The sequence below is a fragment of the Orussus abietinus genome, unplaced genomic scaffold, assembly GCF_000612105.2.
Source record: "Orussus abietinus isolate OABI.00-Male unplaced genomic scaffold, Oabi_2.0 scaffold224, whole genome shotgun sequence".
Lineage (NCBI taxonomy): Eukaryota > Metazoa > Arthropoda > Insecta > Hymenoptera > Orussidae > Orussus > Orussus abietinus.
Window position 1 is genome coordinate 51830 of NW_019394370.1, and position 72089 is coordinate 123918.

A 72089-nucleotide genomic window follows, 5' to 3' on the forward strand; every position below is an offset into this window, starting at 1 on the left:
ATTTCATTATCGCATCTAACGCACGGAACGAATTTAGCCGCGACCGCCATTGTTGTCTTGGCGACCCCCTTCGCGGGAGCGATCAAAGGAAAGGCCGCTTGAAACGAGATGATTGCCCTAAAGATCCGATTAATTGAAAATTCAGATATTAAATTTCATTTCCCGTAGATAAACTGTAATTTAAGGTGCTTAAAAAGATTCGGGATCTGATTAAGGGGGTGTGAAAGTGGCATCTTAGGGGTCAAACGTTCATGAAACTTTTCTCCGAATTGGGTGTACCGATTTGTTTCAAATTTTACCACATGAATAAGGAGACCCTAAGGTAGGTCCTGAGACTCGCGAAATTTCATTTTTTATCAAAATTGTTGAAAATAGCTGTAAACAAATTATCGTAAAATTGAAATTTCATGGGTTTTCAAGAAGTGAAACCTGGAGGGAAAAGTCATCGAGTGTTATCACAGTGATGTAATAAAAAACAATACTGTAATTGCTTCTACTAATAATTCGACATGCTTCTATGTTATGTCACTGCAATTTAAATCATCACAAGAATCTTAATTATTCGTCAAAAAACGTCCTGGTAGTACTCGTTCGGGTTGACGAACCTAATGATAGAAATGCCACAGGAATTTTCGAGAATTCGTAATCTCGTAGTCATTTGTTGATGGCGTTGCATCTATCAACAAGGGTTGACCACGCGTCCGACGTTATCCAAGTGCGATTACATCTCTCGGGTCTTAACTTATGTGCAAAACCACTAACTATAACGAAACGCGATGTAATCGCATGGATAGGTATACAAGTTCTAATCTTACAGCGGGATATGATCGCGTTTATCTTCTACATACGACCGTCGACGTTGATAAAGGAAATTTCGCCTCGATTATAAGACCTGCACTTTCTGCACTTTCAACCTTTCGCTGAGCTTGGACTAGATGATTACGTGGGAAAATTCGACGAGATTGATGAATTAAATAAATGTTGGAACATATGTTTTTCTTTCAGAATTTCCTGTCAAAGGACTTCATTCAGGGTTGAAAATCGCAGGTCATCGGGGGTAGATTCGGGGTACAGGAATTTCGTAAAAACGAAGGCAATAAATCGCTCTTAACATGATTTACCGAGGAAAGCTGGCCAAGGGTCTTGAAACGACCGACCGTGACACACGTCGAAACACTTGTTGCTCCTCCGAAAGAGAAGAACCCCCGTCGATACACGTGCCGGGCACGTACCCGCCGATTTCGCTCTAAGGGTGCCTCGCCCTGCTTCTCGGGACATTCAAAAGCGGCAACTCGAAAATGTGCACTCCAAAACCCACCCTCTCAATTTCCAGTCTCTCGAAGAACTATAAACTACCAAATCTGGTCCGGATTTCGAGATCCCTAGTATCTAGGATCCGTGTCAAACCTTGAAAGATGCGAAATTCTCTCTCGAAAAAAATTCCAACTATTGATACAACCGGTAAAATCCCCAGCGAACCATGTATTAATTGAACAATAAAATTCCTATGTTAAGTTAGTTCCTATAAGATCATATTCCGAGAAATTCCATCTACGGTTACTAATCATATTGTCGGTATTTTTTCAATTTTTCTGTTTTTTTCTTCTAGCAGAAATTGCCCCTAATTTTCGTTTCAACGTGCCCAAGGTCTCGTAGGTGGAGACGCGTTTTCAGTTCTCGTTGATAAAAATTGATAAGACTACTCACTGTCTCGTTTGTGGGGTGCGATCCCTCTGCCGACGATTCTTAAACCAATTGGAGACTTGCGTGAGGGTAAGTCCGGTCGTCACGGCGAGGTTCTTCTTCTCGTCCGGCGTCGGGTACCTATTTCTTACGTAGCACTCCTTCAGGGCTTTCCTGGAGCGTTCCTTGAAACAATAGACGGTCTCCTCCCCGTCCCAGATAGTTTTCGGGAGCGGGTACTTTTTTCGCAAACGGTACTTGTCGACTGCACCTAGGGGTCGGCCGCGAACTTTCTCGGCCTCGCAGTAATGAGACTTGTACCACATCTGCTGCAAATCCGAGTGTCGTCTCGGTGAAAAGGGGTGACTTTGCAGGATCGAGTACAGCTCGTGATAAGCCCCTCTGTGGAAGGCCACCTCCGCCCTCGCCATCAGAACGCTTTCGCCACCTCGCAAAAGCTCACCGGGTGGAAGGGACCAGAGGAAACTGGAAACGAAAATTTCCCTACGATTATCGACATGTCATTTATTCACGCTTGTTGAAATTAAACAGCCTGCTTTTCTCTGAATAGATATAATGTACGTATAAAGTGAGCATGCGACGCAAATTTACGATTCGGGTGTTTGAACAGCTGCGAAAATATGCCACTTATTATGACTAGTTGTCATCGATAAGAAGGGCCGTGGAGTGTCCCCTTTCAAACATCGTAATATAAATAATTAATATTTTTAATTGGCGCACGCTCCTGCGCGTTGCGGCCAACAACTGCGACTTTCATATAGTTACAAACAAATACGGATATATGGAAAGAATATATATTTCAGTTCTTAGCGAAAGGTAGCAATGCTGACGAAGTCTTGCGCTTGCTGCAGAAATAAGGACACTGACGCCAGCGATTATTAAAATTACGTTAAACGTAAATGTAACACTGGAAAACTTCGCTGAGATAAAATGCTTTACAAATTAGCAAATCAATTTATAGCAATTGCCAAAATGATCTACTTACTACTCGATCAAATGGACGACATACGATTTACGTCGCAAGTAAAGAATATTGCAACCACGTGTTTCCTACGTACTACCAACATTATTATTCATTACCATTAGATTTCCCCGATACATTCGTCTTGCAATGAAAAGTTGACTCATTTCGAAAGGTAAAAGACTGGAAGAATTAATAACATTCTTGTACCACAGTATAATGTGATAGATTTATAATAAATGTCATGTTTCCTTTCTGTCTCTTTTGAGACGAATACATTTTATAAAAAAAAAATTATATACCCTCCATTGATAATGTCAATCCTCGATTCCAACTTTGTACATGACACATCTTTCGTAAAACCATTTCCACTCGATACGCAATTATCATCGGTCGACTCGCAACGCCAGTGATACCCACAAAATCAATTTCCCTGGAGCCTAGAAATGTCCTTATCAAAAAAACATTTCGATTGCCGCAAATAATTAATTTCGCATAAAAAATACATGTTTTGCTGAGTGTATGTCTCGCAGCCTACAGTGTTCGGTATTTAAATGAAAGTATCGAGTAAATCCTCGGCTTTACTTGTGTTATCCCTACATGTGACAATTACCTCGTGAGTTTCTCGACGTCTTGACTCTTTCATCAATCAGGGAAATCAATATCCCTGAAACCTAGAAATGTCTTTATCAAAAAACATTTCGATTGTCGCAAATAATTAATTTCCCATAACATTACATGTTTTGCTCAGTGTACGTCTCGCAGCCTAAACTTCTCCGCATCGAAACGAAATTATTGAGTAAATCCTCGGATTTACTTGCGTTATCCCTACATGTGACAATTACCTCGTGAGTTTCTCGATGTCCTGACCTTTTCATCAATCAGAGAAATCAATATCCCTGGAGCCTAGAAATGTCCTTATCAAAAAAACATTTTGATCGTCGCAAATAATTAATTTCCCATAACATTACATGTTTTGCTCAGTGTACGTCTCGCAGCCTACAGTGTTCGGTATCGAAATGAAAGTATTGAGCAAATCCTCGGATTTACTTGCGTTATCCCTATATGTGACAATTACCTCGTGAGTTTCTCGATGTCCTGACTCTGGGAAAGCGCCTCGCACATGCAGGAAATCTGTTCGGGGGTGAAGTTGGTGGAGGTCCCGTCGAGGGGGAGGCTGCCGACGCTGCCGACGTTGGAGGAGACGCTCGAAGCACTACAGGTGGGCAAATCCTGAGGATACCGAGGACTGCCCGAAGACGTGGGGGTTAAATTCTGGGGATGAGAATGGTGATTCAACGGCAGACCGGTCATAGCCGTGCCGTTGTACGACCTGGCGGACCCGACGTTGCGGTGCACTGCTCCCATTTGACTGTTGCACTCGCTGCTCGGTGAGGAAAGTTGGTCCGAGCTCTCAGACATTCTTGGAACACGGGATTTTGATGAACAAAAGGCAAGAATCACCGTTTATCCGGAATCGCCGTGGAGCCGCCGAAGTTAAGTTCACCGGAGGAATCGAAACCGTCTTTTCGCGTCCTCCTTCGAGCGTTTCGCGCGTCTTTTGCCCGTTGAGGGGATTATTCTTTACGAAAGAACCCTCGAGGACGTCGACTGGAGGTAGAGGACGAGCCGACACTCCGACGTAGGAATTCTCTAATCAAACGACCGGTAGTTACCATCGAACTTCCGTTACACTTGCACGCCCGATACAACCGAGCTCATTGTTGCGACTCGCACGACCAAATGTACACAATCCATTGAACAGCTCTCGGCGGAGTCGTCGCCATTCACCGAGTCACAATCCGACGACCGCCGGCGATCTCCCGCCCGAAGTGGACGGAGAATTCGGAGAACCTTTTGTTTAATCTATTATCCTACGACGCTCCTTCGAGTCGTTCTTCATCTAAGCTTCGAGCAGGACTTCGCGATTCGGTGTCGCCGCGCCCGAGGGAATTCCTTTTCAAAGCCAATCGGACGCTTTCCGGTCCAACTTGACCCTGCATCGAACACTCGGGAACGTTCTAAATCCAACAAAGTCGAAGAATTTCTCCAAACTCATGATAAACCTCAATTATTTGGATACTCGGAAGGCATCCAAACGTCGCACGTGAACACCACTTTCTCGAGCTTCTCGATCTCAAAGCTTATCTTTGTTGATTAACCCGAGGAGGAAATCCACACTGCTGGGATTTCACCACGTCGCCATGCTCGCGCTCCTTTCTGACGAGGCGCGACGAAGACGTCTTCGTCAAGGGGATCCTCGAGACCGACCCCCGGGGATGCCTTTTTTTGTGATAAAACCCTCGTCGCGGGTATCGTCCAGGTCCCTCGAGGACTTCATGTCCTAACCGACTCTTTGGACCCTTCTCCGGCGGGCTGTGGCATCCTCGACGTCTTCGCGCGAATCGGCGGAAATCGGCGGAAATCGGAGCTAAGGTCGCGATCGGCGAAGTCCTTCGGAACAAGGCACACTCACTGAGTGACCAAGTCACCAAGTTAGTAAGCGAACACTACTCGGCTGGTAATGCGATGCAGAAGCGGCGTGGTTTTTTTCGGTCCCCGGCGCGAAGCCGGCCCGGGTCGGGGCGGCCGCGCGCCGATTGGTCGCCAGGCGGGATGCCGAGGTTCTCATTGGCGCAGCCAGAGGGCGGCGCAACCCCCTACCCTCCGGCTAACGATAGCCCCCTTGTAACGCGTCTGCATCCACCGAGGCCTGCCAGGCAGGTACGAATCATCGAGGAGATCCCGAGATATCCGGATCCTGGCCCAAGATGGACCATGATGGATCCGACGCGATGCGCTTCGATCGATAGCGAAATTTTGCGATATTTCTTTTAGATAATACGTGGGAATACTTGAGTGAGAGAGAATTCCGTATGGTACACTATTACAAAATTCGGTGAATTTAATAACACTTTTGATGGAAGTTTTATTCTGACATGGTATACTAATTTTATGACATAGGTTTAAATGAAATATATGACATGTGTTATAAATTTAGTACACACGTATGTAATGAAATTATGAGACGGATACGAGTCATCGAGGAGATCCCGAGATATCCGGATCCTGGCCCAAGATGGACCATGATGGATCCGACGCGATGCGCTTCGACCGATAGCAACATTTTGCGATATTTCTTTTAGATAATACGTGGGAATACTTAAGTGAGAGAGAATTCCGTATGGTACACTATTACAAAATTCGGTGAATTTAATAACACTTTTGATGGAAGTTTTATTCTGACATGGTATACTAATTTTATGACATAGGTTCAAATTAAATATATGACATGTGTTATAAATTTAGTACGCACGTATGTAATGAAAAAACGTAACGACTGAATTTTGCGATAATTCTCTTTGATAATACGTAGGAATACTTAAGTGAGAGAGAATTCCGTGTGGACGGTACACTGTTAAAAAGATTCTGTGAATTTTATAACTTTTGATGGAAGTTTTATTCGGACGTGGTATACTAATTTTATGACATAGGTTCAAAGTAAATATATAACATGTGTTATAAATTTAGTACACATGTATGTAATGAAATTATGAGGCAGGTACGAATCATCGAGGAGATCCCGAAATATCCTGATGGATCCTCCGCAATACGGTTCGACCGATAGCGATTGGATGTCGAAACGTAACGACTGAATTTTGCGATAATTCTTTTTGATAATACATTGGAATACGTAAATGAGAAACAATTCCATGTGGACGGTACCCTGTTAAAAAGAAAATTTTATAACACTTTTTTGTAGGAAAATTAAACTACTTATGTACTAAATTTATAACACACATATATGTTTCCGGAGTATGTAAAAAAAATGTGAAATTACAATATTTTCTTTAACGGTCTACGAAACTCATAGAAAGTTTCGTTTTCGAAAGATCCTCGCATAAAGAAGAGATTCGATAACGATGGAACTCATTTTTAGACTACATCACGGGAGTAAAGGAAGAGACGCAATTTACAGTCTGAATGGATAACTTACCATACTTTGAGATATAAACAAAAAAAATTATAACAAGTACATAATGCATTCCTTGCATTCCAGTAGGCCGAGGCGAGGAAATGGACTCACGTTTCGCTATCTTGCCAGATAACGCGCGGATTGTTTCTCTTTAATTATTTATATCGAGCCGGGCTAGAAAAAACATTATTCTTTATCGCAGCCCTGCCTGGGCAGTGCTTGGTTCCAATGATTACAGTACGAGTCTTAAACTATATTTCGAAAATACACATCAATAAGTTCCGACGACAGGTTCATTAAACATGGTCGTCGCGTGAAAATATTACGAGCGGTGACGTAACCTCTTGAATCCAACGAATAGATTTCAATACGTTCAATTAATTATTTACGAGACGTCTAGCTTAACAAATTTATCAACACCGTTCTTAGATACAACTTTCTCTCATAAAACTCGAATACACATGCGAATTAATAAAAAGATCCTATTCTTACAAACCTACTTCAACTTCAACTTCAATGCCCTGAGAGTTACACTCAGTATTTATGAACAATTTGGTTCATGAACCACTACGTGTGTTGGAAGTGAAACTTATATGATAAAGAAAGTAATAATTCTTTAATAAGATATTATTAATATTTCTTAATTATTATTCCAGGAAATGCCTTTATACGCTCGATACTGGTTGTACGAAAACGTTACGAAATGAAACCGTTTATGTGAATTGTGTTAATGTTAACTTCTTCACTTTTCCCTTTCATAATATATCTACTACTGTGCCATAAAGAATTTCACAATAATTAATGCCGTGCCATAATGGTGTACCTAGACGAAAATTGTTTACACTCGTAGTTCGGTATTATTTTTTGACAAATATCAATGTTAACTAATAATACTTTAATTTGGGATCTGTTTTAATTGCAGGTTCCCTCCTCGCGTTCACATCGACGTATCCAGGGACTTCGTCGCGGATTCGCACATAGGTCTTGTCGGTGGCCAATAAACACCGGAAACGGAACATGTCAACGTTACCGTACACCGTATTGTGATTCTAGCGAGTCGCCCCGTGCTATCGCATTCGACTAAATTTACAACACTTGCAATTACCATGTAACTGCGCCAAACAGCAGGGCGCTATTCGACATCGGGATTTCTCACGGCAGGTGATCGTCGATGTCAAAAGTGGCGTGATTCCTACACTTAAAAAAAAAAAATGATAATTTTATAACATTTTTGTCGAAAGTTTCATTCGGACATGGTCGGACTAATTTTGTAACATATTGTCAAATAAAATGTATAACATGTATTAGAAATTTAATACATATGTGTAATAAATTTACAATATATGTTATAAATTTGTGTCGATCAGGACTTGATTTTAAACGATTTTTCTGCAGACAAACAAATTTGACATATGCCCCGGGCATATTCGAGGTCGATTTTAGAGACAGAATTTTTTTTAATATTATTTAAATATTTCTCGGACTCAAGAATGTCGCTACAATGCTTCTCCGTCAGTACCACCGATACTTGTCATCTCTCGATTAAATTTGTTTAAAAGTAAACTTATGTAAACGACGATAAAATTAAAAACTCATGTAAAAAATTTGCAAACAATGCGTACTACATGACTTTCGAATTTTAAATTTATCATTTTTCTCCGCAATTTCACAAAATTACAACACGATGTTATGAAATTATAAATTTACGTAGAACTGTATAATAAATGTATATTAATTCACTATTAAGACATAAAATTTATAATTTTACTGCGACCTTATGTATTAAAAGTGTGTAAATTTTATGAATTTTTTTAACAGTGTAGAATAAAGATGCCATTTCATCGCAAGTACCTACACATCGCCGTCCCTTCCAGAATCGGCTCGTGGCTCGGATAGAATTATGATACATTTGTATAAACACGATCCTTGCCCGCACGAGGAACGTAACGTTAGATGTACATTAGGCGGATTGAATCTAAATACACCCGCCCCGGGATCGGCTTCTCATTCAGAAAATTCGCCTTGGTGTGTATGATTACCTAATACAACCTCACACATACTACGCGCACATAGATTTAATTTCAATGTTCACCGCAATGGATATCGAAACAAAATGAAAAAAAAAATAGGTATTTTTCAGTCACATCTCGTACCCGAAAATTGCGGTCCTTTATCACAGAATTCCGATTATTGTTAGTATTAATGATCTCAGCTGAATCTGCTAATTCTCTATTTATTTAACTTCTAACTTAATTTCTTCTAACTTAAATTTTGCATTGTACTCCAAATCCTCCCGTGTGTTCATGAGGCTTCTATAAGGTAAACATTTTATAACAGTTAGGCAATAGTTTCTAGCAATCGAAGATGGTGATTTTACTTGCCGGAAAGTTAACTATTAACATGCGGTTATGACATGATCCGGGGTTGTGCCGGAAATAGCGAAGCCGAGAGCAGCCGGCCCAGGGTAGATCAATGAGCGCCGTTCCTGGCAGGCGAGAGAAGACGTCTTTCAGCGTTTGAAAGACCGGACCAAGGAGCTCTGGCCACGCCTTGTCAATCCTTTGAATCTTCTCCGCCTTTTTCGCACTAATTGCCGTCGTATGTCGACCACCGTTGAGAAATCCTGAGACCCTCGCTTGGAATTGAAGGTCTGAAACTCCCCAGCGGGGACCACAATGGCGGCCGCGTTGTCGACGCAAAAGCGACGAAGACGTCCCAATCAAAAAATCCGATTAAGTAGGGTATCCGATAAGCCTTACGAAGGTAATATTCTCATAATTTTCCAGAATTTATTATCTATAGATTTATCGTAGACCTTCGGAAGGTCCAAAAGTATTGGGACATGAAGTCAATCAGTTTCTTTTTTATAAGGATTTTATAAGGGTATTATTACGACTGGTGGCCAAGCAGCATAGGCTGGAGATAATACCGTAGCAGAGGCAAGAACCAATGATAAAGGGGCGGCGCCGCGCTTTGCGATGGCGTCTCCTTCGATTTGGTGTCGTGTTTCCGCCACGCCGCCATTTTCCCTCTTCCTCTCTGCACCCTCCTGCGGCACCGGGAGGACAGGGATGAACCTCCTTGTCAAAACGATCGGGATTTCTCTTCTCCCTTGGCCTGGGTGCTTTAAATGATTCCCTGAACCCTCTATCGCAGCGAAAACGCTGACAACAAATCCTTCCCCTTTGTAAATCCGCCATCTTTTAAGTATCTGCAAACATCATTATCCAACCTGCGAACAATCCGATAAGCATCCTTTTGCAAATTGTTGCCAGCTAAAAAAAATAAGGATATTGACATACAAGACTATTTTCTGACTTGCAACTTGTAAGAGCTAGATTTTCTGGGAATTAATACATCGAATAATTATTTAAAGACTTCTTTAGTTTCCCTAATATTCATCGTGAATTTTCATTGTACAGGAAAGAAGTGACTTAAAAATCTCGTAGTTTCGCAGGAAATCCTTCTTCGAGGAATCGAGGGATTTGCAATATCTCTGGGGTGGCAAAACGTGGAGGTCGTTTGGAAGTACATCGTTTGTACCCGGGACACCCAGGCATTCGCAAACCCGTGCGCGTAGTCATGAGCCGGGGAGCAGGGAGCAGTATTGAGTTTCACTGTACTGCGTTTAATTGCATTCCAAAATAGCTTTGCGCGAAATCCCTCCGGGCATCTTCCACGTAAATTCAGATAAATTCAGCGCGCCTTTCCGTAGCAGTACCCCATTAGGAGCAAAGAGCCTCACCGACGAAACAAATTAAATCTTTAATAACGTCAGTTCACATCCGATACATCAACCGCACTTCTTCATTAAAAGTCACGTTCTACCCGAGGTAATAGAAAATGTCTTTTCCTTATTTTAACCCACCACTCGGAATGACCTCTCACATGTCTAACAATCATTTTGTTCTTACAGAGCACAGTGCGCACTTGACGATGGCGATCGTTGGCGCGATCAATCGAATGGACACGAAAGGAATCGTATTTCTGTGCCACGGGTGTCACCGCTCAGGGAATAAAATTAATGTGGCGAACAATAAGCAAGCAGCGGATACGGACATGTAGACGATACGGACCAACCAGGACGAGCAACCCATAGGTGGCCGTCATCCGACACCTCGTCGAGATAAGCGGTTATCTTCGTGTATGCAGACGTCTAGGCTCGAGGCATCGCCATCGACCTGAATTGTAATGTATATTAATGGAAGATCGCGTGTAGAGAACGTTTCTTCGATCGCCAGTTATACGGTGAACCTGCTACCAAATTCACTTCCGCTGAATAAAATAGAATCGGGGAAAAAAAAATCAGAAAAACAAACTGCCATCAAAATGCGCAACCATCGTGAGAGGTGTGAAAATTCTTCGGTTAAACGTATCAGCACTCGTGGTTTTATTCGATGGAGACATTTCTAACAGGCTTCGACTTAACCCCTCGATTTATAAATAATTTATNATTTCAGATAGTCTAATATCATATTTTATATTTACTGCCATCTACTTCACTGTTATGCTAAAAAGATATATCTACTGAAAATGCCAACCATTTTTGATTTATAAATAATTTATTTACAACATGTGTACGCATTAATTATAAGAAGTTACACTTAGCTGCTGCAAATGAGGAGTAACGCGTTTCTTACTTGAAATTTATTTCAAATCTCAATTAGAGTGTTAATCCAAGGAACTTGGCGGATTCGTTAACACCGATTTCTAAATCCTTTGCGAGCTCTAGTTAGAATTGGCACACCGAATATTTTTTAATTCATGATTAGTTAATTACAGTTAACTTTGGGTACACTAGTAGGGGCACCGGGTCCAAGAATAAATGGAATTAGAATAAAGATGCCATTTCATCGCAAGTACCTACACATCGCCGTCCCTTCCAGAATCGGCTCGTGGCTCGGATAGAATTATGATACATTTGTATAAACACGATCCTTGCCCGCACGAGGAACGTAACGTTAGATGTACATTAGGCGGATTGAATCTAAATACACCCGCCCCGGGATNCGTTAACACCGATTTCTAAATCCTTTGTGAGCCCTAGTTAGAGTTGGCACACCGAATATTTTTTAATTCATGATTAGTTAATTACAGTTAACTTTCGGTACACTAGTGTGGGCAAGAATAAATGCAATTCGCCGACCAAGAGGCAACCCTGAGCATCGGGGAAACAGGACATCGTGCGGACGTGGACACCTTGGTCGAGATGACGGTGGGAGCAGGTCACCCGAGGGATTAGGCGACGTAATCCGCTGGTTATTTCCCCATTAGTGGTCGATCCTAGATCGGGCCCGAGATTTTCGTCGAGAGCCGAACAGGCGTGAACACAGGTAGCCCCGGATGCCCGGAGCGGTTAAAGCCGGTGGTGGGTGCTAATACCCGAAAATATGCTTTTTATGTGTCACTGGCCACTTTATGCCCAGTTCCGTGTCAGCGTCAGCGGCCGCTGGGAAAGGTGCACCCCAACCTGGGGGTTGTTAGTACCTTCGGGCACCCGAGCGTTGCGTGTCTTTTCGCTGACGTGAATCTCCGATCCCTATGGAGATAATTAACCCCCGGTCGATCTCTTCGATCTCCAGGACCTCGCTTCAATAGGATAGGGGAAAAACCGAGAGAAAAGGAATTTTCGAATACATTTTGCCTACCGCGTAAGGGGCAGGATGCAGCGAAGGGTGCACCGGAGAACAGATGTCTCCAATTCTTGCGGTGTGAAGCTGTATTTACGTAGAATTACTTATTAAACATGTGAGGTACGAATTGGGAAAGTACGTGTCACAAAAATGTACAACATTGAATGTTACGAAAAAATCGACATACGGCGGCCATGCCTGCTCGGAGTGAAACTTCTAAGTTAAAACGAGTTATTAAATGTTATTAATTATTCTTTTACGGAACACCAAACGAGATGTCTCTAATTCTTACGGTGTGAAGCGGTATTTACGTAGAATTACCTATCAAAGATGTGAGGTACGAATTAGGAAAGTACGTGTCACAAAAAAGTGCAACATAGAATGTTTCGAAAAAATCGACGTACGGCGGCCATGCCTGCTAGGAGTGAAGCTTGTAAATTAAAACAAACTATTAAATGTTATTAACAGGTGTAAAATAACCATCGCCAAATACATGTATGGTTGCAAATTGACTGAGATCAGTTATTGTGTATCTTACGTAATTTATGAAATATGTTTTGTATTCAATATACGATAACTGATTGTAGTTGTTTTGTAATCAGCGGTAAAGCTGAGCCTCTCTTGATTTTTTAGGACGAGCCAAATTTCGGAATAGCATAAGAAGACCTCTCAGCAGCAAATCACGTGTTACAAGTTTATCTTTACGCCGACGATAAGGTCAAATCATCCAGATAGGGAACGTCGGAAAGGGTGGATTATCCGCACCGTGTAATTACCCGTAATAATGAATTTTAACGGCGTAGGTGGGACGCCTTTACTTTGTAGAGAAACTGCCGATGCGAACGCTGTGATAGGGAGAGCTCGTCGATTACACGGTTAGTTAGATACACCTCGTGATTTGAGGGCACCACCGGTGGAGGACTGTCATCGCGCATATAGACTCGGTGCGCGTAAGTACAGCGAGCGTCTGAAGGTTACAGTCACCTAGAAATTAGTTTAATGGCACCCGACAGCGTTTCGTTAAACTTATCACGATCTGTTATTACTAGAAAAGGCGCGAGACGACGTTCGATTCTCTTCGAAGACGGATCACTTATTTTCCAGACTCTTTGACGGAACGCGCAGCTTTCCTTCAACCATTCGCGTACTTGTTTGTAATCCCACGCACTTCGGCAATTTTTAAAAATGGTTCCAACGTGACAATACGTACCTGGATGTCGGCATTTTAGACTCGGTAATGACTGAAAAAAGGAGCACACGAGCAAAACAAAAGATAAGGTGCATCACTTATTTTCCAGACTCTTTGACGCAACGCGCAGCTTTCCTTCAACCATTCGCGTACTTGTCTGTAATCCCATGCACTTCGGCAATTTTTAAAAATGGTTCCAACGTGACAATACGTACCTGGATGTCGGCATTTTAGACTCGGTAATCACCGAAAAAAGGAGCACGCGTGCAAAACAAAAAAGCGGTCCAATGCCCGAAAATATCGCGGTAATCCGAAGAAAAGCAGCCGCGAGGAATCGTGTCGCTTTGCACACGTGCACTGTCACGTGTAACCAAGAACGCATCTTCCTGGCACGCATGACCCCACACGATAAATAGCAATGATTCTCGGCCTCTTCGGATACGCGATACTTCCTCCTTTCGTCTTCACCCCTTCTTCCAAGGGTCGTAAATAACCTTCCTTTCGTTGATACTCTTTCAGAAGTGTTGGTCTATGCAGTTTTTTATCTTCATCTTTCTTTAATTAAAAATTCCTCGTTTCCCAGTAACTTTTTATCGAAGGTAGAAATCCCCTAATTGTCGATAATTTCTTCACAAAGAGAAAAACTTTCGATTTTTTATTTCAGATAGTCTAATATCATATTTTATATTTACTGCCATCTACTTCACTGTTATGCTAAAAAGATATATCTACTGAAAATGCCAACCATTTTTTTACCTTTTTATATTAGATTTTAATATGATTTCTATACTTTGAGTCTTCCTTTGCAGATTTTCCAGAAATAGCAATCAGTGGTTTAAGATAGGGTCCTCTGAAAACAGGATGAGTTACCACGTTGGTGTCAACAATCCTTCTTCGGCCATTCACATTAACGATCCCTGGGAGCCTGACACATGGTACACCATCGGGCCATTAGCCGTGGTCGGTCATGTCCTAATAAGCAACCCCTGCAACACCCCTTCCTGGCATATCTATCAAGGATCGTCATAATTGGCGACACGTCCATATTGCCCGCCCATCCTGGTCAACGGGCGGCCATAAGGGTTGCTCCCTGTGCTCGTCCTCGTCTCCACATGGCGGTTTCATAATAATTAGCCGTCCCATAAATCTCTGGCCTTACTTTTTTCCCTCCACGACTGTGATTGCTCGTTACTCCGTACTTCGCGATGAATCAACTCCGCAAATCGACGAAAATGCATCCTGAAATCTGCTTGAAAATGAAACAACTCGTAGAAATTTACTCGAGTGCTATATCTTATCCTCTTATTATGGTACATTATAAAAAATCTATATCAAATTGTACGTTGCATTAGAGTTTGCCCAGGTCTTCATTGTTTCCAGAGATGCTTACGAGGGAGATCCTAGGAATTTTGGCAGATTGATATCAGGGTAATTGGAGCTTTGCTCCAGACTCAGTGCTTTAGGACGTCTCAAGAGGAAGATATCCTTTTGTTTTCTTTTTCGTTTCATTTCACGGCACATACTTATCGAAAAGAGAATCCCACTCATACAAGTCCGAAAGGAGCACGTACGAGCTTCCTTATCGGCATGTCCGCGTCAGGTGAGTTTTGTGGGAAAACGTTAGACGCAGGTCTCTGCAGCCGGTCGTATTTCGCTGAGTAGGTAGCTGGCCATTTTATCTGTAGAGATACATATACACACGTGTACGAAGGCGTAGTCGTGATGCCGTGCTTGCGGAGCAACTCTCCGTTAAAGAAATCTTCGAGCCCTCCACGAGCGAGTTCTTGGTGAACAAACGTTCAATCAATGCTGCAACAAAGTGGTACTAATAAGTAACCTATGTAGATTTAAAGATAAATTATTTAAATCCACCCGGCAGTAGAATCTACACCCTTTTAAGGGGACGTGAAATTGGCATCCGAAAGCTCAATCGTTCATAAAACCTTTCCACGAACTGGGTCTCTCAAATCGTTTCATACTTTAAAACATGAACATGGAGACTCCGAGGTAGGTCCTGAAACTCGTGAAATTTCATTTATTATAAACAATTTTTAAAATACCTATAAACAAATTTGAAAGGAATTGAAATTTCATGAGTTTTAGGACCTTCCTTATAGTCTCCCTCTTCACGTTGTAAAGTTTCAAACTATTCGGTAAATCGAGTTGGGTGAAAAGTTTTATAAACAAAACCTCTTCGACGGCACTTTCACACCGCCTTAAGTTGTCGATTTTCCCGAGGAAAATTGGGTTATGGCCGAATCCCGGAAACTACGTCGAAGGGTCCTCGAAGGACTCCATGGTAAAGGCTTGATTCGCGGGTGCACTTCTCGGCGATCCTTCGACAATAGGTTCCAAATCCTTAATAACGATGACAGCGAGCAACATTAAAAGGCATCACAATGCATCCGACACTTGAATGCGTGTCGTCGCATCGAGGGTCGCGCTCTTCAAAAGAGCATCTGAACGCGACTGTGAGCTCCACGTTATTATGAAGACTTTCTCTCTCTCTCTCTCCCTCTTTCTGTCGCTCCGGGGTCTCTCTTTTTCCCTTGCACCCCTACGACTACAATTGATGATGTTACCACCAACGTAGGTACACCCTGAACACCCCGTTGCTCCGACAGGAGCGTCGCGTGCGTACACGCGCGTGTATGCGTCCTTACGCAGAGCCACCGGTCTAAGCGCGTAATGTGCGTACGATTTCGAGGGTACGATTTGTCACGATTACAATGGACTTCGCCACCAGAAAAAGCCCTGAGAAAGCTGGACGTCCCATTATGGCCAAAACATGACGGAGAGGTCTTCTGAAAGATAAAGATTCGAAGATGGACATTCAGGTATAGAAAGCTAATTTTAATTCATTCGAGACACCGCGTTTTTTAATTTCAAGGCGGAAGAATATCTACATATCCTAATATATCTTACACTCGATTGTATACATATTTAGTATCATTAATACGTGTAATTTACATCACATTCTGATTTAGAATACTGCAATTCCATGCCCCGTGATATTGGTACAATAAATGTTTGTAAGTACACGGCGAAAAAGATAGCACTTTTAGCAAAGGACAGCAATGATAAAAGTTTTGCTTTTATTGCCGGAATAATCGCCCCAATAGTAAAATATATTATTTTTACTACTCAAACGAATGAGCGATATGCAATTTGTTGTTAGAAATGATTATTGAAACCATGAATAGAATTGGTATCGTCACTGTAAAGTAATTGTTCTTTCTTGTCAATATAACAAAAAAGTTTCCGGAGAAATGTTTTCCTGGCCCATTTTCATATGTTCACATTTATTGAAACATGTGAAATTTCTTATTACAACCGTGAATTCATTTTCTACGTGTAATAAATTTAACAACGACTTGTTCATCGTTTACGTCTGCATATACGTAAACATTATGGGCTGGTTGGTATTGTAAACGATAATCGCTTCTTGGTTTGTGCTCGATTTGCAAGCGGTCCCAGGACGAGGTGGAGCACAAGGGTAGCTTGGTCTGAGGGGCTCTGAAAGTTTCGTGTTACATCATTGTATCCAACATCCCGAAGCACCCCAATAGACATACGTGTAGGTAGGTGGTGCATGTTCCGGTCTCGCAACCCCGCGTTAGTTTTACCCCCAGGGGTCGTTGCGAATGGTGAAATTGTCCGTGGTGCAATGGTCTGATTTCATTAGGTAGTACCAATGTACGATATACAGGCAGTTTGTGCAGCGACGATCTGCCAATCATCGCCATCGGTAAGTCCACTGGAGACCATTAGGACATTAACAATTTTTTTTACAATTTTCAGGAACTACTTGTACGTACATTGCGCACATGGGGTAATTGAAAATCCAGATAAATGTTGAAAATAAATGCAAAAGCACCGCATATTTCGACGGCAAAAACCGGTGGAAAATTTACAGTGGGAATTTGTCGACCGACTTCGCGCAATGATGACACTTCTAGACAGAAGACGAATCGCTGGTGCGACGTTCTTGGAGCTGACCGTGCAGACTTCTCAAGGTCGCGCTGTGTTATCGGCTTATCATGCCAGAGGAGGGCGGCGCGCCGGTTCCGCTGTGGGAATTAAATAATTATCACGTCATACTTTCTCGTACTGTATTTATAGAACGTCCAGGAAGCTACTCGGGATCGTACACGTGGAACGTTTATTTTGCTTGTGGAATAAACCTTGAATCCCCATTAAATACATTTTCATGTAAGAAGTACCGAGCATTTTTTACAGCTATATACTCGCAATTTATACTTGAATAGCCGAACTCGAAATCTTTCCGTGCAAATATGGGAAGCCATAAACGAGGATATTTCCCTCGCCAAAACTTTAGCGAATTTCCGTCATGAGCGCTGGTTGTACGTCGTGACGTCATGCGCTGTAAAAGATGCGCAGTGGACGACCTGCAAAAATAGCCGGCTACATGACCGTCCTTATCGAGGCCCTTCTAGAATATTCATTCGATGCAATACGATCATGCATTGTTATAAATGTCGAGTTCTTTCGTTGTCTAGTACAATAGATATATATTTTCTAATTAATTGCTTATTAACAATGTCTTTATTTCTTGATGCGCAGTACGGCTAAAACGATATACCACAGAAACAAAAATTGTTTTTTCCTTCAGGATTCCCTGAAAATTGAATATTAACCAGCGACTCCCCCTCCCCTGCAGTTGGTTCTTTCTTCGTAAAAGCTGCGCAGGATGAATTCAGGTTGGACCAGAAAATCATGCACTCCAGGTCCGAATTGGCACCATTCAGGTCTTAGCAGCTTTACGCACTCCCAACAATAGAAGCGACATGAATGGTTAACCTCTTCGGCATGGTCGGAAGTGTACTTAACCGGGAATCCGTAACAATTTCTTCCTGGCCCTAAACACTCCACACATTTATTCTCCTATCCTAAACATGTACAAAAAATGTCCTATTTATCGTATTTAAATTAATATAATTTAAATCAAGTGTAGTCCCATTACTTACACATTTTGAATTCACAGTCCTCGCTCAACAATAAGAAATTGCAAGGTGGTGAGTCTGCACAAGTTCAGGAAGAAGCGGATTAACCCTTTCTTTGGTGTCTGGATAAAGGGTTAACAATTTCGAAGAGCAAAATAATTGATCGTAATTGGGTGCGTTTGATGATAGATGTAACCTGGCTGCAGCATAACGGAGGGAGTGGCCTATAATTTATAAACTAGGGGCTGTTTTGGGGTAATTGCAGATAACGATGGGGCGGTCCGGATAACAAGCCGACATGGGAGTCACTGGACACCATGCCACTCCGCTGCGTAGCCCCATAACGTTCCTGTAGTTATGCGACTATACAGCCCTGCGTGCGCAACTATAACTTACATCACGTATGATAGCGCTGGGGAGAAGTGATCATCTACTTTCCGCCTTGGAACGCGATACTTTGTGATTCATGCACTTTTTAAATCCCGATGCTCTTCTTCCGATATGAAATATGCTACTCACTTATGAACTGTATATCAAGGGGTTGTGAAAGTGACATCTAAAGGGGCAATCGTTCATGACTCTTTACTTTGAACTGGGTGAACCGAATCATTTGAAATTTTATATCGTGAATATGAAAGCTGTAAGGAAGGCCCTGACATTCATTAAATTTCACTTTTCATAAGAAATTTTGAAGATACCTTTAAATAAATTTTATAAACATTGAAACTTCATGAGTGTCAGAACCTCCTTTATAACCGCAATACTCACAATGTGAAGTTTTAAACAATTAGGTACACACGATTCGAAGAAAAGTTCTATAAACGAAGCCTTTTTGACATCACATCATTCTTTTTGCAGTTAATTACTATTAACATTCATTATTACATTCGTTTAGTTCTGATACACCTTTCATCAATTTTATTATTACAGCGCAATACGATTTATATTAATCTTTTGTGTATGGAGATAATTTGTGTAAACGTTTTCATTGGTGTCAGTGCGATATTCTCTCAGTTAATTATTAACATTTCATGAAAAAACAACGAATACTATGCAATCATTTATTTAACTTTTTTTAATTAATATTCCAATATTTAAGGTTTATGAAACTATATTTTTAAGAGATGTAGAAGGGGCATATTGCCGCATACTTAAACTTGTATGGTATTATGGAGTAATAACCATAACCGTGTTGTACGATTTTCCGACTGCTTGGAACCCGCGGGCAGGATTCTTGTAGCGGACAATACGATTGGTTGGCAGCTATTGTCAGGCCGTTTTCAATGGGCATTACGAGAATATGCTATTGACAATGTAGGTACGCGCATTGCGCAAAGGGCGGAGGGTTCCGAGGTGTAATCCTGCTTGACTGTACTTTTCACGCCCTCTCAGGGCCGCACTCGAAACCCCAACAATTGTAGGTTCTCTCCTGCAGGGATGCACTCTGGCCTTCCAAACAAATGTGTAACTAATACCAAATATTTGTATAACATCTATATATTTTTTTTGTCGCCATATATTTATGATGCCGCAGTAGTACAAATCAATTTGGAGTAGCTACTCCTATACTTACCGCTTGGCACTAAAATGTAAAATTAATCCTATAATATTTAGTACCTCATTTCTTTTTTAAAAATCCAAAGTCATGTATGATATGCATAAATTTTATCTGTCAACGAAAATATATATGTATATTATAGCCAACCTAATTTATAAAAATAATGATCCTAGTGTAACTTGTATAACAGCCTTTATTTTATCGATACAGCACAAGTTTAATGCGTGGCATATGCACGGTAATTAACACGTTACATTGCAATCGATATCTTTACTTATTTTTGCTAACAATCGACGACCTTATGGTGCTCCAAAACGTACTCATACGAGCAGGGTTGGGTAAGTATAATATATCATGTAATATACGTGCTTTTCTACGTGTATATCACAATTTCTAAATGGAAAAGAACAAATCCAATTAGAATTTTTAATATTAAATAGTGTTAAGTCGAAAGAATTTTGAAGGTAAGCGCCAAACTAATTGTTCCTTAAAAGTTGTTACGTGTTTACATTTGCGCCAAAAGATGTTTATAACATATCGGATGCCGTGTATCGTCTATCTGTGGCACTCTTCATATTGAAAACATAATTTACTGGTTTTCTACGATTGTCTACGATGAAGTACTTGCTGTACGTAATATACGTCAAGAACCTCGAAAAACGCGAAATTACCCAACCCTGCATACGAGGCATTACATTGAGGATTTTACATTACAATAAATTAATGATCAAAACGTATCCGTACGTTTGACAGTTACACAAGTGGAACAGGAAAATTGACTTTTGTTAATCGTTTTTCAGGTCTTTAAACAAATACCATTCCCACCTCTGTCTCAATCTTAGAACATATACATTTCTGTTTGCATCAGCTGTCGAGACTTGTCTAGGTTTCCAGCATTGTCTAATTATGACGAATTGACACTGTTTACACGATAATAATTTCATAATGATATACATTATATGATATGCATTATTTACACACGCAGTTTTTCTTTAATATGTATTTGGAAGACAGAGGCTTATATTATAATTATAATATGTCAATATGAATATATGTGCCTTTCTTTAGTAGTTTTCATTTATACACTGTACTCTATATTGTTATTAAATTGGTAATGTGCACTTCCCGAAAAGTTATCCGCAACGCGAGAGGTGAGAATGTCATAATTAAATTGTTATGAGAATCTAAAAGGGTTGATTGTATTTTTCAGATCATGGTGCTATTTTAAAAATACAAGCTACCTCGACTTCGATGACTTACAAAAACATTTTTAATAACGTTAATATTTCCAGCTTTGTTTTGAAGCATCGCAATATTATAACAAATATAAACATCTTGTAAAACAGTAAAAGACGTTACACTAAATTAATACGATTTTAATATAATAGCGCAAGATGAAGGCTAAAAACACATTGACCATTATAAACTTTTACTAAGTATATTAACCAGCACGTGGTTAAAAATATGTTTTAACACTTTTCTTCCTCGTAGGCCATGCGTGTTGCTTTTACAGGCAAATAAATTCTGCTATTAATACAATTCTTAAAGGTCGAATAATATATGCTACTGTCTAGAAAAATACAATGTATTTTCATGCTACTGTAGATTGTTTTAGGTCCAATAAAAAACTTGGAAGAGATTTAAGCGCTTGAAATACCGCTGGAAGAAAAGAGTTAAAAGCTGAACGTTACCTTCTTCGTACACTTCAAGATATTTACCGATCTGGGATTCTATATCCCATGTAATGTGACGTTAAGGATAACTGGTAAACGTTATATACATCTTATATGGCACTGAATGTCCACGGTAATACACGGTGAAAGAGAGGGCTAAGTAACAACGGACTTAAATTATTTGTTAATACAAAGACAGATTGATTATATGTCTACCTAAAGCTCGACTGGCAAGCTTCAGTTGCCTAAAGGACATGTTTGACGCCTTCGACATTTGTATCCATTAAACTTACGACGAAAATAAAGACTATCTAAAACGTCTCTTTGCAACACCGTGGATATGGTTAAGAACTGAATGTGACAAAGGAATTATTTCAATTATGATATACGCGCATATCAATTCTGACAATAGAAGATATTGCTACAACCGCAAATTCTTGCGAGTTACAAATCTCCCCCTCTTCACAAACGATTGATTTTGATCTAATTTTGATCTATTTTTGGTAACAGTCGTGATAAATAGGATATTCACGCGCACGTAATTTTAGTTCCTTGCTAAATAATACCTAGCAAATAAATTGTTACCCAATAAATGTAAATAGAATTACTCGATAATTGTTCCATCTTTATCGAGACCATACGCATGTACTCTGTATATCTAGTAATTATTACACTATATCATGGCATGGTAAACAAGAGAAAAGTAAAGTTTAAATAAGATAAGGAAGTATCATAATTCAGTGAAGTACATTACACCGATTTGTACAGTCTTCCTGCAAACTTGCACGGTCTTTCTTCTCATCAAGGCCGAAGTAATCTATTCTTCTCTTTCAAGCGGAATCTTTAAGAAATATCTATCCTCCATCTAACATACGGCAGGATAAAGTAATCCATTGGCGAGGTTTTACATAAAAATTAGTATACATATTATCATTAAATAGACGTCTCCTTATCGTAAGTATATCGGGCCATTGATCATTCTTCAAAATCACAAGTGCACGTGTAGTCCCAATCCTCTAGATGTTCTCATATTACTCAATAAATATGATAATGATAATGAAATTCTATCATATGTTGTAATGAAAATATGACGCTCAGGCGACACTTTAATAGATTCTCAGGCCAAATGATATACACCTAATCTCAAATGAGACCAATAGTGTCACTAATCTCCTTAAACAAAATATGAATACATCCATAATAGACCATTTCCGATAAATTTGTAGATATGTATGATTTCTAGATACTCGTAGATTCGTATGAATATGCTACGTGAAAAGTTTAATCACAGTCGAAGATCAACGACGACTTCCGGATCGTTCAAGATGAAACCTTTCCATCCATGTTGGATGTCGTTTACACTTATTCCATCGTATCGTACTTGACTTTATTGACTTTGAAATATCTCCATCCAGCGTATCCAGCAATGGTGAGTAAAACGGCAGCTGCAAGAGTGGATCCAACTGCAACTGGTGCAGTTTCATCCCGACCGGCACGAGCACTCAAAGAGCGGCAAGAAAACTCAGCTGCGAACTCATTGTTCTTGAACTTGAACGGCTGTAGCTTCATGTCCCTGAAATCATTCGGTTTTATACCTAAATTGAAGAGGAGCATCCCAGACAGCATTGAATATTAGTTAATATTTGGAGAATATGTGAAAATGCATACAATGTTACCGAACGGTAATAATTCGACGTTATATGATATTAATGTATCTTTTGAATAACATTCGTTATATACCATGTTATTCCAGTGTTATGTAACATAGTGTGTTTGGTGGGACATATATATTATATGCAGTGAAGAATGTCTATAAATAAGAATATCGAATATCCCAAGAACATTCATACAATGTTCCACCGATATTAATTTCATATCAACAAGTGACCATTTCTACATGTATACGATATTCTATGGATATTGTTAACATTAACAGATATTCTGCAAATACTGAATATATTCGTTTTGTAATATTTCATATTATCCATAGGACATCTAGTACTGTCTGGGATGTGAATGCTTCTCTCGGCACTTTAACATTCGCTTTACAACTTTAATATTACTAATCATTTTAACAATTATTATATATTAATTTATAATGATTAATGGAGGCAAATTGTTCTTTCTGATCTGTACCTTAATAATACAGTGGCTTCATTCTTCCCATCGGTCAAAGGAATTATCACGTCGTCCGTACAAACATATGATTTCCCAACTGGTGTGGGGAAGAGCATGTGACTGTGTTTCTTTTCTGAGCTGAGTCGGATTGTTTTATCTGTTGGAAGATTTAAGATGAAAAATTAAATTCCAATAAGCGGCCTAGAGTTGCGTCGTAAATATACGGAGAAATAATTGTTTCACTACAGTTTAACAATAGTCTTCTGTTGTCGATACCACTAAGATGGTATATACTATATAAATTTCATGCATCATTTGCTGTAGCCGAAGTAAATGTAGTATACAGACGGCAGCATATAAATCGATTACGCTTAACACGAAATAATGTTGCAGTACACGCAAAGGCTGTAAAAAGGTAAGTGTTACAAAGAAGAATATGGCACGTAAAAGCAAGTTGTTAAACCGCAGTTAAGCGTATCGTTATAACACTACAGTAACCATTTACTGAAATGGAAGGCTATGATGAGTGTGTGTCAGTAAGATTTGGTAAAAGTGTTCTTTTCGTTGGTATTGCACTTTTCCCCGTGTAACTATAACGTAAAACACATTGCAGTCATATTCTAAGTTGCACTCACTTGGCTGATCGATGTGCTCGAAGTGTCGCTCACTGGAATTATAGGTCAATTCAATTTTGTCGACGTACCACCTCTCACCACCCGGGGTCTGAAAGTAAATTCACGACAAACTTAACAATTTAAATTTTACCGCAAACCTAACAAGTTTACCTATCTAACGAGTAGGAATTATTTTGGAATTCCTCTCAGTAACTGAATATAAAAAATAACACTGCAGCAAGGAAGAGGTTTCTATGCTGTGAATTTCATTTAGGTGAAATAAATAGTAGAATAGGTGAAACAATGTAGAAAGACTACTGAAGATAGATTTATATGGTCTAGGAAAATCATAAAAATGAAAAAGTATTTCAGATAATGTCCGTTGCGCTTGTTGCAAAGGTCACGTTTAACGATCAATAAAATATTGTAAAGGCAGCCGTTACCTTGGAAAAGCTCCAGGATAACACGAAAGCTTTCCATTTTAGAGACATCGTAACCGTATTCTCACTGTCGCAATTACCGGTGACAGTTGCCTCATCTGGGACATATATGTCTACTTTCTGCAACATAATCACATAATTAGATTATACCTTTCGATCGCTATTATATTAGGTTGAAAAAACGACATAAACGTATGTTCCAACCCAATACATTACAGTGACACATTCGTTAAATAAGAGCATTAAAGAGCAATAAATAAAGCCTCAGGTAGTGGATGCAATCTGACGAGAGGATTAACGAAGATTTAAAGGCCTAATTAAGTGAAGTATATTATTGGCTCATTACCTCGTCAATCCCCAGTTTAGTGCGATACATGACAGTTATAATGGCGTCCACTTGCAAGAGGATGCAAGCCTGTCCATTACTACCATTAAGCCGATATACAGGTCTCAGGGCAGGAATTGGTCTTTCAGATGTCGTCGATGTTACCGTTGTTGTCCGTACATCCGAGTTTGGTGTTATCTAAAAGTACAAAATTAATTAAACACACTTATATATAACATTAACCAGTTAACTGGTCAGCCAGAAAAGAATGTATGTAACCTGATTTGAACAAAAAAAAAGACGCATTGTCATTGAAATATATTAATATAATTTGTATTTAAGCTCTCAGGGATTTTCAAAGAAATTGTACCAGTTTTATATTAAGCACTCTTCAGGTGACACTACGGAGAAAATGTAACGTGTGACGACTGCGAAGGTGCGGTCATCGCACGTTACACCGCGTAAAGAGTACATAAACGGATATATGCACACCTTTCTCGGATAAGCTGACAAACTCGGTTGCATACTGAGAATTCACAGTAGTAGTTGTGCCAATGGGTCTGGTAGTAAGACGCCAAAAGCACACGCATCGATTTTGCTGACATTAACGCACAATAAAGTACACGTTCATGTTCCCTGATACTAACCGCGGAAAGTACGGCTGAGAACCGCGGGTTAGTTGTAATTAATTTTCTTATCGTGGAGACCGATCGCGTTATCGAAATTAAAACTCACCGCCGGCAATTTGGTTATAGGCGTAACCAACTCGACGATGGATTTTAAGGGTCGACTAGGGGTGTAGTGGCTGTCCTTCAGACTTGCAGGAGGTACCGTGGGCGTTGGTCCACTCCAAACGGACCCCAAAAGGCACCCTGCCATTAAAATTTCTTTAAATAACAAACACTGGCACCATGACGTGAGATTCGTCCATAATGCAAAATTCATAATTCTGTCAACAAACTTCATCGCAACTAAAAACTTCGAGCTCCGTTGTTGTACTCAATTACTTACAGCCTACGTCCTGAAACATAATTGTATAAAAGAAATTGATTAAAACAAAAATCACTCAATCACAATGCGGTTCCTGTCAATCGATCATGATATCCGTTGGACACCTTCGGAATTCAGAATCGGGTAGTAACGAAATTCACATGGAGCCACCTAAAAAGTACCCTCTTTAAAACAGAAAAGGAACTATCACAATCGGTGAACCCGGGAAAATATTACGCGTGAACATGCATTTACAAAAAGAAACATACGGGGTGAATTGAGACGCTCCTTTTTTCCGAAGTCGGTTAAAAAGGAAACGTTTCTGACGAATAAGATCAATGAACAAATCCTGTCCCACCTGGAAGGTCACGATGCACCCACCATGAAATCACACAACCAGAGAGATTATTTCATCCCTTCCTAATCTTCTCCTGCCCCCACATCAAACATTATAAAACACCCTTGGTTGACCAGTTCCATATCCAACATTGAACCATATCAGGGATTCACTAGTTTACCTTCTAACTTACCCCTATCTTTTGCGGTATTAATAAATCATCAGCTCAATGAACAAATTCTGTCCCACCTGAAGGGTCACGATGCACCCACCATGAAACCAAACAACCAGAGAGATTATTTCATCCCTTCCTAATCTTCTCCTGCCCCCACATCAAACATTATAAAACACCCTTGGTCGACCAGTTCCATATCCAACATCGAACCATATCAGGGATTAACTAGTTTACCTTCTAACTTACCCCTATTTTTTGCCGTATTAATAAATCAATTTATTCCCAACTCGAGAAACGTTCCTATTTTGGGCAGGACTTAACAAACTTTAATTTGGATTATAGTCGGATAGTATTCCGGGAAAGTTGCTGAGTGTTCACATTTTTTAGAGACATCGATTCGAGAGGTATGTGGACGACGAGGACCAATGACTCACAGAGGATGAAGAGGGCTCCGGACGTAGGCGAGTGGTCCATGGCCGTCGACGAAGAACTCAGGGTGATCGGAGTCGAGCGACGAGCCTCTCCACGGGTTGTTCCGAACTGGCTGGTGGGACAGTTACGTCTCTGGAGGTTGTCACGATTACGAGGGAGAGAGGTCCGCGGCGATCAATAGGACCTGCTTTTAGCATGCGCTTGGAGTAGCGCACACTCTGCGGTCTCGCATGACGGCGAACCGTGTGGGAACATCTCGTTCGCCCGACGCCAACGCGTAAGGACCTATGCTGCGAATTTCATTCAGGATTTGCTCCCGAAGCGTACCTGACCATCCTGGATGTACGTATCTAGAATCCAGCATAAAGTCCGCGGAGAGTGGTACATGCGCGAAGGGCAAGATTCGTCTGCGTGGTTCATGTAGGACGTACTCGGTGTTCTCGAGTTGCCTGGACTAGAGATAAACTGATACACTTCGATGCGAATATTTGCGTTTGAATATATTGATTTCAATGCTAAGTATTTTCGGCATCAATTACTTCGACTTCGATGCTTGACGTCGGTGAAAAGTACTCGCATCGAATCGGATCAATTTTACATAAGGAGTTTTTTTTTTCTTTATTCCTGCTTGTTTCGTACATACTTGAACGTTAAATCGATTAATGACAAAGAAGAATTTTTATTAATAATTAAATTCGTTCGTGTCGGTATTCTTCTCCTGTAATGCGTATCATTACTTAAGGTGATATGAAGGGTCAGCCTATATATGTATCTGGGAGGTCAAATCGTTCGTGAAAGTATTCTCTGGCTTCAAATATTACCACGTAAATATGAGGCCCTAAAATAGATCCTGAAATTCATGAAGTTTCATTTTTTAAACGAAAATTTTGTATTTAGCATGAATTCGAACCAATGTGGTGTTGCCAGTGTACGTTTTTGATGTTTTACGCTTCTTGGAGACTTAGAATCGAAAATGAAGAGTTTCAGGACCTAGCTCGAACAATTTAGAATACTGTGGAAATGGAATATTACAGAGTCAGATGGGAAGATATGGAAAATACTTTCACGAACGATTGCAAGAGAATGCTGGCTTGTCTCGTGGCTATAACACGTGTTTCTAGAGCAACAGTTTAGTTGCAGCTAAACGTCATAGATGGCGATGTTAGTCCGTGTTAAAATATGAACAGCCATGAATTCACGGGACTTCGACAGTTTTACGTCGATCTTTTTATCATTACTTTACTGAAATGACATATGGAAGGCTTCGGTTCATATAATTCTCAACGCAGACTGTAAAAGACTTCAACATAAATATAAATGTCGGTAACGAAACGTGCTACCTATGTTACCACTTGAATATTCAAAACGGCATTACCAGTAAAACGAGTATAAATGGATTTTTCTTTATCGACGTCGATTAAATTCTTAGCGCCTTTCATATCATTTTAAGGTATATAGGATAGGAGGAAATGATATGAAAATGCCAGTTCAGTCAATTTAACGAAATCGATCTACCATAAATATTCTTGACTTTTAGTAACTTATTCGCTGTCTAATCTCAGACTTCCTGGATTTTTTTTAACGTTCTGTTTTGTCTGTCCTTTTGTGCTCCTTTCCAGGTTAGGTGTATCACAACAGGATTCTTTTTTTTTTTTTTTCAAGTCAACATCGCCGCAGAGCTGCTGGACTTGTTGGTAAGAGATGTTAAAGCTGTTAAAGGATGCTTATCACAGAGATGAGTTGGATCCCTGAGTTGGATCGCCATTGGGGATAAGTGCATGGGCCGCCTGCATTCTCCACTGAGGGCAGCACAGAACGCGATTTCGCGACGCAGCCCGTGAGCAATCTCCCAACTCATCTCATCTCTGTCTTTATACCGAATAGAGAAATGTAACTAGTTTAAGTTTTTACAAAAATTTATTGTATTAACACGTGCTAGTCAGTGCCAGTCAGTGCTAGTCTCCTGCTTAGCTGGAGGTGTAAAAATCATTTAGTTTTTGTATTTACTGATGAGTATTATAAACATTGATTAATTATAATTACTTCAGTAACACAGAAAATACTTTAATTGTTACTTTCCGATCAATGTTTAATTTGTCTATGTTACTACATGGAATGAATAATTTTTGTTTTGAAAGTACAACCAAGTTAAGAGGTTATTTCATCAGCAATGGAAAGTGGGAAGTCACACAAAAATGTGGGTTCTCCGATCACTGTAGTTGAGCACGATTCAGATAAATGCTCACCGGCATCTCCAAGCAAAGAGTTATCTAATGCTAAAATGAGCGTATCAAATTTAAGTTCAGATATATTAGACGGTTTTATCGTGAAAGAAGATTTGGATACGGAGACTGTCTTAATTGTCACTGGACCGTCACTGCGTCCAGATATTAATGAAAGAGACAAGAAAGATGTATCAAGGTGTAATGTATCCGAACAGCCCAAAAAATTGCTCAGTACTAATCAGAAAAAATCTTATAATCAGAGCAGAAATGAGCAACTTGAAGAAAATAAATTATATCAACTTGAAAAATCAAAGCAGGAAGAGAAATCAGTTCGTAACGAAATTAACTTAAATGACAACGCTAGCAATGTACAAACGCCTAACAAAAAAAGAGCTTCAAGCCACACAAAGTCATTAAAGAAGAGGTCTAATAGCTCTGATATTTATAAGGACTTATTGGATGACATTAACGATAACGAAATATCAAATAAGAAACCACAAAATCATCCGCAAAATGGATCTAGTACTTGTAATAATTTACTAAATGACACAGCCGATATTACAATGGCCGAAGTGGTACCGTCATTTCGTAATTTAAATCCATCTGCTGCAAGAATAACTTCACGATTTTATAGTCTTGAGAAAAAAGTTATTGTTATAATGGAAACAGGAAGTAAATTTTGTTTTAGTGGCAAGCTTAAAGTTACAGTCCTTTACGGAGGTATAGAAGTATATGGATATGTCCTTGATTCACCAGAAAAAACGGTTGAAGTTTATTCCCCAAGAAGTCAAGGTCTTGTCAGCATTACAAGTATCGATAATTCTTCCAATTGTAATCTTGAAAATACTTGGAAATTACTTACATTGGAAGGTGTTGAGCGTGACGTAGAAACCCATTTGCAGAGAGATCTCAATCAATGTGAAAACCACACAGTGATTTTATTAGAAAATATAGAAAATGAATTAACATCCTTCTTAAGTGCTTATTGTCCTTATAAACTATTTCCAAAAATAGAAGAATCCAACAATTCTAATTGGACTCACCCCAAAAGAGCTGAAATAAATTTACAAGCTAACTTCTATTTTGAAAATTCAGGAAGACAATTAATAATTGATCCCAGATGGAAAGAAGAAGTTATAGATAAGATTTTAGAACAATCGGCTTCCGGAGAGCGATCTTGTACACTTCTTGCTGGTGGAAAGGGTGTAGGAAAATCTACCATGGTACGATTCCTTATAAATAATCTGTTAAGAACATCAAAGGTTGTTTTAGTGGATTTGGATCCAGGTCAAACGGAATGCACTCCACCTGGCTGTATTTCTATAAATGTGATCAAGGAACCACTTTTAGGAGCAAATTTTACCCACTTGAAGACACCTTTCTATAAATTATACATCGGAGATGTAGATATAGTGCGTTGCATTCCACGTTACATCGAAGGTGTAAAAAAGTTAATTAACTGCCTGAAAAACGCCTCACAATTATTTGGCCTTCCAGTTGTAGTGAATACAATGGGTTTTTGCCAAGGAATTGGATGGGACATCGCAGTTTATATAATAAAAATGATTCAACCCACAGACATCATTCAAATTGGTTCAAAACACGTAAAAAACAATTTCGATGAACCATTTTACAGGAATGTCATCAATCGCCAGGTAATAGTTAAAAGAATGATTACTGACGATTTGAAACTAATGTTAAAGTTATTTTATTTAGAATGTCAAGTGGATTTCATGGGACAAGGACATACCAATGAACAAACCAGCTAAACATAGGTTGCATTTGATACAATCTCAAGCTGAAGAAAGAATCAAAGATCATGAAACTTCAAATATGAAAGCCTGTCAACACAGGGATGTCGTCATGCTAGCATATCTAAGCCAAATCTTACAGAACCGAGAAAAGTCTCGGTAAGAACATGAACCTAATTAAAATAATTACTGACTTGGCTGTCTCTTAATAAACGTTTAACATTTTTAGGATGTCTATCTACACACAAGTGCAAAGTATAACAGATGTTGTACCATATAAGTTAGTAAAACAAATTATTATAATTCAAGTTATTATCTAAGATTGCTAAGAGCTCCATTAAGTAGACAAAAATATTTTTTCAGGATTCCATTTGATTCACTTTGTGTATCGTTAATTCGGTCAGTCGTGCCAGCATCTCATGTACTGGCTGCAATGAATGGAAACATTGTTGCACTTTGTGGCGTTGATCTGCAAAATGATTTAACAGAAACAAGTGCAGAAGAAGAAGGCTTAAAGGATCCTAAAGTACTTGCACGGGCACCGTTATCTACTTGCTACGGATTTGGTATGTTTCTAAAGATTCTATTAAGATGATATGAAAGTCGCCGAGTAATTTAATTGACGTCGATAGATTGGAATTCATTTATATCTTTTATGGTGGTAATGCCATTTTGAATACTCAATTAGTAACATAAGCTGGCGCATCACATTACTGACATCTATATTTACGTTAAAGTATGTTACACTCTACAATGGAACTAATACAATGGTTGAATAATGGAAGGTCGATTATTAATTGTATTGTCAATTTATAATGTACCATTATTTACAGGTATAGTACGAGGTATAGATATGGAAAAAAGGGAGGTGTTCTTAAATACTCCACTGTCAGCTGCATTATTGCAATATGTCAATTGTTTTGTCGGATGCTCACCGATTCCCTTAAATCTACTTCAGTTGAACCATCCTGGCGCACCATATTCTGGAAGCCACGGTGATTTACCTACAAGTCGTGACACACGACGAGGGTGTTTTAAAATGGGGTATCAAGACCAGACAAATACAGGAAACAGTTAACATCACTGTTGTATTCATTCTGTGTTATACAAAAACCTTGTAAATAATATAAGTCTAAAAGCCATTCATTGACGCATTCATTTTAAGTCGTTCAAGAATATAAACATGTAAGTGATATATAATAACAATCATTAAATTTCTACGAAAGTGCTCAGGACATTTTTAAAAAATTCTTGAAATTAAAAAACTGGCAATTTACTGCCTCACTTTTTATATTATTAAGAGAAGATAGTAAAGTAAACAATCATTGTTACCGAAATACTTCTAACTGATAATGCAAATTAAATTCACATAGTTTTGTTGATTTCTTGCGGTTTGCAATAAAATGTAATATTTACTTTGGAATATTAATAGAAAATAATTCACAACTCCTAAACTTATCGGCCATACTTAACGAACTATCACGCGTGGCTTTGTATTTGCACTATTTTTAATTGCTTTAGTGACTATTTTTGCCATGCAAACGTACAAAAATAACAATTATAGATTGTTTTCTTTCGAAACAAGTTAAAATTATCATATGTAAAGGGATAAAATATAAAATATAATAAAAAGTCATTAAAATTTGATGATACTATAACACGGTAACAACTTTCATATGATTCTGACGTCTACTTAACGAAAGTTAGTTGCTTGTTTACCACTAATATGTGTTGTCATTGTGCACACGTTTGAATGCATATCAGAATATTTAAAATATAATATTCATGACTCGATCTCATTGTTAATAATGAAGAAATAACGTAAAGGTCTTAGTATAGCAGTAATCGTTTGTACGCTCCAAGACTTGCCGATCAATTTTTGCCTGTTTGTTGCGCATAAATTTTTCACATCTGTATAATGTTGAGGAAAGCCGAAGACTTGTTCTAATTCTGTAATCCATAAGGAATCTCGATCGCCATTCATTAGAACAGGTTTCAGTAATGCTTTGCCTAAAAGGAAGGTTTATATGTAACATTCGTTAACATCGCCTACCAAACACATTACATTACAATTACATAATTTAAACATAACATATAGCATGTTACCGATATGTTATGTATATGTTACATTATTCGTTGTATAACAGTATTATATAGCTGCGTAGGAAATAGTATTACAATATGTTACATTACGTTATGTAATGTTATATTATTGTTACGTAACCGTGTTTAGTGGGCGTCGACCTTACCTTGCCTAAGGGAATTAACTTTCGTAGTAACGGTCTGTATCTTTTTCACGAGGGCTAGACGATTGCAATTCGGCGTTAATACATCTTGCAGATCCTGGGAAGAAATTGAATGTGCGCCCATTGGTAAATTGCTCCAATAGAGTCTGGGTCTATGCTGCGGAGAAAAATCTGCAGCATCGATCAAATCTGGCTCTCTTCCTAAATGTCTATTAAGACAAAAAGTAACATAATTAACTATGCTCCATTTATTAAAATACATAACTTACTTGTTGATTCCTATTCTGAATTTGCTCGGCATGGAGGCGACATTTTCGAACATCCAGAAAAGATGTCGGTCATTATTTGCTTTAATCAATAGGTCTTTAATTCGACAATATTCAAAGAAAAGGATACCCGAGCCATTTGGATCTGAAGAATTATTGTTAGTTCGAGTTCTTAATACAACTGGTTGAACGAAACAATATTAAATTTAATCTCTAATTTACCTTCCAGCCCAAGTCTGTAAGGATTGGCTAGGCTTAAATCGTTACAGGGCGAACCGCCTATCAGTAAATCAATCGGTGCTATTCGATTGATTACTTCTTCCGATATGCCTTTAACATCTCCCAAACGAATGATCTGTTCGCCGAAATGAGCGGCGCTTACCATTTCTGCATTTGGATCAATTTCGCTCGCATAGTAAACTTCGATTTCAAGTCCAAGCTTTTTTAGTACCAGAAATCCTGAGAGGAAGAAATGTTGAATAAAAATTTCTTAATTAAGTTCAAACTGGCTAATTTTACATCGCTTAGACACAACGTTAATTATATCAGACTATACCTGTGCTTAAGCCATCAAAAAGTGATAATACGCGAATCTTTCGTTTAACCTCGTCATATTCGGGAACTTTTTCATAATCGGAGGAATTATTAGGTTGAAACATTTTTTTAATCCTGTGCTTCCAGTCGGCCCTTGGTTGTACTAGTCCTTTTTCAAGTAATCCGGGTTGTTCCTCGCAAAAGAAGCATCGCCAAGGATCTTTCTGGAGGACGTAGATGTATTTTTGCGGACAAATAATGTATTTCAAACAGGCCGTACAATAGACCCTGCAAAGAATAGTTTATTGTACGTACCGTATAAATTGCGTATCTTTTCAAAAAGACTTACCGAGAGCAATCGTAACTATCACACATAGCTATGGTATCGGCACCAGCGCAAAGTGTACAGTAAAACTGAAAACAAGGTATTTTATCATGTTTTGTACAATTTGTTCTGTTCCTAATATNATCGCGGATAAGGAAGTGACGAGTGAAATAACATTACAATAAGTGATATTGCATGTAACCATTCTACACTTACACATTTGCCATCGTCGCCATATGAAAAAATGCAGGGTTTGTATAGTTCCTAGAAAGATTGCAATATTAATTATATAAATAATATTGGAAATGCATATATGAAAACATACCAAGCATTCAGCGCACATCGATCCAACGAAGAATGGATGTTCAAACATATCTTCCTTATAAATTTTTAAACACACGAGACATAAACTTTCCAACTTATTAGTTCCATTGATAACTGACTGTAACGCACCTATTCCAAGATAAATATATATATTCATAAGAAAATATTTTCACGCATCCATCAACGAAGCTGTATTTCTATCGTTTGAGAACTTACTGCTGTCCTCTATGTCCTGCTCTCTTGCAACGGCAACTTTTCGAATCCCTTTTAATTCTCTAAGTTTGTTTATCACTCTAGTAGAGTACTTCAAGTACTCATCCTCAACACCTGGTACAACAGGAGTAATCTCGAGATTGGTATTTCGAGATTTCGCAAACCATTTGAACACGTCCTGTACAGTCCATCCATCAGTTTCAACTCCTCGACGTTCGCAGTAATCCTTAAATATATATACAAAGTGTCTTTTCAATTCCCTTACTTGAACATAATCAATACTTGTTTCGGCAGCTTCAAGAGAATGCGTTATTGTAATGTCATTAGTTCGGTTCAATACCATTAAAAGAAAAAAAGTGTCATTCGAATCGACTGATTTGAGGGGATTTGATTAACTTCACCTTAATGATGATCGGTTCATTTTTCTACACGTGTCATTTATCCGTGACTTGATTCCATCTAGAAAAGTAAAGGCTTACCTTCGCAGCGTCGAGAACGGAAGTGACGTAGTTGATTCGTTTCGTCTGCAGGGTATATTCCCGCATTTTGAGCATTCCAGTTTCGAATTCCAAGAAATATTTGTGATTGACCTGTACAACGTCATTTGTGCGTGTCGCGTCACCAAAGACTTTTTATTTTCAATGATTAGTTCTAACAATAATGATAAAATAAAGGAAATGTTTCTACCTGAGATAACATTGAATCACCGTACCATATAATCCATTGACAACCGAAACTAGGCTCTTGAAAACCGCAATCACGGTAATCAACAATCATAGCTACAAATCGGAGGGAAATTCTTAAAAGATGTAGTTTAATGCAGATTTAAACTGAAACATACTAGCTCTTACAAAATCTATAACGGAAAGAAGAAAAATATGTTACCTGGCCACCAATTGTATCCTAGTATTTTCGCCCAGGCAATAGTACCAGGTTTTTGTTGCAACAATGACAAATGACCTGGTTCCAGAGTTTCTTTCTCGTTCTTTCCTTCGAAATTCTTGTTTGACAGCTTTGATGGATCTATTTAGTACATTAAAAGGTGTAATTTTTAAAATTACAGAGTATATCACACCAAACACTGTTACGTAACAATAATATAACCGTTACATAACATTTGTAACATGTAATGTAATGTATACATAATATATTGGTAACGTGTTATATGTTATGTTAATAGTATATAACTGCAATACATCATCATGTTATTCCAGTGTTATGTAATTGCAGTGTGCTTGGTGGGATATGTATAAGTACAAAAAATATACCTTTCTCTTCCAGAATATCATCATCAGTTGTCTCAACTGTGTTTAATTCCTTCAGCTCATCGAGTCTTCTTTGTATTCTAGACGGGTAAGGATGGAATTTCAAGTCATCCACTGCAATGATAAAAATCGATAAAGAATTTTCTTACGTATAAACTTATAATTCTAATCAATAAAGTAAACTGTTAAAATTAATCAAACAAACGATCAGATTTAATCTAATGAAATATTTCTCTCGTAAAAGAACGTAGACACTGTAACATATTGCCATTATTTAATCAATTATTTAGTTATGCATTTATTCTAAATGGCAACATTTTTTATTACTTACGATCATCTCTTCGCAATAAATTGGTCCGCGCCCAGATGTAATAAGGTTTCGTTAAAACGCAATGTAACTTCTTAGACAACAGCTATCAATATACAAAAATAATTAATAACCAAATCAATGATAGAAACGATTACAAACAATTAAATATCGAGTTTACAAAAATCATCAATATACCTTAAGTGTGGCAATAAAAGCCATAGTCTTCGTTTTCGTTGCAGTTTTTTCCTGCAACTGATTGATGAGGCGAGCTTTAAGATCACACGAAAAAGGTTCGACGTGTTTTTTTTCACGGAGCTGCAATTAAAGATGCATTTAGAACCGACAACTTGAGTTTTTAATAAGACTGTTTTTTTGTTTAGTTTCGGTAGTGGAGAAATCTCACCTGCGAAATCCTTGACTCACCGATCCAATACAGCCATACCTTTCCTGGCTTCGAATCCATACCCACTTCTTCGGCATCGACAATCAAAGCTACAATATTTTCCTTACAATACATTTCTCACTTTTCAGCGTATTTCATACCATTACGACTTAAAAATGCGATAAGTGTAAAAAAACAAATCAAATCGTAACTCGTTAAGGTGAAGTCAAACACGTTGAGAAATTTGTTCGACGTCGGTAAAAAAGATTCTTTTAAATGTCTACGTTCATATTTATATCGACAGCTATGTCGAACTATGTATGTTAACTTACCAGGCCACCATCCATTGCAGCAACCCCAAACAAGTTTGCCAATATGAATGCTCTTTTCCTCCCCGAATTGTTCCATAGTCTTTTTTAGGCCCCTTGTAACTCTCCTGATATCACTAACCTCCTTAGGGGTTCCTTGGATTTCATTATTCGTCGATTTATCCTCCTTACAAGTTCCGTCGAAAATGGCCAAGGTCTTACGTCTTCGACGATGTCCACTCTTTCTTAAAACCGACCTAGGTCCATTACATTCGTTGGATATCTCATTTATCGACTGATAAGCACTTTTATTGGGTCGGCCGCGTTTTCGAGGTGGTCGCTCACTCACAGGACTTTGAATCCTTTCGTCGACGGCTTTACCGCCACTTCTGATGTACCTAACTACCGAGCGATCTTGCGGATGATTCTCAATGGACAAATCGCTGTAACTTCCCCGTTCTTTGCGATCCCTCTCGATTCTTTCCTTCCGGAGTCTATCTTGGGCAAGAAAGGAATTTTTTGGTCTTGGCCCGATGCGTTTTCGACGTCTTCGTCTGCCTCTTCTAGCAGTCTTCGTTGCGCCGGAATTGTCCCCCGAAAGTTTCCCGGATTCGAGGAGTACCTTTTTCCTTTTGTCTTCGGGGTTACCTTCTTTGTCCGAAGCCCTTTGCAGAAACGGCTCAAAGTGTTCGAAACCGACCGAATTTAACCCTGAGTCTTTTTCCTCGGTCTCGCGATCGGACGGAGGTTCCTTGCTGTTGAATTTGGAAATGGACAGAGCTTTGTCAATGTCGATTGTGTGCTCGAACACTCGCTCGTTGTCTTGGTCGGACGAAAACAGATCTTCGGACGGAAAAGAGGAATCCAAGAAACTTGCAGGGCTCTCCGAGGAAGGGAGAATGTAAGGATCCACGTGGATTCCTTCCGATCCGAAATTATCGGCGGATTCTTTCCGATTTTCTACGGAGAGTCTTTTTTTGCGGAGCTTCGCTTTAAGGCGGTAGTCATTTTTGGAACTTGGGTCGCTTAACTGCCGATGCTTCTTTTTCGTTCTTCTCGTTCGCTTTGGATCGCTCGATGTACTTGCCGAACTTTCCTTCACCTCGGAAATTTTCTTTTCAATATGGACGCGCTCTTCTTCCCCGGAAGCCTGTTAAAAGCAGACACGAAAGATGATTTTACTCCATTAAGAGGAATATTTCATTATTAAGGTGATGCGAAAAGTAATTTCGTTCATGAAACTTTTCTTCGAACTGTCTTTTGGACAAATTTACCACGAATTTTCGTTCAAATTTATTTTGTAACATGCGTACATATAATATAGATATTTCATGCAGCAAATGGTTCGGAAATTGTTTGTAAATCGATTTTCCTCATCATATGATGTTCATGAATTTCTACCTGGGAACGTATTAATACCTCGACAGAAGATTGGACTAAATTAAAACACCTGCTAGTATGAAGAAAACATGCGTACATATATTACAGACATTTCATGCAGCAAATGGTTCGGAAATTGTTTGTAAATCGACTTTCCTCATCATATGATGTTCATGAATTTCTATCTGGGAGCGTATTAATACCTCGACAGAAGATTGGACTAATTTAAAACATCAGCTAGCATGAAGAAAACATGCGTACATATATTGCAGACATTTCATGCAGCAAATGGTTTGAAAATAGTTTATAAATCCATTTTCCTCATCGTATGATGTTCATGAAACATATTAATACCTCGATAGAAGACTCGACTAAATTAAAACATCGGCTAGCATGAAGAAAACATGCGTACATATATTGCAGACATTTCATGCAGCGAATGGTTTGGAAATAGTTTTTTAAATCGATTTTCCTCATCATATGATGTTCATGAATTTCTATCTGGGAACGTATTAATACCTCGAGAGAAGATTCGACTAAATTAAAACTTCGGTTAGTAGGAAGAAAACGTCCTGGTACTTCGTCGTCCGTGTCTTCTTGAGGGTATTCTTGGTGTTGCAAACAGATAGAAGAAGGATCCAGGAAATCTATGGGGCTCTCTCGAGGTGACGGCATCGAAGGATCGACACTGATGACGTCGTAAAATTCATTTAAGTACGGCATTCCCAAGTGGCAAGTTTCGGTCCCTCGGTCGCAACGTTTAACTGCTTCTGTGCGTCCAGAGTTTGAACGGTGGCCTATAAACCAATTATCTGGATTAACATCTATGGGACTGTCGGGACCTGCCCCGATAGTTGAATTCTTGGACGGGCATTTTGCATCCTGTATACAGCTCTCCAATGTTTGCGGCAATTTCTCCTTATAAAGGGGTTCAGAATCGCGGTTCTTCACAACACGTTTATTACAGGATCTGTACGCAATAATTCTTCGTTTTAGAATTCGTGCAATGAGGCGAATACCGAAGGATTTTCCGGAAGTCCAACGACGTTTCCGGCGTCTCCGAGTTTGAAGATTCTTCGCGGGGTAAGAAATGGCTGAATCTCTCTCTTTAGGATTCTCCATCAGAGGTTCGACGAATGAAGAGTAGCCGTTCATCTTCAGGGGTGAACCCTTGTCCAAACCCAACTCCATAGCGCACACCATGGACCACACGTTTCCTTCCATGTCCGAAATGTTGGGAAGAAAATTTCATGTACAGTGAAAGGCCGGTCCTGAAAATATTTAAAGCCCTGTTTTACATATCTCACGTGTCGCTATACTGGGCTCAATCTTAAACAGAGATTCGACAACAAAGTAAACATATACGTTATGCAGAAATAAAAAGAAATAAAATGAAATTGCTTTATTGTTTATATTTTGTTTCAAATGTCAAGAATTAACTGAGATAATGACGTACTGAATCGATTGCACGGTAACGACGATAACACATTCGACTAGTTTCTTTTTATCTATTTATTGATTGATTCATTTACTATTTTATTTATTGTTCTCCATATTGGTTTATTAAGTCTGCACGATAGCTGCCCCGACAATTTCTTTCATTGATTTGTTCTTTCCGAAATTTAGAAATTTCACCACGTGTGTCAAAATATATTAGCGGTACTGTATGTCTGATTCAATATTAGTGAAAATATGTATACACTCTTCGACGATATCGACGGCCTGGAATTTTGATTTCATCCGCGGTGTAAAAAGCTTCCATAAAAGCTAACACCCCCACCTCAAAAAATCGATATTCTCGTGTAGGGCACGAGATTACAACGTTTTCTTTTTTTCTTTTTGCATTTGAAAGCCCATAACTGGACTACAAAATACGCATCGAAACTCCATCATTCAGAACGTAGTGACGGTACTGACACCCCAAAGATTCACTTAGATAATTCAAAAAAGGTTCACGATTGAGATAGGATAGCTAGTTCCAGGTTCATTCACCATCATTAAACTAGTAATTATAAAAAAAAAATATAGCTCGATCTCAATGGATCCGCAATTCCACTTAAGGGGATGTGAAAGTGACATCTAAAGGGTTAATCGTTCATAAAACTTTTCTCTGAACTGGGTGTATCAAATCGTTTGAAACTTTACAATGTGAATATGAAAACTTAAAGCAAGGTCCGAATACCCATAAAATTTCATTTCTTCTGAAAAGTGTTAAAAATGTCTGTAAACAAATCTTCAAAAATTGAAATTTCATGGGCGTCGTGACCTTCGTTATAGGCTCTATATTCACATTGTAAGATTTAAAACGATTCGGTGCACCCAGTTCGGAGATAAATTTCATAAACGAAACCTCTTTCACATCACCTTAACGCAGGGATTCCGGGGTGTGAAAAATTCAGCTGAAATCACCGGGGATTTTCGAAATCTGCCCTAAACGAGGTAGGTTTCCTGGTACCAGGGTCGTCGACCGCAGGAGAACCTGTCGGTAGGTGGAAAAAATCCCCTACGTGGTTCTCGCCCTCGCAGGGTTTTTATGCGAAAGAGCAGGGCCATAGGGGAGCGAAATCGATCTCGTACTCGAAGCGTGCGTGGACGAGAGAGCGAGACGGAAAGAGGGGAACGCGAAGGCGAGAGAGAAAGACAGAGAGAAAAGGGAAAGGAAGGGAAGTTTAGCTCGAGAATGGATCACGTCGGAACCCTCGAAAGGTGAGGCAAAGCAAGGCGTTTCTCGAGGTCGTCGAGAGAGCGTCGCTGATGAATGGAAACGTCGCCGTTATTGTGTTTACACACGGGGGCACGCGGCTCGTATATTCGCCGTGGAAACATTCATTCATAAAGTTTCCCTTACCTCGCCAACTCGCGGCAGCAAAGGCGAGGGGAGAGAGGACTCGGGTAATGGCATGCTAACGTGTAACACCAGGAACCGCTGTTTCCGAGGGGCTATTCACTCTGAAATCGGGGAAAACGATTTCCTTCTTTGAGGACCCCTAGCCTTTGATTTCATATGATACGCGACAATGCGATTCGATAACGCGTGACTGTCGGCCTTAAAATTCTGAGTGTTTTGGTGATTTCCAACAATTTCCAGTGGTTTCCTCTTACGATTTCCACCTGATTTTCATCTACTTTTCAAGCATAAAATGCATGATTTTCTGAATGAATACCCCTTCGAACTTCATGGAAAGATTGAAAATATTATTGGACGATGCTACTTTTTTGCGGTATCCAGATGATTGTAAATTCTAAACATTGTAATGTAACCTCAGATTGGAAAATAGAAGTGGGCGCATTCTCGTAGAACAAGTTACGCACAGTCATCGTGAAAGTCTTCGTTCATTCATAAAATTCCTTTTACCCCACTGGATTGACGCTGGAAAGAGGGGAATGACGGGAACCCTTGAAATGACGCCACGAGTTATAACCACACGTGAATAATTTTTTAAAGATATAGGAAAAAGCTTGAATCCACGAAACCCTTAATAAAAAAGAAAATAGTGCGTGAAGTTAATTTTTGGCTTCTCGGAGATGAAATCGACTTCTTTATCTAATCAAATAGGAAAATCGAAAATCGCATTGCAACATATTACTATATGCACAAAGTGTAAAAAGGTAATGATTTTCTTTTATATTCGGTATCTCCTCATTTTCTCCTTTTCTATCATAAAAAGAAATTTGTTAGTCGCGTTACATAATTCATTAATCGGTGTTCCTACACGCTCGGATGATAACCCTTCCGATTGCCGAGTAAAATACCAAGTCGGTCGGGTTTTGGGTTGCGTAATGTGATGGTAATTTATAACGGCAAGTGGATCTGTTTCGGTAGGGAAAAGAAGGCCGGCCTCTTTTTGCCCCTCGTTGTCGGGTTCTTCCAGGAGCGCCGATTAAGTCCTGAAGAATGGCCCTTTAAAGGACGCTCCTCGGGAATAATTGACCGGCTGGAATTTCAATGGTTGCGGAAGGTCAGGGAATCGCAACCCGAGACATCCCGACCGGTGTTCTCAGCTAAGATCGACTTCAACGACGCCCCTGGTAGTACAAAATATTTCTCTTATATTTTCTATATAATTTATTTAACGAATATCCTACATTGATTAATTCTGTGCATTATGTACTACCAGGAAGGGTCGTACGTAATTTTCTGGGCTCCTCTCGTGCGTTGACAATTGTTTCCTTTGGATAATGTTCAACTCATGAAGTGGTATAAGGAGACATAACGCGTATGATCGATTCCACAGAAAGTAACTTCATAGTCGGGCCCAAGATCTGAAATTTTTCCTGATCTAACGATGCGAGCGATACTTGCGGAAAATGAGGGAACTTCGATTCTACATGAGCAAAACATTTCCTACTAATGTAAATGACCTAAAATGCTTTTAATTTTAGAATTAAGGTGCGCAAAGCGAAACGATAATCCGCGAATGATATACAGAACGTGATGTTTTTACCGCGATAAACCCACTAACAGAAAATAATTTTTAATTGCAAAATTTCCTTGAAGAGGCTCTCTCGGCGGTAGATCGGAAAACATCTGAAGATCCTGGACACTAGGGGTACGTGTGGACAATTTGAATACATGGTGTTGCATCTTCTTATCCTACTTCGTGGTTCAACTTTTGTCTTCAATCTTGTGTGGGGGGTTTTCTCCCACCCTGTATGACGATCGTAGACCTTACGGAAAGGTTCATGAATGAAAAGTGGAAGGCGATTCGTGGTTGCAGGACATCCTCGAGGGGGAAATCGAACCTCGAGGATGGCACTCGTAATCGACTTGAATGACCGCGAGTCAAGCGCGTTCCATCGTAACAACTTTGGGCATAAATTGAAAGTTGTCGAGAGAGGGCTTGTCGAGGGGGAAAACGCGACAGAAAGCGAAAGAGGCCAACGACGAACAAGAATCGGGGACGAAGAAGGAGATAAATAGGAAGAGAGCCGATATCGGGAACAAGAAACCGCGCGATGTAGAAAGGACGTCGAGGACGCTCTTCGAGATTTCACGTATGCTGTTCCAATTAAGATTAAGTGAAACCCCCTTCAAATCAGTCGATTCGAATAAGACACTTTTTTAAGGTGAAATGAAACACGTCGAGTGTTGATGTTCAGTTCACCGGCTGTTTTTCTCTAGGTGTGGGTTGAAATAAGAGTTCCTTCTAGACATTGCAACCATATGTGCCCATAATTAAGAAAGTTGTCTAAGTCAAAATTAAAAAAAAAATGAGTTTAGCAGTTATTTCACGCCATATTATTTCAAACGAAATTAATTCAATGTAATTTCGAAACAAAAAATATATGACTTAGACCACTTTCATAATTATGGGCACATATGATCGAATGGTCGAGGAAAATATTTCAGAGAGAAAGAAAGAGAAGGAGAAAACGAGGATGGGGGAAGAAATTCGGTATAGTTCGAGTGAAGCTCCTGAAAGCTGTTTGAATCGCTTTTACTGCGTCCCTAACCCTTGAGGAATTATCCGCGATACTAAAAAAAATTGAACGCGAAGACAAACTGCGGTTACGCTTGGTGGGAACAATTGCCAATTATTGTTGGCAGCCCCGGTGTATACGTTGCCAGACTTAGAGGGAAAAAAAGATGACGCATGACAAGTATTAGTCAAATCTGGCAACTCCCGGTAAACATATGAAACGAACCAAGGAATTTGCTATCGAAATAGTATGGAAATATTTCCGTGTTCTCATTTTTCTCCGTTCGCCATGTCGCATCAAAGGAAAGTTAGAATGCAATTGAAGGGAAATCAAAATAACACCTGTGCTAATTTCGTAATCACGATGTCACTGAATAACGGCATCGACATCTTTTTGTTTAGCTACATTCTCTAGTAATTAAGTTAAATCGAATCCTTAGTCCTAATCTGAAGTGAAACCAAGAAACTTCATCGTTATCGGTAAAAACAAAAAGCTTCTATTATACCGTGTAAAATAGCGCGCCACGTTATCGACATTTATATTTATGTTCACAGCTGTGCCATTGTTTATGTTACCACTCGAGTATTCAAAACGGCGTTACCACCAAACAGGGTATAGATGAATTTTATTTCATCGATTAAATTTCTCAGCACCTTTAATATCACCTTAAAGGTACTAATAGTTGCCTAGGCATTCGATAGGTCCGATATACGTTTTAAACAATTTTTATTCACTCAATGTGAACTAAAAAAGTCAAAAAGTTGGACCTCTGGTTTCTCTAGTCGATTCGAAGTAGTTGGCAATCGCAATTGTTCACATGGAGGCTGTTCGGATCGAGACATGTAGTCGTGACGATCTCTATCCTTCTCTCTCCCTTCGTTCTCCCTAGATGAGAAAGAGGAATTGCTCAGCACATTCCCAGCGAATCGTTTGAGATCCGCAAAGCCTAAAGTTGGTGCCTCGAGAGACGAGATGAATTCTTTTATAAACCAACTCGTATCTTCTCGACCTCCTGCGTTATTAATTAAATAAGCTTGGAAGATGAGAGTATAGTTGGACAGTTAGACAGCTTACAGACGGCTTCAAGATATGCACTGAATCTGCATGGTTATGATCATAATGTAATTTCCCAGAATATATTTGCTAATAATTGCTGGATCGGCTCCGAGTAGTTGGATAATTTCAATGCCCTGATAAACAAAATACTTTAATTTTGTAACATTACACTTTTTTATCCTAATTTGAGAACTTTCTATTCGTACATTTTGTGGACATATATTATAAATATACCAGGTAATCAGGAAAGACCTTGACATTTTAGTTATTCAAAGTAATCTTAAAAATTGCAAGAACATTCTTGGCTACCTGATAGTATTTATTTCATATATTTAGTACATAAGTAATCCTACTGGATTTCACCAAATTATAATATGACGTTAAAAAAGTATAAGTTTAATCAGAACGTTATAGCATATGCATATTAATTTACTTTTATAACATCAAAGTTATAATTTTATTCGAACCTTGCGTACTAACAGTATAAGAATACATTAACAGTGTATCATTTGTTGTGTTTTTCCACCTGTACCTCGTTATTCCTTTCATTAATTAACTGTTACTTGATGTTCTTTTACTAAATTATTCGCTACGGAAAACTTGTCCAATTCTCTTCATAAATGATATCTGAAACCTGAAACAACAATACGAATATAATTCGTCGTCGTACAAAAATAAAACGTCCAAGAAAAATGATATAAAATTGTAATATTTTGTTTAACAGTCCAGGGCCAGGACAAAAGAGAAAAACACACTATTTTTATCATATTCAAATCAGCAACGTAATTTTAAGTAGTGTTGCCTTGCTCAAGACACGTCGACTGAAAAGTACACCTGCCAATGGACTGACCGTTACTCGCAGTTTTAGCAATTGCTAAGTGCGATACACCTGTAACCGTGGAATAGTTAAGTCCTTATCCAAACGGATACAAGTAAATACGGCTATTTACTCAATACTTTCATTCCGATACTAAGTATTTTTTGCATCAATACCCTCGGCTTCGATACTCGCTTGCTATCGATGAAAATGGCATCAAACGGAGTGGGCACAATAAGTAAGTATTTATTATTCTTTTTTGTTTTTTACCTACTCGGACCTTAAACGAATTAATAAGAAAAACGTACTTTGATTAATAATGAAATTTGTTCACAACTAATAGTTCAGGATTTCTTCATAATTATTGTGCGGAAACGACATATGGAGGATGGCATTTAATACAATGCTCAATATAATTCAAAAAAGCTGTCAATACAAATACGAAAGTCGGTAACGTAGGTATTCAGAAGAATCTTTTTCACCGACATCGATCAAATTTCTCGAGGTTTTTGTTACTTCACCTTAATATCTACGCAACGTAAAAAATTCGTACCCTAACACTCCATGCTCCCATATTTTCGTTCCAGGGCTCCTCGGACGGTACTAAAATAAAAAATTGCAGAAATCGCCGAACGCACTCCACTCTCCGTTTCCTAACTCTACGCCTCATAACACTTCTCGCATTTTCCGTTGCGCAACGGGCAGGGACAGCGGGTTAGCGCAATTCGAGAACCGGCCCCGAGCACCGCGCAACTTTCAAAGAGGTTGGACTGCGCGCAAGAGACGTCGACCAATGGGAAGGCTCGGCCCGCGCATGCGCGGTGGGGTACCGCCGGGAGCGTTGGTTTTCGAAAGCCGCGCCATCTTCCCTGGCGCAGCGCGAGGGGCGAGGCGGGCGGCGCTCTCTCTCTCTCTCCCACCTGTTCGCCACCCTACGACGCGTCAAGGTAAGTTAGGTTAGGTTCGCCGAAGGATTCACCGGCGCGTTGGGGCCAAATCGCGCCAAGGAAAGAAACGACGCGCGACCGGCCAGCGGAAGGTTGAATTCGGCCAGAAGCGTCGACGGAGGTTAGGTTAGGTTCCGTTGTCACCGGCAGGTGGAAAAGAGACGAGGCGGAGAGCGAGACGAAGCTACGCGGCCTCTCCGTGTTTCTATGTGGCTCGTTTCTATGTGCTCGACTACGCGTCGCTCCACACGGTTACCGGGCTCTCTCGTGCAAACAGAGCCCCCCGCTCGCTGCGCGCAGCGTAGGCTTTTCTTGTATTCTATTGATTTTTCCGAAAGTTCGGATGGTGGGAGTCGGTAGTCGGTCGTGCGAGCCGAGCCGAGCCGAGCGGAGCCGGGCCGCGCCGAGCCGAGCCGAGCTGCGGCGATGCGAGCGGGTTGCGACTACGTCGCGCCCCGCTCTCTCCGCACCAACACGCGTGCGTTTCGCCGCCAGGGCCGCACTCGCTGCTTCGAAAATTTCAGCGAGATCTCCAGGAAGACGTTCCCTCGATGCGCGGTGGAAGACTTTAACGGATATCGCTAATAAGCGTAACGGTTAGAACTGGACTATCGAATCACGGGACATTATTAAATTGCGTCGATTTTCGGCAATTCGATTGGCCAATTCTTTCCGACGCGATCATGGCCACTGTTGTGCGAGGTATTCGTGAAAGCCTTAAGGCGATATGAAAGGCGCTGGGAAATTTAAGCGACGCCGATTAAATAAAATTTATCTATACCCTTTTGGTGGTAACGCCATTTTGAATACTCAAGAAGTAACATAAGCTAGCGCGTCATGGGGCCGATATTTATATAAAGGAATGTTTTTTTTTATACCTGAATGAATTCATATGAAAAAAGTTTCGAACAAAATCACAGTTCATTCGTTAACTTCTTACATTCGATATAGAACTTGAACGTTTTACAACAATTTTAAGGAATTGTGTGATCGACGTAAATTTGCACATCATACAAGTCCTGATGGATTTCGCTCTTTCAAAGCAGAGGCAACGTTGTAACGGAATGAACTGTACGTAACTAATTAATTGCCATTCCCGCTGTGTTCCGATTCAATTATCTTTACTTCGAGTCATTAAAAAATGCTGCACGCTTTTCTTCCATAGTCATATTGAATCTGTGTATTTTTAATTTTATATTTAACCTCTAGATAGCGAGTAATTGGCGATTTAATTAAAACGAAGAGCAATTAAATTAGCGATTGAATTAAAATTTCCTCCTCCTGGTTGCCTACTGCACAAATGCCTCTGAAGCCGGTGAATACGAGCGCATAAAAAATAAAGAAAAATATGAGCCAACGATACCCTTTTTAATAAGCATTTAACGTGCATATATTTCAGTAACAGAATTCCTTTGTTTTCGTGTAGTATTTGCATGGTAGATACACTTTATTATATTTACGGGGATAGGATTAAATGTTAATGGTGGCTACCAATAATCCCAAAGACGCACATCGGTTCAAATATTATAAAAATAATATTCTAAAATATATGTTTCGCAAATATTCCAAATGTACGATATTCGTTAAAAATCTAGAAATTATTAGACAAATATTTTGTGCTACTAGGGGCTATGTTGCAAAACACCCAATTTGATAGATAGAATCGATGCATCTTTAGAAACGCGTCAAAATGAGGAGGAAATGCCTTCGTCGTTTCTATCTCTTTTACATAAACAAGATTTCGGAAAAGGCTCGCGTTACCAGAAAGTTGCATAACCTATAAACACTTCACAGCCGACACGGCCGTAACGTGATAAAGACGACGCCTCGTCGAAGCCCGACATGAAATTTCATAAAATCCTCCGAAATCTTCAGAGGTTTCGCGAAGTCTGGAATCTCGGCTAACCTCACAAATTTCTTTGAATTCGCGTAGGACGTTGCAAAAACTCGGCCAACGCAACGAACGCAGATCGTAAATGCAGACCGGTACCAAGGCACAATTCGTACCATCGGTGCCGTCGAAATGAACTCGAACAACATTTTAGATAAAGTTCAGGATAAATTGGAAGTCGATTTACCCAAACCGCAATAATAAACGGTTGTGCCCGTTTCAGCTACTAAAAGTAGAATAAATAGCATCTTGCCCCGAGATTTAACGATATTTACAAGGCAGCCTATTTGAAAATAGTAAAAACCTTTAGAATAAATATCGTAATCGTTACTCCAAAATTCCTACAAAAGCCAGGAGGATGGTCAACAATTAAAAAGTAGTCGCAGCTCCAAATTCATGGTAAATCAAAATTGCGTTCCTTTAAGAAAAATGGCTTTAACAGAGTCAAACTGTTCGGTTTATCAACTCTTTTTCTCTCAGGGCGTAGGACGCCGGAGTGGCCCGACGACGTAAATAAAATGTCGGGTAGTTGCGTCCCTGCGCGCCACCCACCCGTCAAGCGGCAGGGTCACAGCCGCACACCGAGGCTTACGTGCGTGTGCGCGCGCGCGCCCCGCTCCGGCCGCTCCAGTTGGCTCGCGTCCCTGCGCGCGCACCCACACGCGCTCGCCCGCCGCACACCGCCGCGCGCCTCCTCGCACCTACGCGGCTCGGCGGCCACGGAGCCACACGGACGGCGCTCGAGTGGAGGCGTGGGTGACACAACGGTGTCATGGCGGCGGCGCTGTGTACCGAAGGCGGGGAGGGAACGGGGCGTCCGGAGTGTGCGTGTCGTCGGTGAGCGGACACCGTCGCGGCGTCGGCGCCGCGGGTGATGGTGTGGGAGCGGCGGTCGCTGGCGTACCTCGTACACCGACGAGGTTCCGGACAAGGGTTGGTGGGGCGGTCGCTGGCGTATCTCGTACACCGACTCGGCCTCGGAGCAGTGTCGGTGGGACGGTCGTCGGTGTGAGTGCCTCGTACACGTCCCGCGGCGGGGCGGCTCTCCGGCAAGCGGGCGAGGGGGGAGGCGGGCGGGTCCGAGTCCCTCTCGCTCGGCGCGTGCGCGCGCAGCCTGAATTACCGACCGAGCGCCGCGAGCGCTCGAGCGCACGGCTTGCGAGGCGCGAGCGAGCCACGGGACGGCACGGCGAGCAGTGCGCCCGACGAGTGGTGCGCGGTTAGGTTGCCCGCGCCCGATCCACCCGAGCCCCGGTTCTCCCCAGTGGTTGCCGATTCTCGCGCCGGTTGCCGGCCGAGAGCGCGTCCGCGGACCCGGAGGACGGACCCGGGACAGTGACCGCGGGTGTGGTATTCCTGGACCCGCGGCTGCGGCTACGGCGGTGACGGTGAGGATAGAGCGAGGGAGAGGGAGAGAGAGAGACGGACACGGGGACGTAGAGAAGGTGTCCGCGTCGATACCCCGACGACGGCGTCGGGCCGACCCGGTCCGGGTCGCCCGGGACCTAGGCGGCGCGAGGGCGACCGACGTATGGCCGAGGCCGAGGGCCCGGACTGAGCCCGGAGCGAGCCAGCTCGATCGACGAAGGAGCGGCTCCGGAGCGACCGGGCCGCGATGCTCCCGACCAGGAAGGCGCCGGCCTAGCTCTCCGTAGGTTCCCCGGGATCGTTACCGAGCAGGAGTCCGCATCGGCGCCCCCGCCGACCCCGGCACCCCAGGATGCAGGTCGCCACGCTCTTCAGGGAGAGCGCCACCCTGCTGGGCGCCTCCAGCCTCGACCCCCCGCAGACCCACCACCAGACCATGCAGCAGCACCAGCAGATGCAGCAGCACCAGCAGCAGGAGCTGCACCTGGGACACCACATGCAACACCCATATAAAATGTGAGTCCGCCACCCGAGGGGTCCCTAGAATGTAAGAACCCACGGGTATTCCTCTGAACGCGGAGACGTGGACCCGGGGACACATCCGAGCACGAACGCGGAGGAGGCAAGGCGAACTTAAGCCGGGTACGCATCCGAGCACTGTCGCGGACCAGGCAAAGCGAACATACGAGGGTGGACGATCAATTGAAATGCGACCAACCGCCGCGGATAGTTCGACACCTTATCCGAGGCTCATTCGTTAAGATATCCGTTCGTTGCCTCGGAGGACTTTGTTCGGTACCGCGTTCGCATCTTAGTTCGAGGCACTTTTTCTGCCTCACCTTCCTTCGTCCGCTTTCGTGCTCGGATGTGTACCCGGCTTTACGTTTCGGTCGAACGGATCGCCAGAAATATTAACGGGAAATTGTCGGACGCGGCCATGCGCGGAGAAAATCGTCGTCGGGAACCTACTTTCGGCGGAGGTCCTTTGCGAACCGACGAGGCGACGTCCTCGGGGTAGGGAAATTCTTGGAGACGTCCTTTCAGGACCATGCAGAGACGAATGAAATTAAATTGCGGCGGTTCCGGGGCAGGGAATACCTTCTAAAGTCCTGCTTCTTAACCCTTTGGTTAGTAAGGCGTCCGACGTTTGGTCCAATGTTGCCTGCACGCATTGATGAATTTCGCCCATATGTCGAAAGGGTTCCGTAGTCGACGGGTTAAGGTGATGTGAAAGTGGCGTAAAGATCTAGTTTATTAAGCTTGTCTCCGAAATGAAGGTACCGAATAGTTTCAAACTTGACAATGTGAGTTTTTTTTTTAATTTCTTTATAGATATTTGCAAAATTGTTCACAAAAAATTGAATTCCATGAGGTCGGGACCTTACTTTTAGGTGTAGAGTTTCAAACGATTCGGTATCCTCGGTTTGTAGAAAAGTTCCATGAACGATTGAGCTTTGGGATGCCACTTTCACATCTCCTTAAACTAATTTCAACTTTTTCGGTTTCTGGACATAAACTGGTCGGTACCGTAAAGAATCGCGGGACTTCCAGGGTATTGGTTTATCAGACCATTTAGACCCTTATCGATTGCGAACGATCAGGATGAAAACGCAGAATTCGAGATTGTTGGTGAAAATTTGGTCGAAGAGAAAATCTTGACGAATAACGTATATATTGGGTCCATCGAGACATCCGCGAACGATGCGAAGCAAATGCCGCGAATAGACTTGTCGAGGAACTCGGTAGAGTTCCGCGCCAAGTACAGGCGAGCTTCGCGTTGCCGAAGAAATTCAGGCCGAGAATGCGGTAATGCTTGCAAGGACTACGGAATAAAAAATGGCCCTTTTAGGAAACTTGTCCAATCAATGACTCACGATAGACCGTTTGGTTCGCTAGTCTTGTTCACTAATGTTCCGATATGTAGAAGTGGCTAATTGGGAGTCTTCATCGAGGATGGAAGTTTGAACTCGTTTTAAGGTGATGTGAAAGTGACGTCGAAGAGGTTTTGCTTATGAAACTTTTTGTTCGAACTGGGTTTACCGAATTGTTTCAAACTTTGCAATGTGATATAATGATACGTTGCAATCAATTTGGAGAAATGTTTTATAAATATATTAACGTTTTATATATATGTAACCGAATCATTGGAAACGTCAGCACGTGATTATAAAGGCCCTAAGGAAGAACACGATGCTCGTGAAATTTAATTAAAAAAAAAAAAATGTGATCTTGGTTCTACTCCAGGATAAATAAAAAAAAAATGTTTTTTTGAAAAATGAAATTTTATGGGCATCGGGATCTTCTTTAGGGCCTTCATGATCACGTGTGGAAGTTTCTAATGATTCGATGCACCCGGTTTGGAGAAATATTTTATAAATGTTTTAACGCTTTGTGTATATGGAATGACCCTTTCATATCGCCTTAACTTTAACAAGTTTTCGGAGCAACGGTTAAGAACCTTTTGGTTAGACCAAACCATGGGCTTTCGATGGGATTTAACCGAACTCATCCAGTAGTGTACGTTGACCGAGAGCTACGAATAACTGGGTCAATCGCGAAGAAGTTGAAGACGAGATACGAAGGGGAAGCTCGTTTCATCCATTTTGCGGTAGGGCTCGTTTATCTGCCTCAACGCTTCAAGCAATCGCGTTTTATTACAGGGTAAATAGAAAAGTTTCCGAAGTGACTCCTTTCCAAATAGTGACTCTTTCCACGAAAATCGGATTCCTCGTAGATCCGGAGTCAATCAGGGAGAAAGGCTTCGGGTTTGGGTCGGATGGGTCGGTCAAGGAATGTCCCCCTTTGCGTGTCGGGAATGTGTCAAAACGATTTTTTTCCATCTTAAGATGATATGAAAGGGTCATCCTGTATATGTAAATGAAAATATTGATAAATCTCTTCTCCAAACTGGGTATACCGAATCGTTTGAAACTTCAGCATGTGATTATGGCGGCCCTAAGAAAGATGTATAAGGATGTTCGAAGCGATCGAACTTCCACCGTGGAAATTGATGATTGGGCATAAGCATTTGGCAGTGGAAGAACATCTTTTGTGGATTATAGAGAATCTGCCGTTAATTATGGATGAACTTTCCTCGACGTGGAGAAATATTTAGAAAGACGGTTGCCAAAAAATAAAGACTAAACAAGCGATGATCGCGATCGAAATTCCGCCATGGAAACTGATCAGCTGGGACATAACATTTTGCGATGGATGAACATCTTTTGTGGATTATAGAGAATCTGCGTTAATTATGGATGAACTTCCCTCGACGTGGAGAAATATTTAAAGAGACGGTTGCCAAAAAATAAAGACTATGTAGAGTAAAACAGGCGATTACCGCGATCGAAATTCCACCATGGAAATTGATCAGCTTGGGCATAGCGTTTTGCGATGGAAGAACATCTTTTGTGGGTTATAGAAAATTCGCGTTAATTATGGATGAACTTTCTTCGAGGTGAAGAAAAATTTAGGGAGACGGTTGCTAAAAAACAAAGGCTATGTAGAGTAAAACAGGCGATTACCGCGATCGAAATTCCACCATGGAAACTGATCAGCTTGGGCATAGCGTTTTGCGATGGAAGAACATCTTTTGTGGGTTATAGAAAATCTGCGTTAGTTTTCAACGTCGGATGCATGCCGATGATGTGACACGCTGCAATTTGTGCAATGTACTTTCTTCCTCTATGACGGTCATATACTGGAGCAGTCCACTGTACTTATCGGTTGTCTTTTATATCGTAGTCGTTGACTCGTTATCGCGGTAGATTTAGAGGTGTAATTTATGAATCCGTTTAAGTTGTTTCCAGACAGGTCATAAAATACATGTCATTCGTCGCGTGCCAATGGGGAGCGACCGCTATTACCGACACATGCTGCACGGAGTGACTAAGGATTGAATAAATCTTCCATTTGCGATAAAAGGGGCCGACTTGCGTCTTCTTGCGTCGGGAGGGAGAGAGAGAGAGAAAAAAAAAGTGGTTTACTAGAAGGAACGTGCCGCTTGCTGCTCGGCAAAAACGAATCCTACCGGTCGGAGTAAATTATTCCTTCCTTCGACTTGCATCGGTTTTGGCAAAAACCAATTCATATTCGAGACAATCAATTTATTCGGCCGAGCGTATCGGGTTATGACTTACAATTGCTTCTTTAGAATATCTGATTATTTCGTTTCGGCGTACTTATTCGGGAAGAGTACCGTGATAAAAATCGATGTAAATTTACATACATTTTTATATATCTGATAAATGAAGGTCTTCGTAGAAATACGTAAAATAGAAAAATTACGAATTGGGAAGTGTATAAGTGCACGTGACATTGTGTATTTACCGTGTTAAGGCAGTTTTACTTAAATTAGATAGTGAATGTGATATTACAAAGACAATGTGATTTTATTGGAATTTGTTGTGCCATCAAAATAATCAATGATTGAGTATGTAAATTTACATGGGCATTTTTATTAGTGTACCGAGTGTTAGAGCGCGGTGAAAAATTAGACGATTTGTTAACTTACGTTTAAAATCAAGTACTGATCAACGCAAACTTATAACATATGTTATAAAATGATAACATTTTTTTTAATAGCGATAGCATTGCAGTATGTTCTATTGCGACGGAGTCTTCTCGAGACTTGAAATCGCATTCTAAGTCTAATTACCTTAAGTGTATTGCTTCGGCTAGACTTGAAAAAGGAAAAATGGACTTTCATTGGCGGACGTTCCGTCGGCGTAAAGTGAATTCCCTTTTTGGAGACGAGTCAAGTTCCGCGGATCTCGGGCTCGCGTCGAGGGTGCGGAATTCGGTCGACTCGATTCCGGGCGGATTTCGTCGCGAAAACGAAAGTGTCCCAATTTGGGGTAACGGGGCTGGTAATTGCCGTAGTCGCGATTATCCGCGGACTCTCGATGGAAGTCGATCGAGGTGAAGGTCCCCCGGGTCCAACAAACGAGCATTGAAGGGTACAATCGCAACAGCTGATCGATCCTTGCCTCCTTGCAAGCTAATCGAGAGATCGCCCCGCGGATTCGGAATTCCCTGCTTTCGCTTATGAAGCTTCATCGATAAGACCAACGATATATAAGACAATCGATGAATAATTTTCCAACGGGATCTTCTTGACGACAGGTTCATCTACGGATGATCGATCTCTGCTTCCTTACTCTGAGTGAAAAAAAAAAGAGCCGCTTTCAAAGAAAAAGAAAAAGAAAAAGATATTCTTGTGTCATAGATGAATAGGTTTTTACAGACTGCTACCCTGTTAAAAAAAAAAAAAAAAATATTACAATTATGTAATATTTTCGTTGCAAGTTTTACTCAGACATGATATTCCAAGTTTATAATGTATTTACAATAAATTTATAATGGAATGTCGTTAAACGTTATGCAACTGTAATATATGGGGGGTTGGTCTAAATGAAATTAGATCAGTTTGGCTTTTTTTTTCTCATTTTTAGGTTTATTGTTATTACCACGTGGTAAGAAAAGATATTAACGTTGGGTAGAAATTTGGTTTGTTACCCGGTGGCAACGCCATGCAATAGAGAGTCAGCTCAACGGAAGATGGTTGCCTTTCGGACTCGAAAACCCTGGGGCGAAATTGTCCTCTCGAAAAGGAATGAGCAAAATTAAACCGAAAGCGAGGTGTGTACTCTTGCCGCGTGAAAGAGCTTCGCCGTTTTCGACGCGACCGCGCTCGTAAGTCGAAGGCAGAATCTTCCTGCAAACCCAACAAATAGGGTCGACGTAAATACTATGCATTGCGGACTCCCTCGGGCCTCGAGGAGAACTTGCAAACGCGAATTTGTTCTGCTTTCGAAAAAATGCCGGAATTAAACCGAAAACGAGGTGTAATTTCGTTCGCGTGGGAGAGTCGCTCCCGGCAGGACGTGGACGCGCCAAAGGTCGAGATCATGGATCTAGAAATTAAGGAAAGGTGCACAATATAAAGTTAGACTCCAGACGGAGAGGCCTACAAGGGCCATCTTTCGTTGCTACACCGTTAAAAATATTTCCTTAAAATATACCGTAAGGAAAAGTTGGGCAAATTGTCTCGGGTCAAGAAAAATGCCAATGGATATGTTCTTGCCATGTTACTAAACAAATTCATATTTCATTTATCTGGGAAGCTTATTGCAATGTATACACACTAAGGTACAAATACTATTTAGCACAGTAGATGTCAAAATAAAATATTCTTTGTAAAGGGTTTGGTCACGTCGGATTGGAGTTTCCTCAATTTCCGTAAGTAGCGCTCGAATCGTTAGATCAGCGAAAATCTGAGATCCTGGGTCCCGATTTTGGGACTATTTTTTTCTGGAACCGACCATTGGCGTTACGTCCACTTATCCTATTTCATGGCCCCATGGTCGAGGGCATTTTCGAGCGAACCTCGACGGTTGAGGTCGGCGTAAATAATTGGCGCCTCCCAGAGGTCCCGAGACATTTGCCAGCGCCGAGTATTCTTCCGAGGAGACTCGGCCTGGGTCCCGTGTGCAAACGCGAACTCGGGATCGATGAGAATCGAAATAAAACTCGTCGAAATCCCTCGGCGGAATGGCGGCTGGGGACCTATTACGCGTGCGTGCACGTAACCCGCCGACGTTGCGTGCCAAATATCTATTCATACGTACGACGCACTGTTCCACGTTCTGGGAGCCCGAGAGAGGGGCGAGGGGAAAAAAGCACGGAATCGAAATAGATTGCGAGAAATCGCGGCCCTCCAGCGAGCTAGAGCCAGACACAACGCTCCGTTCTCACCGAAGATGAATCTCGAGATCTCTCGCGTTCCCCCTGACGGGGTTCCAGGTCCAAAGGAGAGAGAAGGCACTCCGAATGTGAGCTGCGCGATTAGGTCGGATTTTTTTCTTTTTTTTTTTTTTTTTTTTTTTTTTGCACCTGCCGTAATGGATAGAATGCGACGATTGCAGGGGTCTGATTCGCGGGAAAAAATGGCGTTAAGACACTTGACCGGATTGAGGTCTTTTGGTCTAGTCTAGTCTAAATGAAAGAATTTTTTTTTTTATAAAAAAAATTAAATTTTATGAGCATCACGTTCTTCCTTAGGGCCGCCATAATCACATGCTGAAGTTTCCATCGATTCGATGCATCTAGTTTGGAGGATAGTTTTATAAATATTTTTTTTTATTGAATTAGTGTATATTTCTTATGGATTAAACGTAGGCATCTTTTTTAATCAAGCAATATAGAGACTACGCTCATGGCGATGTTTCGAACATTTCCCTAGACGAGCCTGGGAGAAAAGTAAGGGACCAAGACGTATGCAAATTCGTACGGTAAAAAGTCGTTGTTAGACATCCTGAACCTCGAGGTCCGCTCAAAATCACCGATTTACCGTTACCTCGTTCACAGTTTCCAAGCCATTATCACCCGGGACATGAAAGGATGGTACTTTATCCCGGCGATTACAGTTTCGTCCGTAATCCATTTGTGTATAAATTAAAAAAAAAAAAAATACGCTTTCGCCCGGACACGGCAAAACTGTAAAATTTAAAATATACATTTTCGCCTGGGGGTTGGTCAGGTGTAAATGCGTTATAGATGGTTTAATTGCCTGCCCGGGAAAATCTCTTGTCGTTTTAATTTAAATTATCAGATAGAACAGGCTCAACCTATATAAGAATAAACAAGTTTGTACATATTAAATGTGCGAATAAGTTAAGTCATGTTTGATTATACTTGGGAGGAGGCGAAGCCACGCTTACGTATTCACTCTCTTAATTTGAACGTCGAAGTAGAAATTGATATCCACATTGTACATATAGAATGTGTAGGCACCTAATAATTTCATTTCTTAAGTATTTGCCCCGACGTAAACGACTTGGGATTACATTATTAAAAGGATTATCTGAACGGAACTGTACTCGGCCCTTTATTGTAAAATTGTCGAAGTAAGGTGAAACAGACGCGACGAGAAGAAAGAGTATATACCGGATAGTGTCGACGTGGCTTATATGCACTATACTACAAACTATACCACAGACTATATCAAAGAAATTAGAAGAGGACCCGCGCAGCGAGGGGGAGAAAACGCGTAACCGAAATAGACTGCGAGAACTCGCGACTTCGGCGAACGAGACCTAGAGCAAAACCTTAGGATCGGCTTCGAGACGAATCTCCGAGAGGAGATTGCTCGTTCTCGTTTGGTCAAGGTCTTGAGGAGAAGGCTTTTCGAATCTGGGCTACGCGATTAAGACAACGCGAAACTATACGAACGGTGGAAATTTCTGATCTCGGTGTCACGCGACGCGGTTCGCCTTTAAACTGCGTAATCTTGTTATCGAAAAAAGCAGAAGGTCGTTTCAGTCATCCGAACCGAAAAGTTTTCTTTCGTATAAGTCTCGAGAAAGCACGTCAAGATTTCGAGTTTAACCCTTTCAGCACTATGGACCCACAAGTGCGTCTGACGTTTGGTCCAATATTGCTTGTACGCCCTGTTGAAATTCGCCCATACGCCAAAAAGGCTTAGCGCTGAAAGGGTTAATGGGAGAATGTAAGATATAGGAAGACGTTAATTAAATCGGTCTCATTTGAACTTGAAATATAGAATAAAGTTGGGTAAAGTGTACACGATTGACAAAAATGCCAACAGTTCTTCGCGGGGTACTTTAGTAAAAAAAAAATTCGTATTTCTTTTATGTGTGAAATTTTGCATGCAGGGTACACACTTAAAAGTACGTCAATATTATTTAACACGGTAGACGTTGATGTGATGTTAAGCTCGCTTTGTTTGCTCCCAGTTTAATTGTGGATTTTTTTTTTTTTTTTTCTAACCGTCGCGATATAATGAGAACTTACGTAATACAAGTTCTGCCTTGTTCTGAAAGGCCCGAGGAAGTGTATGGGGGAGGGAGTAACTTTTTTTTTTTCCTTAACGCCTTTAAGGGGTCAGGTTGCCATTATTGGAAACGCCCGATAATGAGTGGGAATGGAAGTAAACGTTTTCTCTTAAATAATGGTACTTTCTCGGTTGTTGGTTCGCGGAGGAGAGGGAAATATTTGCATACTAAATTCGCTAAGTGGCGCGGTACACGGAGGCTTGAATTGAAGCAAGAGTGGTACACTTTTAAAAGTATCCGCTCAAAATATGGATTACACATAGTCGGAGTTTTTTTTTTTTTTTTTCTTCAAGATACAATGTTTCGAAATTTTATACACGATTCCGCTCGGGATTTTAGGAAACAAGTATACGAATTTCAGAGAAAATGGATATTAAATTTCGAAATATTTTGCATACTAATTTTCCATCACATTTCCTAGGGTGTGCGATTGTTATGAGAGACGCAACTGAAAAAGCTCGAGTACTTTTGTATGTACTAATTTTTGGATCACTTATACGTACGGAATTGAATTTTGAGAAAAGCGCGTTGTAGCACGTTTATTAACATTTATGTCGATGTATTTTCTTATTTCACTGTTTAGTTTAAAATTGTATATACATTTGGACGAACTTCTACATCGAAATCGTGTCTTATGTGGTGTACATTTGTCCGGTTTTCATTTCGAGTGCCGCTGTTTCCTGTTTTAGTATACATTTGTATTAAAAAGCGATTGAAATCATTTTTAACAATGGCGGCATGAACGAAAATGACCGTTTTGAAAATATTGAAAATATGGGCGACACGTTGGGCCGCTAAATGGTCCATCGAAGAGCTTACCGGGGAACTCGAAAGCTTTGTTGGACAGACGTTGCGGTGGTTAAAAAAAGGCCGGGAGGTGGTCCAACTGGAGTGGGGGAGAAAAACGCAGAATCAAAATAGGATTGCGAGAAATTGCTGCCCTCTGGCGAGCGAGGAGTGGACGAGCCACTCCCGAAACAAAATCGGCCACACCCGAGATGAACCTTAAAAAAAGCTGCACTCGACCAAACTTTCGGGAAGATTCCTCAAGTACGAGAATTGCGTTTAACGTGGGAAGAATTTGAACTAATAAAATTTCAAGGTACTTTCGCATCGACATTCACTTCCAGAGGATAGAAATTTCTCCATTAAACAACGTACACGTAGAACTTCGGGATTCACTTATAAAACGTAACAGAAAAATCAGCAAAGCATTAAGGGGATATGAAAGTGGCATCTGAGGAGTCGATCGTTCATGAAACTTTTCGTTAAACTAGGTATACCGAATCGTTTCAAATTTTACACCATGAACATGGTCTATAAAGAAGGTCTTGCTCCTCATGAAATATCATTTCATATACAAAAATGTCAAAATACCCATAAGCAAATTTGAAATAACTCATATCTCACGAGTTTCAGGACCTTCCTTACAGTCTCCATATTCACGTTGTAAAGTTTAAAACGATTCGGTAAACCCAACTTGGAGAACAGTTGTGTAAACGGAATCTCTTCGGCACTACTTTCACATCACCTTAAGTCTCATTGATGTTCTTTAATACTAGAACTACTGGCGGAATTTTTTTTGGCCGTGGTGGTCCATTTAAAGCCAGTAATTTTGACGGGGCTTGGTAGTTCTAGTGTTAAAGGAGCGCACCCGATTCCCAGCGATGGATCGAATCCATAAACGTTAACGTGACCCTTTTACGATTCACTAAATTCGCTGGGTTAACGGAGCAGTTAAAAGCCGTTACGTTATTATTTATGGATTTGCAAGTGGCGCGGAATGAACGTAAAACAAACTATTGACAATGATAAAAACGTTGTACCGTCCGTGATTTAACGTTTACAGCCGCTCCTCGTTTTAGAGGAAGAGGGATTCCAGGCGAAGGGTTAACCGCGTGGGTTCTCCAACATGGCGTCGTAACGTATGAACACGAGGGATTAAAATGACGAAGCCGCTTTCTGGTCCGTAAACGTTAACGTAACTCTTTTACGATTCGTTAGGTGTGGCAACTTAATAGAACCGTTGAAAAGCGTTACTTTATTGTTTATGGACGTACACGCCATACGACTGCTTCGCCGTCTTAATCTCGCTCGCGTGTGACTACGGCGCCATGTTGAATCACCGGTTTAGCCGAAGCGAATGCGATTTCTCGTCTAAGCCCGAGAGAATTAGTCCGACTGGCGATAAACAATTCCTATCTCCTTTCGATACCGGTACCGAAATATTACCGTGGCATGGGCTGGCCGATGCAACGAATTTATCCGATAACGTGAATTCTCAGTTTCCACCGTCGCGGATTAGAGCTCGCCTCGCCCCCGCGACGCGTTTTCTCCGTTTTCTCCGTTAATTGTTCTCAATAAAAAAATAAGAAAATAAAAAAACCATCAGGAAGCAATTAAAGGGACGTCCAATCGACGGGTTTCCGTTCATACAGTTGCCATCGGCAATGCGAAGTGAAACACGTCGAGAAATTTGATCAACGTCGATAAAAAAGATTCTTCTAAATACCAACGTTACCGATGTTCGTATTTATATCGACGGCTGTGTCGAATTATATTGGGTATTGTACTAAATGACATACTATCTATATAGTTTCCGTAGAATAATTATGGAGAAATCGAAGTCAAACTCCAGAAATCCCCTGAATTCGTGGTTCTTGATGCCCTAATTGCCTGCAGAGTGCCACCTGTGATTTCAGTGGCAACTAAATTTTCTTTCCGAGACCTCGTGCTATCATCGTTTTAGCATAGAAGCGCATACGACACTTTTTTTGCCTTTATTCTTTCCGAATGCGAGTTTCTCGATTACTAGAGTGTTCTAAATCGTGTTACAATTGTCCCGACACTTTCGCTTCTTATATTAGAGCCTTCGATAATTGTATATCGATCGAAATACCAGAAAATAAGCTAAGTCAAAGATTTATATTCGAAAATCCAAATTTTGAAAATGTGAGGACAATTCTTAGGTGCTCACAAATCATGTGTCAAAGTTTCGGACAGTTCGAACCAATACCTTTAAAAAAGAGCGTCTTATCCGAATCGACTGATTTTATGGGGAGTTTCACTTCACCTTAACCTATCCCAATAAGAAAAATCACCAGGAAGCACCGGAAGGGACAGTCCAATCGACGAGCATCCAGTTTCCGTCGGCAATGCGAGGTTAAGCAATCCGTTATACCGAAATGTAAAAAGAGGGAAAAGAAAACTGACAAGTTCCGAATCGGGGTGAACCTCAAGAGGGAGGGGGAGGCCGCGGGGGGCAAACGGAGTCACGTGGTCGGAGATTTCAGCGGATAAATCGGATAAATCGGTTAGATCCGACAGATTGGATAGATCCTTGCCGATCGATAAGACGAGCCCCGGGATGCGCACCCACGGGGATGCATTCATGTATTCCGAAGTTATGGAATACATGAATACACGGAGAGCAAGAGGGAGAGAGAGAGAGAGATGGCGGGTACATCCGGCGCGGATGAAGCCGCTGCGTCGTTCCGAAGGGAACGCGCGACTGAAGAACGCGGGCCGAAATTAATATCTGATATTTTTCCCGCGTCTCCGGCCCACCCGGGGACGAGCCAAAGTAATTACGCGGAGGAAAATCGCGGGGAATTAGAGCACGGACGTTTTCGCCCCCGCCTCGTCGCGCCACCGACGGCGACGAGGATGGAGTTCTAACCGCGGTAAGTTACGTCAGGAAGGATAAGAAATTCCTGGCAACTTGTCGGTCATTTCTCCGAAGCTTTTTTCTTTTTTTTTTTTTATCAGAGAAATTATGAGAATTTACATATTTGCGATGGAGCGAACGAGAGGCTTCGATTGGTTGCCGAGAAAGGGAACTTCCGTTGTACGTCTTCTGCGGCCAGTCGAAACTTCTGGTAATTGTGCATAAAGGGTGATCCTTTGCGATTTTCGTATAAGTTTGATATAGTGAAGAGGACGTTGTCCCCAGTATTTTTATATATGTATTTAAGGGTAGCACTTGCATGTTTTCGGAGTTATTAAATAATTGAAGAATAGAAATAATACACCATGGCGAAGGGTTTCCTCCCAGAGCCCCCTGAAATGTAACCTAACCTATATATACTATACGACAATTGGAGAGGATTACTCTTTTGTGCATAATTACCAAATTTCTTATTCGCTTCGTCGCGCGACATTGTTCGACGAATGAAATATCGGCCTTATTCGCGATACATATCACGCGGACTTTCATATCAAGCTTTACACGAATATTTATAGTTGGTGGTAAATGAAACTGTACAATTAATATTTTTTAATAATATTCATTACTCGTCAACTTGAAATCCTAAGTGCATTGAGGAGAAACGTTATTTAAATGAGGAAACCTAAAGTATAAATACGAAAATCAACGTTCTCATAAATTCTCGGTAATTTACGGTATGTTTCACAGTTTCCTTCTCCAGTTTTATCTTACAGAGAATTTTCGAACTCTAGACGCGGAGCGCTTCCGGAAGTCGACGGTCGCGCCGCCGCGCGGCGGAAAAAGAAACTCACGAGGACGGCTCGCCGAGAGTAATCGAACTCTCGTTATAAACGCGCCGTTTCTTTTTTCCCCTCTCCCTTGCTTTTTCCTTTTCGCTCGCGGAAACAAAAAGAGGAGAAGGGAAACGACTGCATCGAGATGTCGCGTGAAAATGAACGTCGACGAGGGCGTCTCGTTTTCGTCCCTTTTTGCCATATTGCATGTACAATGGTTCGCCGGTGGACGGCAAATGGACGAGGAGTCCTCGCCGGAAACCACCGATAACCGTAACACCTGGGACCAACATGGCGCCCGCTATGTGTCAAATGTTTACTGCAAGATTTACCGTCAACCGGTGGCCCGGGTGCCGAAGTATTCGGATGTTCTTCTCCGAAAAGTGGGGATGGATGTAACTAGGGTGGAGGATTTTGAAAACGACCTGAGAACGTTGAGAAACGAAAAAGTTCTTTTAATACGTGACTCTACCATTTATTAGGAAAAATCTACCAGTTGGTACCTTCATGTCGGTTCGTTTGTCAACGAGATTAGGAGCATCATAAAGGTTGGAAAAATTAAAGTACAAGTTCATTGAGATGGAGGTAACGAGGGTGGAGGATTTTGAAAACGACCTGAGAACGTTGAAAAACGGAAAAATTATTTTAATACGTGATTCTACCAGTTATTAGTAAAAATCTACCAGTTGGTACCTTCATGTCGGTTCGTTTGTCAACGAGATTAGGAGCATCATAAAGGTTGGAAAAATTAAAGTACAAGTTCATTGATTTTCGGACGTTCTTCTCCGAAAAGTGGGGATGGAAGTAACGAGGATGGAGGATTTTGGAAACGACCTGAGAACGTTGAAAAACGAAAAAATTATTTTAATACGTGATTCTACCAGTTATTAGTAAAAATCTACCAGTTGGTACCTTCATGTCGGTTCGTTTGTCAACGAGATTAGGAGCATCATAAAGGTTGGAAAAATTAAAGTACAAGTTCATTGATTTTTGGACGTTCTCCGAAAAGTGGGGATGGAAGTAACGAGGGTGGAGGATTTTAGAAACGACTTGAGAATGTTGAGAAACGAAAAAATTATTTTAATACGTGACTCTACCATTGATTAATAAAAATATATCAGTCGGTTGTCGAGATTAAGGGTGTCGTAAAGCTAGGAACAATTAATGCAGGGGAGACCGAGGTCAATTGTAACAATTATTACATTTCTTATACCGTAATTTACAGTAACGGATTTTCACAATTGAAACTGGATACATATATTGCAGCAGACTTAAAAAGAGAAATCGGTACGATGTGTTTTCATTCCATGCATTTCCTTCTTCAATTATGCAAAGGGGAAAACTTCTCATTTTTCTCCCTTCTCTTGTTGCAATTCATCGCCGCGATGAGAAATGAGTCATGAGAATCCAGTCAAAGTGGCCGATCCACAGCAAAGAGCTAAAAAAAAAAGAAACGGTACAATGCATTTTTGAATTACTCATTCCGTAACTATCCTTTAATTTTGAACAAACGAACTTTCTCCGTTCCCCCACCCCATCGAGATTCGTCATCTCGATGGGAAATGAGTCATAGCAATCCAACCGAACTCAAAATGGTCAATCGGTACAAAGTACTCATTTCGCAAATTTCCTTCTTCAGTTTAGCCAAGTCAAAGGTTCCCCACTCCCTCGCTCATTGCAATTCATTTCCACCATGGAAAGTGAGTCATGAGAATCCTCCCCTTCGCCAAACTCAAAATGGGCCGTCGAAGTGGCCGATCCGATATCCCAAGGAGTCTCCGACCGGGAATTTTTCGCGGAGGCATTCCCGAAGGAAGGGCCCGGACGTGGAGGAAGAAAGCGACGAAATTGCCTCAATAATCCTTACGCACGGACGAGCCCGCTCTTTCCGCGTAGGCCGCAAGACAATGCTCGGCCGAGCCAACCGCTCGTACATACCTGCGCTCATATACTCGGACGTTATGCTTTTACATATACCCTCGTATACCCTTTAACGCATACATCCGCGGGCGTACTTGCACTTTACGCTCATGCACCCACACGCTCGCCCGCAAAGGTAGTCGCACATACGTACAGGGTGTTCCAGAAGAAGCAATTCCTGAAACCAATGGAAGTTAATCATTTGAGGTCCAAGTTCCTTTCGTCTTTACTCTCGGATGATTATTTACCAATTCGTTAACAATTAAAGCTGGCCCATCCCGACCCTCATTCTTTAATTTCACTCAGTGAAATTAACTTTACTTTATTACCTCTTGATCATTCAATTAATCATTTACAGATATTGGAAATAATGTTGAATATTTGAATTATTAATAAATAGTATCTGAGCAAATTAACGGGTTCCTAGTTAGTTAAATTAATATTCTTGAAGTAAAGTAGGGCAATATTCTGACAAATAGTTACATTACAAATTGTGAAGTGATTCCTTCTCTATTTAGCTATCTCTTTCTACTTCACAGCTCATAGTGAAAACGTTCCATATTTTATTTTTTCTCATCACGGTCCATCCGAACTCCGCCCTTGAGATCGCCATCTTTAATCCCGAATAACCCGGTAAATAATCATTTCCGAGGAAAAGGTCGATAAGAAAGTTTTCACTCGAAATCATGTCTATTTTCCCTGGTATGAATTCTGGGACACCCTGTATACTCGGTATTTCGCGCAAGCTCGATGGGGTACGTTCCGAAGTACTCGCTCGAAGCCGTGTACAGTGGTGGACATGAATGCTTCTTGGGAGTACGGTGCCGCCGGTGCATCATGGGAAGGCATTCATGTCCGGCAGGGTCCTCGAGCCTCGCCACGCGGGGACCGATATCAGTCCGGTAATCGAAGCCGAACGGTCGAGTCTTGCGATTGTCCCCCTCCCTGGCCCCGTGCCGTGGAATACGGGTGAGTCAATGTCGGCCCCGTTACAACGCCACTTTACATCGGCCTAGAGAGTGGTCTTGCAGGCGTCCCTCGTCAAAGTATGAAATTTGACGGTGCCCCATAGTCCGTGCCGACCTCCGTACTGACTCTTTTGGTGCCTCGACCCTTTGAGCTGAATATCTAATTAGAAACGATGAACAAAAGGAAAACGGTCGGAGGGATTACTAGGAAGAGGATGTCATCGTTATCTAAACACCGGATAAGGCTGAACTCCAGGTCCTAGATCATAGACCCGAGCGATTGGCCTTTTCGCTTAAGGTGATGTGAAAATGACGACAAAGAGGTCCCGTTTAAGAAACTCTTCTTCTAGGGTACGCCGAATCGTCTTAAACTCTGCAACGTAAATATTGGAGAGTACAAGGAATAATTTCTATAAAGAGTGGAATTTCACGGGTGTCGGGACCTTTGTTAGAGTCTCCGTATTCACGTTTTTGAGTCTTGAACCGATTCGGTACCCTCAATTCGGGGAAAAGCTTCATGAACGATTGACCTCTCCGCATTTCCAACTCGGTACGGAGATCGGTACCTTTTGCACCTTCTGCGAGGGCAAAGGTCCCGGGTCCGTTTGTCCTAAGTGGTCAGCTCCGTATTGCCGGCCAGTGGCCACCGGGAAGTGCTCGCGGCTGCCCTCCATGGCCTAATATCCACGATGAAATGCCAATCCCGGAGCAATATCGATTGCCGGTCCGACCCCATGTGGCCCGCCACCCAGGATCCAGCTGACTTCGACGACGTCGACGCATGCTACGCGCTATCGCGTACTCTGCGTGTCTGGCCCGACGCACCTAAGATCGACCGGATGGCTGCGTATCCGTTCCCCGCACACCCCGCACGCCTTCGTGCACCTCCTAAACCCGGGGTACCGACTCGTAACCGCGACTTAACACTATTTCTACCAAAGGTGTATTTCGACACCTTTGAAAATTTTAACTTGGAATTATTTTCAAAGTTTAATCATTTTTTTTTCTCAATTAATGTTTTGACTTTTCGTATAATAATTGTTAAATTTATTTAGCGGTATCATTTCCCTCCAGCTCATCGAAACCTTTTGGTCGAAATAGGTATACACAAAATCGTGGTAGAAATAGTGTTAAGAAGGGGTACCGACTCGTAACCGCGACTTAACACTATTTCTACCAAAAGGTGTCTTTCGACACCTTTGAAAATTTTAACTTGAAATTATTTTCAAAGTTTAATAATTTTTTTTTTCTCAATTAATGTTTTGACTTTTCGTATAATAATTGTTAAATTTATTTAGCGGTATCATTTTCCTCCAGCTCATCGAAACCTTTTGGTCGAAATAGGTATACACAAAATCGTGGTAGAAATAGTGTTAAGAAGGGGTACCGACTCGTAACCGCGACTTAACACTATTTCTACCAAAAGGTGTCTTTCGACACCTTTGAAAATTTTAACTTGAAATTATTTTCAGTTTAATAATTTTTTTTCTCAATTAATGTTTTGACTTTTCGTATAATAATTGTTAAATTTATTTAGCGGTATCATTTCCCTCCAGCTCATCGAAACCTTTTGGTCGAAATAGGCATACACAAAATCGTGGTAGAAATAGTGTTAAGAAAGGGTACGGACTCGTAACCGCGACTTAACACTATTTCTACCAAAGGTGTCTTTCGACACCTTTGAAAATTTTAACTTGAAATTATTTTCAGTTTAATAATTTTTTTTCTCAATTAATGTTTTGACTTTTCGTATAATAATTGTTAAATTTATTTAGCGGTATCATTTCCCTCCAGCTCATCGAAGTCTTTTGGTCGAAATAGGTATACACGAGACGGGTAAACGAAAACACGCATTTTCTTTAAAAAATCGATTTATTCAAATTAAGTCTGTATTAAACAACACTAGGCTCAACGTTTAAATGAATTATTAATAAGTAAAGTCCTTTTTTAAAAATTATCACGGAAACGATTGGAATGCTCGTCCTCTCATCCTCGGAGTCGGAACTAGAAAGAATGCGCATCCTTTTCTCGCCACGACACCCTTTCAAGAAGTTTTCCTCTTCACTATCCGAAGATCCTTCTATTTCTCCACTTTCAATGCAAACTTTCACTCTCATCTTCGCCTTACACTCACTGCAACTAAGCAAATATATATGGATCGTTTATGAAATTAGCTAGTCCGTCAATTCGACGGGTTTCGTAGAGATAGGTATACCACATACAGATTTTAATAATTAGAAGGCTTATGAAAAAATAATCGTGCGTACAAATTCTTTGGATGAAATGATTAATTTACGATAGAAAAATGGTTAAAATTAATGCTACGGTTTTTTCGGTATTTCTTTTTGAAGCTTGAATTCCGTCAAATTGACGGGTCCCGTAAACCTAGTGTTAATCTTTCTCCCGAGTACCCCTCTATATTTTGCGGTGCGGACTCTTAGGCACGCTCGCGCGAGCGTAGCCTTGCGAGTAGCCGCGAGTGGATCCACCCGCGACGCGGTATTGGCCGGCGGGTAAAAATGGCCGCGCTTTCGCCGGCTGGCTCGGCGCACGTAGAGAGAGGAGCTTGCGCACGCACGCGCGAGTTTTACCAGGCGGGTTAACGTGCGTAAATCGCGTCGGTGCCCGAACTCTCCGAGCGTCTCGTGCCATTTTTATTTTAGCCCCGAAGCGAGCGAGGAGCGAGGGAACCGACGGCCTAGCGCGCCGCTAGAGAGAGACAGAGAGAGAGAGCGCCTTCCTCCTCGAGGAGAGCCCGTCCAACGGGCTTCTCGAACCGCGGTTTCGTAACGCGCGTATCTCTCTCTCCCTCTCTCTCGCTCCTTCGCTCGGCCCGACGGTCCGTCCTTCTCTCTCTCCTACGCTCCGTCGCCCTTCCTCCCGACCGCCTCGGCGCTCTCGTCCGCTCCGCGCTCGCCGCGGACCGACACTGTGTACAGGCCGGAGTATACACGGAGAGCGTGCCCTAAGCGTCTACAGGGTGACCCGAAAAACCCGGCTGAGGACGCTCCGACCTGAACGAGGCACTGTCCCGGTAAATTAACGATTTTTCCACGAGTTTTCGTCCTTTGGGAAGCAGGAGTAAGAGGTCGTATTTTTTTGCAGTGAAATTAAAGTGAACCACAACGTGCTTTTAAATTACTGTACTCTTGGAGGCAGCAAAGGATTCCATTTTTAATATGATTTTCTGGTAACAGGTAACGAAGATTGTAAATATTTATACGGGAAGATTTTATGTCATTTGTCGTTGATGTCGATAGGATATCACTGTACAGTTTACGTGTGCGGTGGAAATCATTCTTTTGAATAGTTGTCTCAATTCTGGAACTATTTTCAGTTAGCGATCGTTTCGATTGCGGACACTTGGATATGTTTATTCATTTGTGCGTTCGATAGTGCAATATTTATAAATACGGTTTTCTAGCCATGGGCACTTTAGGTAGCCTAGGCAACGTACTTTTTGTTTTACTAGAAACATTGACGATTCGGATTTTGTTGGGATTCTTTTTGATAAATGGGATCTGGGGTTGCAAAGCTCTTCCATGTCTTCCGAACTTTTGGGAGGCTGTTATTAATTCCGACGTGTTTTGTTAACCCACTGGTTCTTACCGCTGCTGTGCATGTTCTTTTGCATACATTTGCATATATATAACGCGCTTATGCGACTTGGCAAGTTAAAAGAAAAATAGGAATTTTGGTTATTTACGTACACCAACTATACAGGCATATAGGATGAGCCAAAAGGTTCGGCATCCCTATCTCAGGGATTTTGATGGTCTGCCAATTTCACTTATCAAAAGGGTTCCTTGACTTAGGAAAGATTAAGAACCACTGTGTTAACTTCCGTGATGTACCCCGAGAGAAAAAGAAATTCACCGAGCCGAAGAAATATTTCGTTAATTCCAAGAATAATTATTTTACTGAAATAAATTGTCATAATTCCGAATAAATCACGCGTTCGATTTATTCGGGTTACTTTGAGTTAAATAATTATCTTTTTTTTAATTAACCTATGTTTCTTTGCTTCGATGAGATTTCTTTTCTCAGTGTACGAGTCGCTTGAAAGGTTTCGCACTTGATATGAGTTCGTGACGTGGAAATTCGGAAGAAGTTCGTTACTCCAGAATGCAGAGGGGCACTCTTCGAGCGGACGAATTCTTTCCCCGTTTCTTATCCTCCGATCGCGTGATAGGATAATCAGGAAGGAGAGACCGTGACAAGCCGCTGAGGCCTGGGCAATTAGAATGGTTGCGCAAGATGGCGCCGATTATGACGTCACCAAAAGGAGGAATTCCGCGGTTTATAAGGTTCTCGTTCGACGTGCAGTTACACACCTGCACGCAGGTAGATGTAAAATATGGCGTCGTTATCTATCGGCGCGGGGCAACCGATTGTGCCTGCAGAAATATCCGCATTCGTGACGAACGAGTGGCATTGGTCAAAACGACGGGATACCTTAAGCGAAAAACTTACCTTCCAGGTGAAATTAATTACTTCGTGTAATAATCTTTGAGTAACATTAAACAAGGAACAATCAAGAAATAACTTAAAAAATAAAATATAAACGTTACCTTATCGTGACATAATGATACAGGAGACACGTGTAATTAAAAACTGAGATCTGTACCCGTAATCTCATAATTTTCGGCATCACTGTCATGGATATATGTTTCATATGTCTTTATTTTATTTGATATATCTTCAGTTATGAAAAAATCATTACAACAATTATATACCCTTTTCAAGCCAGAACGTATGGTGAGAAGTGCATGGAGCATCTTCAATTTCCTTCGATTACGTAATTGTGTTTTTATCGCATTCACTTAGCTAAATAAACTTCAATGACTACATCTCCATCGTACTGCTCGATCCGGGATTTATTATATCCGGATCCAGTAAATCGCATGTCTCCATCGCATTAATAATTACGCAGATTCGATCCTTCAATTCGGATTTACTGGGTTTGGACCCGATAAATCCTGGATTTCGAGTACGATGGAAACGTAGTCATTTCCAGCATCAGAATGACGGTAACGTAAGCGCGGAAAAAGCTAGGTTTTCCCCTAGATTTGTTTGAAATAGCTAGAATCCCCCCAGCCGCTAAATTGTAATTTCGTTCCACTGAACAGGTTTTAAAGAAGCCAGATCTAGCGGAAAATACTCTAAATTGGCAACACTGGTCGAGTCGTGCCGATGTTTTCGGGGCGGACTCCTCGGTAGACTTCGCGATTTTCCGCGGGGTTCGGGCGTTTCCGCCGAGAGCCAAGTGTGGCCGAGGGCGACCGAGCGCGACCGAGTGCGGCCGAACGCGGCCGAGCGGGTTCGAGCCGTACCGAGCGCACGGCCGATGCACGGCACAGGCCGAGCGAACGAGGCCGGCCGGTAAACAAAGTTTGTAAACGACGGTTCCTGGCGCACCGGCGGCCTCGCCACTCCGCTCCTCTCCGTCCTGCCGTGCTCTTTGTACGCGCCGCATGTGCACGCGCGCGTACACGACGCGCACCAGCCGAGCAGTCAAAAATATTAAGGTGAAATGAAACCCCCCTTAAATCACTCGATTCGAATAAGACACTTTTTTTTTTCAATAGTGTCAAAACAATTGTACAACGATTTAAAATACTCCGATAATCGAGAAACTCGCATTCGAACGAGATAAGGGCAAAAAAAAGTGTCTTATGCGCTTCTATATTAAAACGATGGTAACACGAAATTGACGTTCTCGTAAATT

At 41.1% G+C, this 72089-nt stretch overlaps 4 protein-coding genes across 4 annotated transcripts in view; 1 reads left to right on the forward strand and 3 right to left on the reverse strand.

Annotated features, from left to right (window-relative positions):
• Positions 1–4087, reverse strand: part of LOC105700672 (homeobox protein SIX2) — an 8465-nt gene extending 4378 nt beyond the window's left edge. The window contains exons 1-2 of the mRNA XM_012426734.1: positions 3744–4087; positions 1708–2169 (exon numbers count right to left, since the gene is read on the reverse strand). Coding sequence (XP_012282157.1) covers positions 1708–2169; positions 3744–4087 — 806 coding nt within the window. The remainder of the gene's footprint in view (positions 1–1707; positions 2170–3743) is intronic.
• An 18933-nt stretch (positions 4088–23020) lies between these two features.
• Positions 23021–27196, reverse strand: LOC105700712. The gene is made up of 7 exons (XM_012426841.1): positions 27092–27196; positions 25891–26027; positions 25177–25353; positions 24834–24950; positions 24412–24499; positions 23795–23933; positions 23021–23231 (listed from the first exon to the last, which is right to left on the reverse strand). Exons 1-7 carry the CDS (start codon positions 27129–27131, stop codon positions 23021–23023), a joined length of 909 nt encoding a protein of 302 aa, XP_012282264.1. The 5' UTR covers positions 27132–27196.
• A 1805-nt stretch (positions 27197–29001) lies between these two features.
• Positions 29002–32207, forward strand: LOC105700674 (polynucleotide 5'-hydroxyl-kinase NOL9). Its single transcript, XM_012426737.2, has 5 exons — positions 29002–30969; positions 31031–31224; positions 31295–31345; positions 31429–31631; positions 31899–32207. Exons 1-5 carry the CDS (start codon positions 29260–29262, stop codon positions 32141–32143), a joined length of 2403 nt encoding a protein of 800 aa, XP_012282160.1. The 5' UTR covers positions 29002–29259; the 3' UTR covers positions 32144–32207.
• A 130-nt stretch (positions 32208–32337) lies between these two features.
• Positions 32338–38375, reverse strand: LOC105700676 (DNA (cytosine-5)-methyltransferase 3A). Its single transcript, XM_012426738.1, has 17 exons — positions 37263–38375; positions 36952–37040; positions 36744–36863; positions 36570–36651; positions 36242–36352; positions 35859–35996; positions 35661–35752; positions 35453–35563; positions 34977–35199; positions 34762–34889; positions 34653–34700; positions 34461–34525; positions 34134–34399; positions 33800–34036; positions 33581–33722; positions 33315–33520; positions 32338–33075 (listed from the first exon to the last, which is right to left on the reverse strand). Exons 1-17 carry the CDS (start codon positions 37336–37338, stop codon positions 32849–32851), a joined length of 2361 nt encoding a protein of 786 aa, XP_012282161.1. The 5' UTR covers positions 37339–38375; the 3' UTR covers positions 32338–32848.
• Between the last annotated feature and the right edge of the window lie 33714 nt (positions 38376–72089).

Bases quoted from the DNA above. Each gene is read 5' to 3' on its own strand.
- LOC105700674 (XM_012426737.2), top strand. From the start codon at position 29,260: ATGGAAAGTGGGAAGTCACACAAAAATGTGGGTTCTCCGATCACTGTA. The intron at 31,346-31,428 runs GTTAGTAAAACA...ATATTTTTTCAG, and splicing joins ACAGATGTTGTACCATATAA to GATTCCATTTGATTCACTTT. The intron at 31,632-31,898 runs GTATGTTTCTAA...CATTATTTACAG, and splicing joins ATCTACTTGCTACGGATTTG to GTATAGTACGAGGTATAGAT.
- LOC105700676 (XM_012426738.1), bottom strand. From the start codon at position 37,338: ATGGAACAATTCGGGGAGGAAAAGAGCATTCATATTGGCAAACTTGTT. The intron at 34,526-34,652 runs GTAAGTGTAGAA...CCTTGTTTTCAG, and splicing joins ATGGCGACGATGGCAAATGT to TTTTACTGTACACTTTGCGC. The intron at 33,521-33,580 runs GTAAGTTATGTA...TTGTCTTAATAG, and splicing joins TTCAGAATAGGAATCAACAA to ACATTTAGGAAGAGAGCCAG.
- LOC105700712 (XM_012426841.1), bottom strand. From the start codon at position 27,131: ATGGACCACTCGCCTACGTCCGGAGCCCTCTTCATCCTCT. The intron at 24,951-25,176 runs GTAATGAGCCAA...ATTATGTTGCAG, and splicing joins CTAAACTGGGGATTGACGAG to AAAGTAGACATATATGTCCC. The intron at 24,500-24,833 runs GTAACGGCTGCC...ATTTACTTTCAG, and splicing joins TATCCTGGAGCTTTTCCAAG to ACCCCGGGTGGTGAGAGGTG.